This window comes from Cyclopterus lumpus, chromosome 4 (assembly GCF_009769545.1).
Source record: "Cyclopterus lumpus isolate fCycLum1 chromosome 4, fCycLum1.pri, whole genome shotgun sequence".
Taxonomy (NCBI): Eukaryota; Metazoa; Chordata; class Actinopteri; order Perciformes; family Cyclopteridae; genus Cyclopterus; species Cyclopterus lumpus.
In genome coordinates, this window is record NC_046969.1 from 9,660,745 (window position 1) to 9,732,833 (window position 72,089).

The 72,089-nt window shown below is 41.9% G+C and overlaps 3 protein-coding genes across 3 annotated transcripts; 1 reads left to right on the forward strand and 2 right to left on the reverse strand.

The window, feature by feature from the left end:
- Positions 1–10,258: 10,258 nt before the first annotated feature.
- lrrc8db (leucine rich repeat containing 8 VRAC subunit Db) lies at positions 10,259–15,661 on the reverse strand. The gene is made up of 2 exons (XM_034531197.1): positions 15,418–15,661; positions 10,259–14,482 (listed from the first exon to the last, which is right to left on the reverse strand). Exon 2 carries the CDS (start codon positions 14,478–14,480, stop codon positions 11,925–11,927), a length of 2,556 nt encoding a protein of 851 aa, XP_034387088.1. The 5' UTR covers positions 14,481–14,482; positions 15,418–15,661; the 3' UTR covers positions 10,259–11,924.
- A 1,102-nt stretch (positions 15,662–16,763) lies between these two features.
- lrrc8c (leucine rich repeat containing 8 VRAC subunit C) lies at positions 16,764–26,218 on the reverse strand. Its single transcript, XM_034531770.1, is given in 6 exon segments — positions 16,764–18,491; positions 18,493–19,515; positions 19,518–19,777; positions 19,780–20,515; positions 21,940–22,083; positions 26,069–26,218. Coding segments are annotated over 5 exon segments (2,385 nt in total). The 5' UTR covers positions 22,078–22,083; positions 26,069–26,218; the 3' UTR covers positions 16,764–18,263.
- Positions 26,219–34,876: 8,658 nt separating this feature from the next.
- On the forward strand, positions 34,877–41,461 carry LOC117730007 (kynurenine--oxoglutarate transaminase 3-like). Its single transcript, XM_034531456.1, is given in 17 exon segments — positions 34,877–34,955; positions 36,142–36,232; positions 36,618–36,679; positions 36,811–36,955; positions 37,724–37,873; positions 38,009–38,095; positions 38,220–38,316; positions 38,319–38,341; positions 38,448–38,567; position 39,148; positions 39,292–39,368; positions 39,458–39,547; positions 39,660–39,846; positions 40,557–40,630; positions 40,735–40,821; positions 40,970–41,068; positions 41,146–41,461. Coding segments are annotated over 15 exon segments (1,347 nt in total). The 5' UTR covers positions 34,877–34,955; position 36,142; the 3' UTR covers positions 41,027–41,068; positions 41,146–41,461.
- Positions 41,462–72,089: the final 30,628 nt, after the last annotated feature.

The window sequence follows — 72,089 nt, forward strand, 5'->3', positions numbered from 1 at the left end:
TTAAAAAAAACATTGGCAGTACAATGAAATTAGAAACGAAATATATTCTGTACTGTATGTGAGAAAAAAAAAGAAAGAATCAAAACCACACCAGCCTTGTATGTGTGTCTGTTTGATTAGACCAAGTTGAGGAAGAGGACGGATAAATATTGTATAAATGAATTTATTGTGTAATGTGAGCAATCAAATTAATTAAGGGGTCCACAGCTGTTGGAGGCGAATAAGGCCATGAATTTTTCAGTGCTACCACTTCTCCCTAAGATTTTACAATAAATATTTCTGGAGGTCTTGGATGAATTTTTCATGGCTGAGTGGGGGAGATGAAAGGCGAAATGAGGGATCCAGGGGACGGGAGCTCTCTGCTGCTGACACGCCACAGAGAGGTGCATCGGCTCCAATCACTATCAATGAAACCCAACCGGCACTATTGCTTTAATTACCCTGCTTTGTCAAGCCTCACACTATCAATAAAGAAAGGCTGCGCCGTGTGGTCGGCTAAAGGAGGAGGAGGAGGAGGAATACAGGGGGTGATGATATCATGAGTTCCACTGGTTTTCCTGCCCTCCCACTTAAAGAGAGGAAATGATGTAACCATGATCGAACAGAGGACAAGTCGAGACCACCTTGCCGTGCCGAATGCAACGTAACTGCATCCTGCGTGTTGTTTGGGAGGCTCCGAGAGAACGGCCATATCAATCCCGACGGCGATTGATATTCAAGGCTGTATCATTTATTTATATGTGATATCCTTGTGAAAGAATAATCCATAAAGCATCAAACTTCTATATCCATACCAGTGTATACCACCTAGCATGAAATCATGATTAATACCATCGATTTGCATGCTATTGTCTAAGCATGAGGCATAGACTGGATGAATAAATCAGAATTGTGCACGACTTGTGTCGTTTCCCCCCTGATTTGGTATGCAGGGAGGATCCCGAGGTAACTAATTCAGGAGAGACATCTGTTTGGGTGGGCAAGGCATCGGCAATATTCCACCTGGAATAGCATCCATAAGCAAGGTCCCTTCTTTCCACCCTGTACTGGAGCACAGAGAGCAGAGGTTCTACGTGTTTATTGCAAAGGATGGGATGCTTTCAGCACCACTTACGCCAGGTTCTGGATAACGCCTAAGATCTGGAACAGCTGCATAGGAAAGGGTATAGGTCTCGTTAGGGGAGGTCAGGTGAGACATGCACACATTGACATGCGTTGTTTGGGCTCAGCCTCTTGGTTCCACTCTATGTAAATCTTAAACCCACAATTTTTACGATTTACTTTTGACCACTTAATAACCACCAATAAGTTGTTTAACCTATATCATAATACTGTATATAGCGTTTTTTTATAACTGTAGTAGCGTTTTCTTGTCCAGATCCCTCCTGGACAACAACGGTGTGTATTCCAGTCCAATGTTAACATGGGAATCTGTGCTCCACCAGCCATGTTGTTTTTTTAAATCTATTAATAGAGAGCGAAGCACACTCTCAGGCGCTCAGCACTTAGGGAGGAGCGATTGTTTAATTCTGTTATACTCTCACCCAATCAATGTGTTCACTTCAAAGCGAATGGGAAACGCTTGCATCCAAAGTAGATTGATCACTTCTAATACAAGTCATTAACATACAAGTTGTTAACAAGTGAGGCCTCTGTACTGTATCTAGGAATCAAGAGAGTCATCGATAAAGCCAATTTGAGACTTTTAATGTCTTAAAACCTTGAGTGCACACACTCCTCCATTCCGCAGCAAGGATCAACCACTGTTAAACCGTTTCTCTTTTCCCCGTGTTTCTCTCTCTTTGTCCTGCGTTCACTCACTCAACCTCAGCCACTTAGCTTGAAGCCTGTACTACGGCATGAGACCACTGGTATACTTTACCGATGATAAATTTATAAGCCAAACGGAGGGGAAAGTATTAAACAACCTTGTGAATGGCCGGGGGTTGGCTTCGACCGAGGCGGCGTATCCTTTTCATCAACAAAAATAACTCTTCAAAGGCAGTAAAAGCATGCTTAGAGAGTAAAAGGCCATTTTAGCGAATGGGGGGGGGGGGGGGGGGGGTCTGATGTTGGGGGGGGCGCGAAAACAGAAACAATCCAACCTCTGATAGCCCACAACAACTCCTCCTCCTCCTCCTCCTCCTCCTCCTCCTCCTCCTCACTTCACTATCCCAGACCTCTGGCCACACCACTACTGACACCGCGCCCCTCAAAAGAGCTAAATCAAGGCTTTGAGAAACATACAGTGTCTTTAATAATTCAAGCGTTGGTGGGTTTGAATAGCCTCTTTAGCGTCGAAATATACAGTCTCCTGATATAAGATCAGTCCCTCAGGGGGCTCCCTCACCATCTTACTGCAGTGTGGCCTTGCTTTAACTGCAGTATGGGCCGCTGCTTAAGATGCAACTACCTACCCAATAATATAAAATGTAACATATACAGGGTTGTACAAGGAGTTTTTTGTATATATTTATACATTTTGAACGGGTGTCCAGTTGGAAAAAGAAAAGCGCTCTGAACTTGTAACTTGTATAGCACCCCCCTCCCAAATCCATGAATCAAGTGCAAAGTTTTGCAGCAAAGCAATTATTGCAGTTGACGAGCATCTTTACTGGGGTTGTGGACTAACACAGGATTGTAAATATTTAACTATATTTGCACCCAATGCACATTCATATTTCATCAGGTTTCTCCGGTTTATTCTCAAAGCAAAGCGTTGGACTGCATAATTATTTCAGTTTAGCTTTTTTTTTCTCTCCCTCCAACCTATTACTTTCATAAATACAGGAATTTGAGTTATAGCTCCTTCGAGGGCTAATTTAAGAAAAGCATGCATTAATTAATACAACCTAGATGGAAAGGAAGAAATCCCTAAGTAAGTAAGCTGTTGGCAGATATCAAGGATGATTTTCGCCTTCAAAGGAAATGGGGATGGATTTGAGCGGATGCGGCGGTTTAATCAATACTGTTGACTCTTAAGGTTGGCAGGTGTGGTTGGCGCTTAGTAGACACTCTTCCATCGTTCCGGAGGAAAGACCGACCACCGTGGCCAATCTGGAAATCCACTCCCAACTTTCCAAGGCCCTCGGTTGTCGAGGTGCTTAATCGAAGGTAATTTCCCCCGGTTTAGCAAAAAAAAGGCGCATTAACACATTCATCTGGGCGTTTCTTTTGTCTTTACTCCAAACAGCTTGAGTGTTCACAGCAACAGCGCAGTACCCTGACTTCAAAACACTTCTGTTTGTTGCACACTTTCGCTCGTGTGTCCGTCCCATTCTCACCTCCGATGTGTGGAATAATGAAATAAATGTCAAACTCCTAAATATTTCAGTGCATTCTAAGAGTAAAGTGGAAGTGTTTTTCTGACAGACCTTGCCCCCCTCCATCCCTCCATCCCCTCCCTCCTCTTCTTCCTCCTCTCTGTCTCTCTTCACAAATGCATTGTGTGCACTGGCCGGCCCAATCCATCACTCTGCGTCTGGCGGGAGAAAAAGCACTTTCCCAGGGTGGGTGTTTTTCTAGTTCTGCCAGCGCTGCTGTTTCAGCGGGCACCCGTGAGACCTCGCTGATGGACACTCTGGTCATCGCTGGCAGGGAGCATTGGGACTCTCTTCAACCTCCCCACCCCCCTCCTATCTCCACCTCAGCCTGTTCCACTCACCTTCTGTTTTCACCAGTGCCTTCCTTTGTCCCAGCAGCGTTGTGCACTCCTTCTTGACAATGACCGACCATACTGCTCTCTTGCCTGAATCTTCCCTTGCAAAGTGGTTCGGCCTTCAGAGACCAAAGCCGGAATTCGTTCCGAGGTCTCGGGGCCTCCGGGGCGCGTTCGGAGACACGAGTGCACCGATGGAGGGAAGTAATCAGATTCTAAACGTGCCAGTGTTGATCGCACATAAGTTTGAGACTCGTGGAGGATAGCGTTCGCCATCCTTGAAGGGATTCTCAATGGTGCAGACGGGGAGATTCAGCCACCCCCCCATTTCTCTTTTTTTTACATCACAACCAGGCAAAGCGCAGAAGGAGAGGGGCTCTTGCGCGTGTGCGTGCTCAGAACAATTATGTCGAAATAAATCTATTCAAATTGAAGTCTGCTCCAGTTTTAACAGCCGACAAACTGAGATTTGATTTCCAAAATGCTCGCTTTGTCTCCTCTACACAAAGAAGCCGGCGGGGAGAGGGTGCAATCGCTGGAGAGAAGTGGGCTGGAAGGCAAATCTAGGTGATGCGTATGTTCTTAGAGTGCCCCTGGGTCTTCCATGGGTAGGTAGGATCTGACAAAAGAGATCTGTACAACAAAAAAATCCTCCACTCTGCTTGAGCATGGGATATTAAGCCCAGATAAAGATTCTCTCTTAAACATACTCCCTTCTCGCTTTTCATCAGGCTTTCTTCCCCTCCCTCCGCAGTGGCAGAAAAAATTACCCATTGTACCATTAGATAAACCCAAACAGCCCTCTCCGTAAGACCTCCAGTTCCTCGTGCAGTCCCAGCTTGGCGTCCCTCGGGTGTTTGTTCAAAAGGAAAACTCTGCGGTGCCTCCGGGGGATGTTTAACTCATTGCAGTGGCAAGTATTTAGAGAAAACTCAACAAGTTCGAGGCTGTCAAAGCTCGAATCCAACTGTCAGGCAGAATTATGTCTCAGAGGCGTCTGATGTGAGGTAATGACCAATTGCATCACTTTGACAAACCCACCATCGATGAGAACTAGGGCAGACGGCGATTGCTTTTCTGCACAAGTGTTTCATTTGAATTTGAAACACTGCTGCTAAGTGCATTAAATGACGCTGATTAGCTAAGATTATAGCTGCGGCAGGGCTGCGGTTTCTGTTTTGATACGGAGCATAAATTGAGGCAGAGCAAACAGTCTTTTTTTCTCCTTTTTGAGTGGCTGATGAATAATTGAACGTCAGCAGAGGGTACATCAATAAAGTGGTAATGAAGCATATTTGTGCGAAATGTCTAATTCTCAAACTCTGTCACTCTTCGAGCACTCGTTTGAAACATCTGGTGTTGTGATGAGGCTTACTGTCTGTTCATGTGATTCATGTTAAATGGCACCTTTTCAACTGTGTCCACAGATGATTTAGAATGAAACAAAAATAAACAGAATAATACAGCAAATCCCGACGTGTTATTATTATGAGTATTAGTGTTATTATTATTTGTTATTGTTTTCAATATTATTATTGCTTTGTCTATGCCTATTTTTAATATATTTATTATTTATTGTTGTTAATACTATCAATATTATTATTAGTAGTACTAGTAGTATTACCTGTTTCTTTTGTTATTTCCTAGGCAACTAAAATAAAATATTTTGTAACCCTACCCCTCCCGGTTAGAATAAATGACAAAATACACCAAACAGTAAATACAGAAAACTCTTTAAATCCTCTGTGCTGATGAGGATTTAATAATATTAATATGATAACTTTGTCTGTACAGCGCTTACAGATTTGAACAGCAGTCTTTCCAAAACTGAGGCTTTGGTGCCCTCTGTCTTTCAGTCAAGGTGGCAAGAAAAAACTTGATTGAATGCAAACTGATCAAGTGCATGTGTTTTGGTAATTGCATTCATTTGGAGTCATTTAGTATGACATATAGCCGTAATAAATCGATGACGGACAGGAGAGTAGATAAGAGGTTATTCTGCCAGCAGAGATTCATGTGTAACCCGATGCTCATAGGAAAGCTGAATAATCGCTTTGGTTATTTTTTGTATTTACAGCCGTGTCGACAGGTCACTGTCTTTGGAGTAAAACTGTTCCTTTGTTCTGCCTTTTTCTAACACAGTTGTGGCATGTTGTGTCCACCTGGAGTACTGTTGACCTTCTGCGAGGCAGCTACCTGGTTAAAGAAGTCCATTTTCAAGGCTGTTCCTGCTCAAATCAAAACTCCATTATAGATTTTACCTCCAGGGGAACCTAGGGCTCACAAGGTCCTTGGCAATTTTACCTGAGGAAGAAGCTAAAAGGATTTGAATCTCCCAGGATGGGTGAAGAGAGGGAGGGTGTGAGGACCAGAGAGAGGGTGGGATACGCACCCCAGGACCCGAGCCCCTAATCTCTCCCTGCCAAGCAGGGAGCGTAGCGGAGCGAAAAAAGATGGAGATTGGGAGATGGTTCAGTGGCACTGAACCCGAAACATCAGGGCCTGCAGAAGTGGTGGAGGGAGGCAGGAAAACCTTGAAAAAAAAAACAAGGCGTGGAAGAGAAGTACTGGGGAGATTGTTGTGGAGGGACTGCCAGGGGAGCCGGTCTCGGCAAACAAGAGCTTCCAATGCATTTAACATAAACGAACGCTCCCTCCTCACACCAATCCTTAACTATTTGTACTAACAAGACAGATGGAGGCCAAAGATGCAGACAGATCACATCAGGACATCTGTCACTTCGTGGCAACAGCCTCCTTAATAAGTGACAAGGCTTCCTCACCCGTGGGCACAGGATGGGGGGGGAAGGGTGGGGTGGGTAGGGGGTGGGGTGAGTGTCTCCCGGAGCAGTGGCTGTGTAAAAGCAACCGTCAAAGTCATGTGGTGCCCCCCCCACCCACCCTTTTTTTTTTTTTTCTTCTTTTTTTTTTTTAAACAACTTGTCCCAATTACGGACTATCGCATGCGATCTGTGCCCTTGATTATCATCCCGGCCAGTAGACATCAAAGCCGCCATCTATGGGTGCTGACACAAGGCTGTGCAGTAATTAGTGGACTGAAGAGAGTTTCATCACCAAATGTTTTCAAAATACCGAATGTCTTAATTTGCAGCGGGGAGGGGGATGAGGGGGGGTTCATGTCGGGAGAGAATGATGCCCTACAGAAATAATTAAAACATAATTACAGCTCATCAGCTGTGCAAGTGCTCACAAAGTGCTGTCGCTGAAGATCTGCCGCGTTCCTCGGGGGCACCAGCGGAGCAGCAGGCCCCATGCAGATCCCACAGAATTCGCAGCAAGGCCGTACCGAATAAACGCTTACGCCTTAATACCGGAGATACCAGGGAGAGAGAATAAGCTGGCGGTGAAATTGGTTCCCGATTCACATGAATTTCTCCCGCCGCTAAATCGGTGCGTACACGAGTGCTCATCATGCTCGATAAACACCTTGCGTTTGCTAGGAATATGTTGTCTGCCAAGGACGAGCCGGGCGTCAAACCGGGGAACGCACAGCAAGTCGTTAAAGCAATGACTCGTCTCGGCGGCCGATGTGTTAGACTGCAACGCTCTGGATCACATGGAGACGCACAGATTGGGGAGCCAGTCAACCTATTCGTGTTAGCTCGGTCCCCAAATTCGCGGCGTGGGCTGGCGGCCATTGGTTCCATGATGACCACGACAAATATGGCCGCCGGTGCCAGGCGGGAGGTGGGGGCGGGGGGGCGAGAGAGAGAGCGCACGCTAAGTGTTTGTGACGAGTGCTAAGGCCGCCGCTTGATTCCAAGGGAGTAATGAAGGCTGCACTGTGGGCGGTGTGTTTTTCTTCATCCACCTGATGGCGGACTTCTAACAACCCCGGTGTCAGGCCGGCTTAGAGTCACGCGCCCCCTCCCGCTGCTGCTCGGCCAGAGTGCTCACGACATGTGCTCGTTCCTCCCAGCGCAGAGCCGGGGAGCCGAATGGCACGATGGTCACAATCAAAGTCGGGCTCAAGGACGTTTTGTTTTGCCCCTCATACATGTATATACATATGTTCAGGAAGAATCTGTGTATGCGGCGGTATTTGACGAGTTGGGGGGGGGGGGGGGGGGGGGGGGGGATGTATTGCAAAGAACATACCGGCTTTGAAGCATGCTAGGCTAAAACAGAACGCCCGCTAGCTAAAAACATATGCACTAATCTGAATAGATTATAGCGTTACAACTGTGTTCAAAAGCAAATGCATTAAAATAAACTGAAGGCTGAAGTGTGGCGTTGGATTGTTTCTCATACATTTATCATTCATAGCTTTTTATATTTATGCTCTTCTCTTTTTTTTTAGGTATATAAACACAGTATTATGTAGTTGTAAGCAGAGCATTATCTGACCAGCATGTATGAACTGTCTGTTTACACATGTACAGATCCCTCAAGGGTGAGTGTATTTAAATGTGTTCAAAATGTAATCTAATATATAATTAGAAATAATCTTGCATGGTGTTTTACTGTGTTATGTTAACCATCAGATTGCCATGTTTGTACTGATATGGTATAATGCAATGTGATTTAAAATGTATTTCTCAAATCCTATTCTATATTAAGATATTTTAAAGTCAGCAGATCGAATTAAGTAAATTACAGTTTATGTTGGAACTATAATCTCTAAATACATAGGTATGTTTGTATAAGTAGCACTGTTGTTAAGTCTTATAAGACTTAAACAAATATATATATATATATATATATATATATATATATATATATATATATATAAGCATATAAATACCCACACATTCACCTAATTAATCTTACTTAGTTGACTATAATTCAAAGCAACAGCTAAAATGATTGTTACAGAATGTAGTAACTATGTATTTCCACCAGAGAGCGACACTATCTAAGAAATGTGTTCAGTTATACTTAAAGGCCCTCAATTGTCACATCCACAGTCTTTCATGATGATATCAAGTGAAGAAACAACTGGGAATAACTCCTGCTGGAATTGATCTGAGTTTGACAAATCTGAACCGCACTTGTGGGGAACAAAAGTGTGGAAAATGGTCACATCACTCCACATGAAGTATGTGCCAAAAGAAATGCTGTCATTTATAAGCATTATGTTGAACTAGAAAAGGTGCAGATCTCTGCCAGGTGTGACAGCAGGAACCACTGCTGTATTGTGTGAATGAATGAATCCAACCCACAACTGGCTAACCCAGTTATATTGTTAATAGGTCGTAATGTATTAGCAATTTAGGATGTTGATATTAATAAAGCGTGAATCACGGTGGTGTAGTGGCTAGCACTGTCACCTCACAGCAATAAGGGCCCGGGTTTGATCTACGGTCTGGGCAGTCGTTCTGTGTGGAGTTTGCACGTTCTGCATGTGTCAGCGTGGGTTCTGTTAAATTCAACCGAAATTCTGAGCTTCCCCCGATTTGAAAGACGTCCTGAGACCAGTAATTTAAAATATAAAGTATTTAATAAAAGAATAAGGATCATAAGCATATATTTCTGTCCCAGCCGGGCGCGCTCACGTGTCGTTGGGTCCACAGGCTATAATAACGATTTATATGATTAAAAATCTGTTAAAATAGTTAACTGTCTACCGCCTTCACGTGAGAGGACAAATGCCACGCCTTACAGAGTTTCGAAAGGTTAAGTACAATCCATACACTGAGCATAAAGCTTCTCCATTGGTTAGTATCAGGTATGCATGCATATACCTCAACTACACAGCATGCTATTTGCCTATCAGTACAAGGAGGCGGACTTCTCTAAGCAATAAACCACAATGCTACTTCCCTTATCTCTTCCCTTTCGGCCCTAAACAGTAAGATGGGCTCCTTCCAAATAAATGCCTCTCTTCCAGTCTCTTAGGGAGACCACTACTTTGACTACGCCTCCTTGGATCAATACATTTCATTCATACCTGAGTCATCTTTATAGTTATGATAACTATAAAACATAAAACAATCAGCATACAGTTACAATAATACGTATACAGTGACAGTGACTTTTCTCCCATGTTTCCCAAACACATTCCTTCAGAATATTCTTCATAATATCCCTTATTGATTATCATATCTTTCTTATGTATTAATTTAAAACATGGACTTTCCTATTTACATGTGCAAGTATATATAAAAAACCATTACAACTCTACAGTTCCCTCTGGGTTCTCCGGCTTCCTCCCACAGTCCAAAGACATGCAGCTTCATTGGAGACTCTAAAATGGCCTGAAGGTGTGAATGTGTGTCTGTCTCTATGTGTTCCCGGCCCTCGCCAAATGTCAGCGAACCTGAATAGGATAAGTGGTTTGAATAATGAAATGAACTGTTAACAAAGCAGACTGGGCCTGATCACACAGTGTTCTTAAACAGTTATCATATGCTAAATGAGGAGAATATGATTCAAATGTTGTACGCTGTTGTTTAACAAAGAATACATTAATTTCAAAACAAAATGTAATAAAGGTTTTAAACTGTCTGGTATTTCAGGCATCACGGTTTGACTGTAATTATTTTTAATAATTCCAAATATTGTTGGTGCTGAAGCAGCCTTGCAGATACATTTGGGCTTATTTTTCTAGTTGGGAGTAATAGTAATCATAACAGTGTAATATGTATATTTTTATTCACGTAGCACATTTTAAAACCAGGTTTACAAAGTGCTGTGCAGAGAGAAGAACAGATAACAGACAATGAGATCATAAATGCATACAAATAACACATAAAATACATGTTGAATACACATGAATGAAACATAGTTAAACGAGGCCACCCAGGCAAAAACATAATTTCATAAAGTTTTGAGATTTTGGGTGATATGGCTTCTATAACAACATCTGTTTTTCAGAAGAGAATAATACAAAATAAAAAACATACCAAGTACACATGTAGGTATTTATTTTACTCCTTTCTCTCTTTGTATCTGTAGATTTCTCTTAAATGCATCCAACGTTACCATGAGATAATGCCTCATTTGTATATATAAACATAACATTTAAAAAAACTTGTAATACAAAGTAATCAACTTTATGTAAGTAATCAGCTGGGGAAGTTTCATAGCGATATCTATTAGTTTAAAATGTTTGACCTGGGGTGTCTCGGCAAATTAAACATAAGCAAAAGTACAACTAACGAAAAACTCAAAATCATTTGGGGTTGGCTGTACACAAGAAAGGAAACAATCTACTGCCTACTCCTTAGAAGAAGAAGAAGAAAAATCTACCTTATCAAAAATAATGGCGGAAAAGACTTTTCAAAATGAAATGTCATAAGTAGAGAGAAGGATGAAATGGGAGCCGTCATCACTGTGGTGTGTTAAAAATATTACAAGTATATTCAAATTGGAATGCATAAGGACCACGATACTAGATCTAGGCGTGTATACGACAATACGGGAGAAGCTGGCAATTGGATCTTGAATTGATTTTTTTTTTTTACCCAAATAACAAAAATAAACATATTTGCTCATTATATTTATTTGTTCAAGTTTTGAAATATCCATACCTGAGATTTCTGCCTCCATCCCAATACAATTATATAATAGCGCAATGTAATGTTTCAACAGCAACGTCTCCTTCCAGAAGCAACGTCCCAGTCACACTGGATAATCAACACACTTGCTGTAAACAAGTTTCACTAAGAACACTTCTTTTGGTAAAGTGTAGGTGTAATAAAAACTGCAATGTTCTATTCAGGGTAATTGGGACGCTGTTACTGGAAATAAAATGTTTTACTGTTGTAAATACAATATTGCTGTGAACACCATGGACCAATTCTACTTACAACCATTTTATTTGAGACATTTTAAAACTACTTCCACGGCTATCTATATACCATTGAAGGAGAGTGAGATTTTTTGGTTTGTAATTTGAGTGAAACTCTAAGTTGAAGTCAATCAAGTCCATGTCAGGAAAATTAAAATAAATAAAAAGGGGGACAAAATGTTTCAAAATGATACAAATGTCCACTGTAGATATGTTTTGCATAAGAAAGGTACAAAATACAAGCAGAGTTATTTAACTGCTACCATGTCCCTACATCAACTTAAACAATTATAATATAAATATATATCGACATGACACAAACCATGATCATTTCTGGAGTTAATCTAAAATTTCTCCCGTGGTACCGTTCTTGTATGTGCTGTGGTAGGTTCATTTTATAAGTTGCTAAAACATCATGAAGTGTACCAATAGAGTACTCTAACTTTTTCTAATGGCACGATTAAAAAAAGAGAAAAATAATGAAATTAAGATGAAACGCCACATAGGGCGTGACTACCGTCCATCACTTAAACACTTGCAACCGTTTGGAAGAGAAACACTAGATTCCTGATTGATGCTCTCTTTCACCTCCATGGGGAGCGAGTCGAAGAGATGATCCTCCACGATCAAGCAGCCCCGGTGCAAGAGGAAGCACTGACCGAGCTGAGCCGGGAGACGATCCAGACAGTTTCCCTTCAGTTCCAGGTGTGTCAGCTGCGAGAGTTGGCCAACTTTCTCCGGAATGGTGGAGATGCAGTTGTGGCCGAGACACAAGGTCTTCAGTTTGTTGCACTTGAACAGTTGCTTGGGAACTACCTCGACTTTGTTGCCTGTAATGGCAAAATGTTGGAGGTTCTGCAGAAATCCAGCCTCCAGCGGTATCACCGCGATGGAGTTGTGGCTCACATCGAGGTACCTTAACTTGAGAAGGGTGAATAACGATGAGGGTAGAGACTCAAGCTTATTGTGTGAGAGATAGAGCGTCTCGAGGTTCTTGACATGGCTAATTGACACGGGAATGGTGATGATCTTGTTGTGCCAAAGTTTGAGGCACGTCAGTCTCTTGAGGTGCTGGAAGCTGATGATCTCCTCGATGGTACGAATGTTGTTGGACTTCAGATCCAGTTCATGAAGGTTGTTCAGACTGAAAATAGCGTGGGGGATGCGCTCCAGCTCACAGTTGAGAAGCTCCAGTTCGGCGAGATTCATTATTTTCTTCAAACTATTCAGAACCAAGAGCTTTGTGCCATCGTTATGAATGACCAGCTTGATGAGATGCGGGGACAGATCCGTTATGTTCGTCGGGATCTTTGTGAGGTTGCTTTTGAGGTGCAGAATGTTCAAGTGCCTGAGGTCTCGCAGAGACTCGAGGCCGATCATTTTGTTGTTTTCAGAGTTCAGATTGCCAACCAAGTACAGTTCCCTTAAATTCTTCAACAAATATACCCAGCTAGGAATCTCAGCGACATCTGTAAATTTGACATGAAGGCACCGGAGGTGGTCGCGGAGGAAAATGAAAGCAGTCTGTTCAACTTTGGCCGGACAGTGATAGAGATGCAGCTCCTGGAGGTTTATCATTTGTGAGATCTTAGCAGTTAGTCTGGCCTCTGGGATTAGTTCTAATTTAAGTATTTCCAGATCAGTGAGATCAAACACGGCATCTGGCACTCCGGAGAGCATAAAAAGATGGAGCTCCAACTTCTCTTGAGGATTGCGCATCACGTGCTGCCGCAACTTCTCAAAGGTCCACTCGTGGTTCAGGCTGATCTCCCGAAGTTTATTCTCGCTCACCTCGGAGAGAAACACGCCAAACCTCTTTGAATACAGCTGGTCGTACTGATCGACCATGTGGAGAAGGAACGCAAAGTCATTCTTGACGTCTGGAATGTCGCTAAAGCTGCTCTCCTCTCTGACTTTTTCAAAGGAGTACTCCTTAAGAGGTCTCCGAAAAAGCCAGAACAGCGTGTATATACAGATCACGCCATAGACACATATGAGAGCAATGTAACTAACGAGGAGTTTCTTTATCATGAACGCCATGTTGTGCGTGCAATGAAACTTGGTGTATCCAGTCAAATGCTTTATTTCAGGCTCACACACATGGTCGAAATCTATAGAGGCAACAAAAGTCATCGTGTAGCACAGGATCAAAATGAATTTGACCGTTTTGATGACCGTCTGAATGGCGTACAGCCGGTAAATCAAGTCACTGTCTTCCACGTGGGCTCGGAATTTCCGAACTTTTTCAAACAGGGCTTTTGCTTGCTCGCCGTCTTTCTTGTCCAGTATGGTCATGGCGGGGACTTCACTCACGAGCTTCTCAGCGGAAAACGTGACCCCGGATTTAGTCAGCACCGGGGCGGACTGGTTTGGACTCCCCTCCTCGCTGCATGTGGACAGATGCTTCAGGAGGGAGGACGCACCAGCCAGTCTCTGCTTGTTTTCCTCCGAGTCCTCGCACGCTGTCTCGGACAGAGCTTTGGTAGTCCAGGGGGATTCGAAACATTTTCCAAGTATGGAAACAAAATGTTCTATTTTGGAACTTGTCTTTGGGTACTTGAACCAGAAGTTGCTACTGACCATTAATATAATAGTGTGGATTAGAGCAAGGTATGGGAAATATTTGGAATACCAAGGGAGGGCGACATGGTAGCACATCTGGTTGACAAAAACATACTGCTGAAAATCCAGTTTGGTCCTAACGCCTGTAGGTTGAGGCTGCCCAAAAGTACCCGACTGGGGGAAGGGAATTGTGGGGCCGATGCTATCGGGAGGCTTTTTAGCCATTAAAGGAGCAGCTTGCTCTCCAATGGCGCTTTCTTTGTTCCATAAACTATCAGCGGTCTCTGGTGGTTGGGGTCCTAAGAAGCCCCCAACCCCCTCCGGAGTTTGCTCCATAATGGGAAGACAAACTACTTGGTCTTTAGTCAACTGCATTGTTCCAGAAAATATGGCCAACATCAACATGACAATACCAAGATAATCCATGAAGACATCCCACCATGGTTTCAGTATTCGATAAGTTGGCTGGATGTCATTCAGAGAGGCTACTTCTGTGAGGGTGAACATTCCTGCAAAAGAGAATATGAATTACCAGCATGCTTGATTTCTCTCACTAAAATAATATTTTCATATAACAATACTGTACTTATAATTGAATGTATTAAGGTGATCAACATATCCAGGCTGCTAACACAACTGGTCATAATCCTGTTTACATCCTGCAGCGACTTGTTCATTGGTCCTGTTCATGTGAGAAACCAGGATGTAATCCAATAAAATCCAATGCTACAGCCTTGTAATAAATCCATGCCTTTTGCTCAAACTGTTGAAAGTTACAGAGATATGTTGATTACTATACTCCAATGTGTTTCTAGTATTTTCATTTTAAAGGCGTTTCGGGGTTTTTCTGGTCAATTGTACATCACACTACAAATTATATTTCCTGTCAGTAAGGATGAGCCAATGTGACACAGAGGTCCGTAAAGAATACACTGGTTGTGTGCCCCGGTTTTAGGCAAAGACAGATATAGAGAACAGATTGTTGTGAATAATATATATATATATTTATTTACTCTCTCTAAAAATAGAAAATACTTAATACAATCTGTACCATCACGGCTTTGTCTGAATTATACTGTGTTGAAAGCATGAAGGTCAGTATTTGGAACTAAGCAGCGGAGCAAGACGAGACCGGCTGCAGCAGCAACGACGCTTTCACGGGCACAGAACGAGAGGTGTGCCTGATGTCCGTGAAGCCTTAAACGCACCACGGATAGCTGGGCCAGACACAGACAATCACGACACGTTCACATTTACATTAGCGCCCTAAATTCGCCGCTGGCTCACTTCGATAGCCAACCCCCGTCCCATACACACTCGCACACACACACTCGCTATATAACCTGCTGACATAACGGGGCCGGAGCGCAGCGGTTACATATGTAGGCTACCCTTGAATAACCGAAATGTGGACCGGCACTTAAAGACGCACACAGATACGCACCTGCAGGGAGGTCTGGTCCAGTTAGGTCGATGCCGGCTGTACAGAACAACGCCTCTTTTTACACGCCATGTTTCGCCGCGGTGATGAAGCCGTCCATTCTTTGAACCAGTTCAACCGTGGGCCTGCTGGCCGGGCCGTAAGCAGCTTAGCCTGACTACCCCCCACTCCGCTTCAGATTGGTCGGGTCCTCTGGCTCTGACACAGCCGGCGCGGCAGCACCGGCTGCTGGAAGTGTACCCGGCTCGATGTAATTCACACGCTGCTTCTCGGGTACGTCTTCGCTGTGACCACCAATTAATAACAGTTCTGCAGCAATGTGCAGAATAAATATATATCCTGATGTTGACACGTGTTGTTGTTTTTCCACAGCAAGAGGAAGCCCGTGTACAGCATATAGCGTTTCGAAAAAATCTTACATGAATTGACAGGAGCAGAGGAGATGACCCACTGACGTTAGGGACCGTCGTAAAAGTTCATTTAAATTTAAATCACAGCTTTTTTTTTGTTATTCCAAAAAATAGATGTCACCTTTCACCAGAGGAAACACCTTAAATGCAAGTAGATCTGTATCTGTAAAATCCCTGTTTGTCATCAGAGACAGACACATTATTTACATGCAAGTCTCATTTGTCTTTGCACAATATCGTGTGGTTATATGACCCAATGAACTGTTTCTGCTTTTTTTCCCCAATAGTTTTTCTTTTCAGATATTTCAAGCCACCTTTAGCCACCTGTTCATGGTTGATTTGCTCACAATGTGCATTCCACCCTAAGGGACACCAGGAGAACAATAGCCATTTGGGTAGCACAGGGACAGTAACAGTTGTGTGGACCAAAGGTACATTGTTCCTGTAAAAATAAATTAAATAATAATTAATTATATAATACATATAATTTACATATTTTGCAGAGCCCAACATACCTTGTAAGTTTAGTTATTATTTGCAAGTATATATTTGTATCCCTTTATACCTTCTTCATATGCATGTATTTGGTGATTAAAGATTCAGTTTATTTATTTATTCTAGGAATAATTATATTGCAGCCACAAGCTCTACATTTTGGTGGGAAGATTTAGCAATGAGCACCTCTGCTCCGATATCAAGTAATTAAATATATTTTAATAGTTTTTCTGCTGTTAGAGCTTGAATAAATTCCAACCTAAGATGAGACACCCACAAATAAATACATTTTGAAAAAATATGGTTTCTAATAAAACATTTTTGTAATAGGCCGCACTTGTGCACATTTCAAGAGCCCCCCCCCCCCCCCCCCCCCCCCCCCCCCAAAGAAAGAAACCACCAGTGTGACAAGTCCTTTAAGTTAATGCACTTTAAATTGGCATCTTTCAGATACAGAATTGTTCAGCCAAGATTTACATGTAAGCCTACTTATGTGAGATATATGCTTTGTTTTTGCATCTCCCCAGCTGCGATCCATGAGATGTAACAGTCTCTTGAAGAAAATAAGGGCAACAGTAGATGTATACATTACAGCTTAAGGCTACTGACCTAAACATACCCTAAGTGAGGTATTCAGTTTAGATTTACATTCAGTAATCAAATTATTTCATGTAGCAGTGACAGGAAATATGCATTCAAACATAATCCAGGGAAAAATGCTTCTTTGCGTTCGGGCCGAGAGTTAGATGAAAAGATCGATATCACACAGGCTATATTTGAGGCCACAGCCAGGAGACAGCTAGCTTAGCATAAAGACTAGAAGAAAATGTAAGTAGCTTGACTTCCTACCAGCATCTCTCAATCTCACTACGTAGGAGTCGGGATGTGCAGATTGATACTGTGATATTGCTACTTTGATACTTATAAACTCCTCATTTGTTGTTGATTCTTTCAGAAAAATATTGATGTATCGATATATATAAATAAATACAAATGTGGATGGCTACATCACTTCTTTCTCTTCTTTCATTACTTTTGTATAATGTTTTTGCCAAAAACACCCTGACATATTCACCTGGCTCTTGCCACATGACAACCAATATGGCACCAGAACCTGGCGCACAGTTGCACACTTCCACCTCAAACGTCAAAGAATGGCAGAAGGGAAACGTAGCGGGATGCAACGCTACTTTTCGCCTGCAGATAAAAATACAGCAAGATGCACTTTTTGTGACAATAGTGCAAAAGTGTCACACAAGTAACCTCCAGCATTTAAAAATACCACAACCTGAAAGTTTTAAGGGGGCTTATTATTTATTCATAGTCTTTATGTAAAATGCCGGACAATTGTATTTATGTTTGCACTTGGTTATTGTACTCCGATTTGTTTTTGTTCTCATTATTAAAAATCCCATTCCCCTTTAAGAAATGATTAGTATAAGGTATTTAAGGCATAAGGTAATTGCTATTGACATTGTTAAAATTGAATCAAAAGGAATTGTATCAAAATAAAAGTATTACCTAATTAAGAGACTCCAGGAACTGCACCAAGCCAAAGCTGAGTCCAGCATGTGACTACCCATGAAACCACAACTTGCTGTTTTTACATTTACTTTTTTGTGCAGATAAAACAAACAAGCTATGACGTGTTAATTAGTTAGCTTCAGAGGTGCTGGCGGGTCTTAGTGCTAAGCTAGCAGCTAACTCTCAGAGAGAACTGTTCCTTTAAGAAGCATTTGTGGTTGGATAATATCTCCAAAAAAACATAACAAGCAACCCTGTTGCAACCACAATCTTTGTGACATTATATGAATAAGTCATTTTTCCCTCCGTGAAGGAAACAGGAAAAATAACTTAATAGTAGTGAAAGTATGGTAAGGAGTTCATAGAAAATGAATGTTCTGAATTGGTAGACAGCAGGCACTGCGGCTGCAATAAGGCATCTCACTCAGCCTTCATTTGGTCTCTGACATCTGAAGGCAGAGTTTCAAACACTGTCTCTTCCACAATAAGACCACTGCGCTTCAAAGCACGACAGCAACCGAGCTCTTGTGGCAGACTCTCAAAGTGGTTGCATTTGAGGTCCAAGTATGTCAGTAGAGCTAAGTAGGAAATCTTTGGCGAGAGTATGGACAGTGAGTTCTTGCCGAGCTTTAGCGTTTTGAGCTTTTTTGCAAAAGAACAGTTCATCTGGTAGACTTTCGATTTTGTTACAGGTGACAGAGAAATACAGTAGACTCTGAAGGACTCCAATCTCTGGAGGGATGAACCGGATGTCATTGTTGGACAGGTCCAGGTAGCGAAGCTTGTTGCACAAGAACAGGTGCGAAGGCAATATCTCGATCTTGTTGTGGCTGAAGTAGAGGCGCTCTAGGCTGCCGAGCTTCTTGATGTGCTCTGGGATATACATGATGCCATTGTACCAAAGTTTGAGGCAAATTAGTTTTCGAAGATGCTGGAAGCTGATGATCTCCTCTATTGAGCGAAGGTTGTTCTCTTTGAGGTCAAGCTCTTGCAGATTCGTCAGGCTGAAGATCGCGTGCGGGATGCGTTCCAGATCACAACGTACCAGCTCCAGCTCGATCAGGTTGGTCATCTTTTTCAGGTTGTTAAGCATTACTAGTTTAGAGCCATCATTGTGGAAGTACAGCCGCTGCAGATGGCTGGAGACATCCACTATGGACTGGGGTATTTTTGTCAAATTACTCTTGAGGGAGAGAGTTTTCAAACACTTCATCTCCCGCAGCGACTCAAGAACTATATTTTTGGAGACATCAGGGCATAGAGACCCAGTGAGATAGAGCTCCTCGAGGTTGCGCAGGCCATACATCCAGTGCGGAAGTTCCCTGTTGTCATCGAATTTCACACGAAGCACTTTCAGGTTCTCTTTGAGGAACGAGGTAGCTGTTGTGTGCAACTTTAAAGAGCACTGGTAAAGCGACAGCTCCTGTAGGTGTATCAGCTGCGAGATGGAGGCAGGGATGGTGACATTGTTGATGATCTCCAGCTTGAGGGACTGCAGCTCCGTCACCTCGAAGACAGGGTCGGGTAACCCAGGGAGCATGAAGAGCTGAAGTTCAAGTCTGTTGTTGCCGTTAGTCTGCAGTCTCTGACGCAACTTCTCCGCGGTCCACTCGTGGTTGAGGTTAAGTTGCTTCAGTTTGTTCTCGCTGACCTCGGAGAGAAAAACGGCAAAACCGCTTTTGAGTACAGCGGGTCATACTGATCAATCATGTGCAGCATGAAAGCAAAGTCGTTCTTGACATCTGGGATGTCGCTGATGCCGGTTTCCTGTCGCACATACTCAAAGGAGTACTCTTTCAGTGAGCGGTAAAACAGCCAGTAAGAGGTGTAAAGGCTTGTCAAGCCATAGACGGCCACCAAACACAGGTAACAGTAGGACAGCTTGGAAAACAGATGAGCCATTGTGTGGTTACATTTAAAGTCTTTGTAGCCGTCATGTCCTGTATCTCCACTTCACAAAGCACTGTATTCCGCACTTTATTCACGAGGGAACTATTATAAGCAATGATCAGGAGGAATTTGAACACCTTGAACACTGTCTGCCGAACATACATTAGATAGAGGATGTCTCCTTCCTCAACGTGCAAACGGAACTTCTTCACTTTTTCAAAAAGAGCTTTGGCTTGTTCGCCCTCTTTTTTGTCAAGAGCACTTGCTGATGGCTTTTCCACCACGATTTTCTCCGGGATCGACCGGAGGGATTGTGTCTTCTCCAGACTTCCTTCCCCGGGAGACAACGCGATGGTGGACCTCAAAGTGGAGCTCTTTTTATCTTCCTTTCCCTCAGTATTTTCTCCGGACACCTCCGACAAAGCTCGTGTGGTCCAGGGAGAGTCGAAGCACTTGCCGAGCATGGAGATGAAATGCTCTATTTTAGAGCTTGAGCCAGGAAATTTGAACCAAAAGTTGCTACACACCATGAAAATCAGAGTGTGTATAAGAACCAAATAAGGGAAGTACTTGGCATACCAGTGCAGAGCCTTCTCGTAACACATCTGGTTGATGAAACTGTACTGTTGAAGATCCAGATCAGTTTTCAGACCTGTCATTTCTCTCGGTGGGGTTGAAATATTGGATTGCAGGTGTAACAGGGACTTTGATTCCACTTCACTTTTGTTCACCGGGAGCAACGAGACTCTCAGGGGAAGGCATATGATTTTATCTTGCATTACCTAAAACAGAATGAGTGAGAAAGAAACAAGACAGATTAGTTTGCAGCTTTTGTTTTTTGGGCTCAACATGCCCCCTGAACACACCTTTGTACCTGGCAGAAAACCAAATATAACCCGAGGTATCGCCGTCCAGGAAGTCTTGCAGCACACTACATCAGCTCCTTCCCATCCCCAATAATGCATTGACTCACTGCCAACGAAGAGCTTCGAAACTGTGCTAAAGGTAAATGAAGTAACCTCAACTTCCTGCGTGTGTACAAGGATTTAGAGTGACCAGGCCATTACTTGAGTAATTGTATTTCTCTGATAAACCCAGTGTCCTGAGTGCATGTAAACATAGTGAATATTTACCAAAAGTTGGCATCAGTAAACAAGAACTGGCTTTAGTGTTTACCATACAGTAAAAGTTGAGAAAAGCAGCTGCTTCATTTTACAACAACAGGAAATGGACACTTTAATTCAATGGTCGCATGCTTGATGGGGAGAGATTTTGTGCACTTTGTCAGCAGTCTAATTCTAAACTGTCAGATGATCTAAAATTATTGACGTATGTTAAGTGCAAACAAACTTCATTAGTGAAGAGTGAATGCGGGGACATTATTACTAAACTAACGCCAATGTAGCTGTATTGCAGCACATCACAGACTGAAATGCAAAAGTCAGGTCTGCTCAGGTCTCCGAAGAGCTGATCTGCAGTCTCTCTCTCTCTGTATTTCTCCCTTTAACTCAAAATGCGGGGAATGTTGTGTGAAGTAATTACACAAAGTGGCATGTTGATAATGGTCTGACTTATAATGTAAACTTGGCCACATAAGTAATTATCCGCGCGACGCACTAACTATTCGGTCATGTCCAAACACTGTTACAGTGAGAGTGGAAAACAATAGCTGCTCCAACGCTGATAATATCCTGTTCATAGTTTTTCCCAAAAATGTTTTGGTATAATTTCCAGGATTTACACTGCAGAGGATCGCGAGAGCCAAAAAACGGTGCTATTCCTCACAGAGAGAAAGGTTAAACACCAGGCCACAGGAGTTTGGAATCTTGTGTTTACTAAAAGGGGCTGGGTGGGTAAATGTTTCCACCGGTGAACTCTTGTTGGGCTGAATGCTCCCTTTTCTGTACACAGTCCGGGTTGTAAAAGCAATGAATTAGTGCTTTTGAGCTGCTGCCAATGCACAAGGCAGGGCAGTAATGTTCTATCGGAGAGCCCGAGTGAATTAAATCCCTCTAGATGTACCAACAAAAATAGTAGGAGAACTTAAACTGAAGTTACATTAGCATGCATTAGCTAAATTTTACTTTCGAACAGATGGTTACGGTGGAAACACAAGCGTTACGAAGCTATTACATAAGTTTATGCAACCCATAAAGGACCCCTGTTCACCAAAGTAGGGACATCTTGGTGAGGCGTTGTCACTGACCTGAAGAGTACATCCAAAGACACCAATCATGAGCATGACTACAGACAGGTAGTCGGTGAACACGTCCCACCACGGCTTCAGGACTCTGAACGCTGGCTGCTGTTCAGAGAACTGACGGAATTCCATCACGGGAATCATGATGCCCTGTTAACAAAAGAGTGGAAAATTGTCCCATATCACGTTCAGTCTATTCAATGGGGGGAAAAAGAACGATGTCGTTATTGCAATCGTGGTCAACATGAATCGTAATTATTTCAATCCTCAATTTTTCATCTGGCGCCTCCATCAGTTCAAACTTTTGTTGCCCAACTATCTGCACAAATTAAGCAAATTCCAATCGGCCTCAGCTGTACTTTGTGTTTGATGCTAAGTAGCAAACGTCAGCATGCTCACAAGCTGTGCTAAAGAGGGTGAACGTGGTCAAGCCACACCTTCTTCAGCAGCATTTTAGTGAGCATGTTAGCATGCTGTTAGCATTCAGCTCCAAGTACAGCTGTGCCTCAACCAATGTCATACCAAACAGCCTCCCCTGTGTGAATGTTAGCTTGACAACATGCTAAATGATAAGAAGGTGAACATACAGCGTGTTAGCATTGTCACGCTGAGCCTGTTGCTATTAGCAATTAGCTCAGGGCACTTCTGTGCACAACCTTCGAAGCGGCAAGCTTTTACAACTCATTTAAACGCATGCGTTTAAAAGCTTGCGCAAAGATGGTTTTCAGAGCTCGCCGAGATCTACAGAGTATAAATCAGACATTCACACCTGATCAGGCATTGCAGCGAAGCAGAGGGGCCTGCGAGGGAAAGTTGAAATGTAGTCAACTTTCAGACAAATGCAACCTGACTTTACCTCCACTGTGGCCAATCGCGTAAACCGGCGATCAGTGGGCCATTCAAACCAAATGGTTCGATCAAATGAGTGTCACTCAATGGCCCATCAGACATCACCGCACAACCGTGCATCAATCGCCGCAACGCCTGAGTTGGTATGAATGCAGCTTTGCTCTTGGACTCAAAAACCCAAATACTCCTTTCCCAGAGCGCCGATGAACCTTGGATTTCCACTGTGTCCTCTTTGGTAATAGTAAACAGACCAGTGGATTTACAGAATGTTTCCTCAAACCGATGAGTCCCCTCTCTACTGGTGCTCCGACATTAAACAAAGACACTTTACAAACATAACTAGTCGGTAAGTCGGGGCCGAACAAATTACTCATTTTGCTGAGCTTGTGTTAGGACATTAACTTCAAAGACCAGGAAGCCCACAATGTTTGAAAAATGGCTTTACAGTGTACACAATGACAAACACCTGGATGGTAGTCAAGCTATTAATGTCTTAAAAGACTATTAAATCAGTGTCTTTGTTATCAAAATGTTGCATGAAAAAGAGCGGTGTGTCCCTGATGCAGCTTTCTGCTCACACTCTGTGTGCTCACCTCTTGTAAAGTGCTTAGTACAGCTGCAAGTGTCCTGTTCCTATCGTCTGTCTGGCAGTAGGTTGGCTGCAGTCATTCAAATTTAAAAGGCCTCGTTGATAAAAGTTCTCTATAAGCACCGGTGTTGTTTGTGGTAAAACATCTCAGTGTGAAATATATTTAACATGATCATATCATGATGCATTTAATGGGCTGGTCGAAACAATAAAAATGCAAAAAGAAAGTTTTAAATACCTTCTAAATACAAACATTTCCTGTATGTGTCTAAAAAGGTATGCCGGTATAATGAAAGATCCACAAGGTGCCAGAGCATAATGTAGTTTTCTTTTCTTTTCTTATCATCTGCAGCTCCAGGGTGCCAAAGTGCCAAGTGTTGTCAATAGCTGAATACATCTACACTCAAACTTCAGTTCATTATTAATGAGTTTAGCTGCAAGGTAACATTGACTAGGTTACTAAAAGCCTGGGGGCTTTTTGGAAGAATTCACAGTTTTGATAGTTCAATTAACCATTTCTATTGATTCTTCCGTCTTCGTGTCATGACAACAGGCAGGATGCATTCGGGGGATGTTTACACTGAACTGGTTGAAGGGCCAAAAACATTTTCCTCACTCCTCACTGGTTGTATCTGTCTGCCCGAACAGTTTTTGTGTTAAGGTTTTCAGATATCCATCTCAATGGAATTTTGTTTTTAGTATTGACTAAAAAGTTAAATAGCAACATCTGTTTGCAGAAACAATGATCTAGTTCAATTCAATTCAGTTTATTTTATACAGCCCAATATCACAAATGACAAATTTGCCTCAGAGGGCTTTACAATCTGTACACATACGACATCCCTGTCCCAGGACCTCACATCGGATCAGGAAAAGTTACTTTGGGTCATTCCGAGACCTTGCCGGGAACAGTTATTGTTGGAACTACTTTTTAAAGAAATAGTCCCTATAAAAAGTGTTAATAATGTATTCTACACTGATAATTAGGTAAATAAAATAAAGATAAATAAATAGGCTTTATGCACTGTACTTAAGTACAATTTGAGGCCCTTGAACTTTACTTGACAAGGTCTTTTTCTATTTTTGCATGAGCTTCATGGTTGCTTATTCTTGTACTCCACAACATTGTAACATTTTACTTTTCAGTCAATTACATGCACTTGACAGCTATTGTGATAACTTAAGATTCAGCTCATACACAAAAAAGATAAACTAATATCAGGGGTTCCCAACCTTTCCCCAAATGTGAAATGTTCTATCGACACACTGCTGAATGCTGAGAGGTGGCGATGATGGACAAGTTATCTCACTTACGAGTCACCAACTTTAGTTCAAAATCCCTGTTTTGTTGTTAGGGGAGAGTGTTACGGATCAATTGCGGTACAGACTACGAGGTAATTAATGCAAAAAGCAGCCAGTAATAGTTAAGAAGTTAATTAACAGCATTAAGCTATTTTTTGAGGATCATATATTTATTTGTGGCATTTCAGCAAAGTAGTTGATGAGAGCTCCACCTGAACAATCCAACATAATATACAGGCCCTCTGAACCGAGCAGCTCAACATACATTTACTTTTGATACTTTAAGTACATTTTAACGCAGGATCTGAATACTTCTACTACCAGTGTTTCGCGGTGTTATCCAGAGTTGAGGAACTGTGTCAAAGAAGGGAAAATAGTCAACATGACGTTGTCCACTGATGTCTGTGCTGACAGTTTTAAACCTGTGGTTTGGAATTTTGTGGGACCGTGATTTACTAAAGGAACCTCGACGCCTCCAAAATCTTCCAAACCCTACATCTCCAGCTTGTAATGCAGGCTTTCTATTTTAAAAAGTATTATGAACGTACAAGTAAACTGATCCCTCATATGTGAAATTGGTGGATACCCCTTTAAGGGTTGGAGACTGAGTTCTTAAACTGATAGCTAATAATAATAAAAATAGTTTCCATAACTGTATGGTGATTTGAACTGTGGTAATAACAGGGTGGATTCATGGAAAATTAAAAGAAGTGACACAGAGAAACAGGGGGCGTTTGGGTCAAAGTGGGAAAGCCTGCAGTTTGTATTGGGTCCATAGGAAAAAACCCGTCTTTGCACTGGATGAGTCAGCCATTGAGTTGAGCTGACCCTCCATATCCTTGTCCCTTCCTGACAGGAAATGTGTCTGAATCCCAGATATCCCAAAACAGACTTGTTTGGAACACACCCAGCCCCAGGCGTAAAAAAAAAACCCTGTCTCGTTAAAGATATAGATGAGAAGCAGAAGCAGAAAAAACTACCCGCATTGCAGAAATACAAATAAAAAAAACATCTAGGGTGTTATTAATGAGGCGCACTTGTATAGACTTTGCTTTACCATTTTAAACAAAAGGTGCTAATCCAGTCCAGATTCATCCTGAGATCAGCACGTAACCCGGTTAGGAGCTCCCCGGTAAAGGATTCAGAGGACACCCCAGGGTGAGGGCTGACCGCTCTTGAACGCGGCTTTTTAAGGCTCACGCACGCCAACGAATGCGTAGCCTCCCATTGACGACGGCCGTCTGTTTGTGAATACAACCAGGTAAACTAACGGTAATCGCGGCGCAAAGCGGTCGGCGAGAGCCCTCCGGCGACCGCGCGTCACGCTATATGTCTTATCTGTGTCCGTCGGGACGGAACGCGCTCCCCCGTTTAACCCCTCCATCGCAGACTTACCTTGCGTTAGGTGAGAGCTGACGCTGGAGGATGTGAGGGCTCGGCTTCTGTCAAGCGACGAGGTTTCGGATCATGATGTTGGCGGCGCCCCCCTTCTTTTTTTTTTTTTTTTCTTCTCTCTTCTCCGTCCGTCAGCCTTCCTGGATCCTCGGCCAGACCATGCAGGCATGTAGCCCGCAGTCAGCCACACAGGGGCGTGGACTCGTGGAGAAGCCCGAGCAGAGAGGTTCACTGGAGGGTGGTGAATGTTGTTTATGAGACGGCGGAGGGGAGGAAAGGGCAACAACGGGAGTAGTTTGTCTGCTAATAATAATACTCGCAGACACAACAGCTTCAGTACCATTGTCCTTTGTGCTTATGAATATCTGTCGGCTTCTCGTGTTGCCTTTCAGCCGAGTGATCAAGTACCTTTTTTTGTTATCATGTATGATGTGTGTATGTAAGTGTAACTACCTTACTTTATTGAAACAAATGTAAACATATTACAAGTGATTTTAAATATAAATGGATGGCAGTGAAATTGTATCTCTAAGAAATGTTATCAGGCTTATGATTTTAAATCACAAAGCTATTTATTAATATTTAAAGTTGGAGTTGATTGTAATTGTTACCAAGCTTCACTTAACGTATTAACTTAGATTAACACTATAACTTAATAATGTGTGTGTGTTCTAAAGGAATGTGGAACTTAAAATGTATTTTATTACAAAATATCATCATTATGATTATTAATAATAATATATCTTTGTTATTATCATCATTATTATGATTACTATCATTAAGATAATAATAAAAACAACACAGTTGTTACATTTTGTGAACTGCAGAGTCTTTTTCTCTGTTGATAATAATATGTTGGTGATTGGACTCACTGTGTTTGCCGTGGAAGCAGGGCGTTGACAGGTTGTTGTACATAATTCACTCCTAGTCTAAACAGCTAGTCTGCCCTATCACCCTGGTGACCAGTGACGCTGGTCATACAGAAATGACGGGAGTGGTGACTTCCGGTGTTCCATGATTATGAATCTCGAATGCAGAGATAAGAGAAGCGATATCTCAAATGTACTTCAATGATACATCTTACTACTGGTATTATTGTCAGCATAGCAGCCACACTGTCAAAATGTCTTGCAGAATGTTCTAGATTGTTTTTAGTATTTAGTTAGCTTATTTAGATTAGATTTATTATAAACTTTGTATTTTTCTTAATTAATTTCTTTGTTATTTGGGTTTTTGCTTGCTTGTTTTTATTGCTAAATAAATTATATGAAACATGGAAATGTTGCATGAAAGGGGGTATTTTGCCTGAACATACCGGTGCTGCGTCAGTGGCCCCTTCTTTATTTTAGTCTTGATTTTTTTTCCGACAAATGGCCACTTCAAGCTTTTTTGGTTTTGTTTACCTTCTGTCTGCAATAATTAGGTCGACCTGTCGTTATTTCCTGCACACAAAGCTCTAAGAAAAAAAATATTTTCAGCATTTCTGTTGTATTTAAAAGTTGGATAGTCTACCCCAGCGAGCAATGGTTCCAGAAATTAATTTATAATCTCATAGACAATGTCGAAGCACATTTATCATCTGGATCTACATTAAACTCATCAGTAGAAAACAAACTGTGTTTGATGAAAACTAAACATTTTTCAAGGAACTACTTTTTTTAAAGAATGAAACTATATAATTTTGTTTTTAAAGATTGTTTTAGTTTTACCAGTAACAATACTTATCAATGGAAAATTACCGAAGTGGGTTCAGTAAAAGAGAGTAAAAGAAAACATTGACAAATAACTCATATTATGTTGTACTTTATGTTTAAGGGGATTCAGTGTCAGACGCCATCACAAATCCATTCACAAATATAGTTTTTCACATACTGCTGTGAACACTTGGGCTGATCTGGACATGCCTCTGTGTGACATTTTCTGGTGGAGGGATTAAGGTGACGACCTTGTCCACTGTGTACAAGATCTTGTCCTCTAGTCGTGGCCGATAATAGCGGTTTCGCCCAATGTTGTGCATGACTTGACCTCAAGGGCACCTGCAGACAGATAACGGGGAAAATAAAAGGACATTGGGCGAGATATGATAAGTATTGCTTGTATTTCTGATATAAGCAGGAACTCTACTTCTGTACATCCGTTTTCGTTCTTGGGGAACACTTTGACTTGTCTGATGTCAACCTCAACCTTAACCACTGACATCTTTTTTTACATGTTGCTTCCCTCTTCTGCATGTCTTTGACCTTCTGCTCTAGCGTCTGTAGTTACAGATTTTTGCCCTTCTCCTTTTCTTGTCTCCGAGTCTATGCTCTGGTGTCTGATCAGCCTCACTAGAAGTGCTAGGTGGTGTGGAAGCCCTATAAAATGTCTCTATCTTTTCATCAACACCCTGTGCTTTTGCTGTCTTTTCCTCCATTGGATAAATCGCTGATACATTTCAACTTTCCTTCTTCCTTTTCCTTCTTATTTCTTTCTCTTTCTTTCCTTAAATATTATTGGTGTTTCACTGGGTCATCCCTCACTCTTTGCCTGTATTCTCTCAGTCTCTCTTCTACACTTTTTCTAATTACTTTTGGCATGTTGGTGTCTTATGGTATCTACATGTTTACCATTTAGTTCACACAACACATTTATTTCAAAAGGATGGGATTAACCTACTCACCATTCCATTTTGTCACTATCAAAATGATCATGTCACTACCAAACCTTTTGTTCACTGAAACTGTTTATCCATTACTTTGAGCTCATTATGACCTAATTCAACTGTTTATCCATTACTTTTTTGCTAATTATTAGCCATCTTTTTCAACTGTGTATCCATTACTTTGAGCTAACTGTTAGCTCACAGTAATGGATACACAGTTGAAATAGTTAGGTAATAGTTGGCTTAAATTAATGGATACACATTTTAATATTTAGCTAACAGTTAAATAAAAGTAATGGATGAAAGTTGAAATAATTAGCTAAAGGTTAGCTAACTATTTCCACTCTATTCATTACTTTTACAGTTAGCTCAAAGTAATGGATAAACAGTTGAAATAGTTAGGTAATAGTTGGCTTTAACTAATAGATACACATTGTGAGCTAACGGTTAGCAGTTGAAACAAATAGAACAGTTGAAAAAGATAGATAATAGTTAGCTCAAAGCAATGGATAAAAAGTTGAAAAAGATAGATAATAGTTACATAATAGTAATGGATACACATTTTAAATAGTTAACTAATAGTTAGATACTAGTAATGGATAAACAGTTGAAATAGTTAGCTAATAGTTAGCTACAAGTAATGGATAAACAGGTAATAGTTAGATACAATTAATGGTTAAACAATTAAAATAGATTATAGTCAGCTTAAGTATTGGATACTAGTTGAAATAGTTAGGTTATAGTCAGCTAAAAGTAATGGATACAAGTTTAAATAGTTAGCTAAAAGTTAGCTAACTATTTCAACTCTTTATTCATTACTTTTACAGTTAGCTCAAAGTAATGGATAAATAGTTGAAATAGTTAGATAATAGTAATGGATATATAGTTGAAATAGCTATGCATTACTTTTAGCTAACAGTTAGCTAAAATTAATGGATAAACAGTTAATAGTTTGGTAATATTTGATTAAAAGCAATGAACAGCTGAAATAGTTAGTTGAAAAATATTCTTTGCATGCTGCACCTGAAACATTAAGATGATGGAGAGCACTAGCGCAGCAGGATTTTTGTCTCACTATTAATGGTGTACGTTTTAATAACAGCCTCATTAACAGCTCTAGAATAATTTGACACATTTACATTGACACTCTAAGAGTTTTTTAAAAGGCTGTGTTGACTCTTACATTGATCAATAAAGAACAAGCACATCTGCAGAGTCTTTTACCAAACTGTCAGGAAGGTTGTGTAGCATTGAGTGTCTCACAGAGCAAGTACACATACCTTCTGTCTCAGGATGTGTTGACCACTGCATTCTCCCTGGTGTTCATTTCGGCACATAATTTGGCCTGTCCTCCTTCACGAATAATATGAAGGCATTGGGTGGCTTCTTGATATACGGCCATCATGGTGACACGCTTTCTCTTCCTGTGGGAATACAGAACAAAACCAGAAGCATTTTAGGAAGAAACATACAAGCAGAATGATACAAGACATGGGTGAAATGCATCCCTGTCTGTGTTGTTTATTAAAAAGACAGATTATAATACTATTCATGCAGGAATCTTGGTAGACAAATAATAGACACTTCAATCTAACAACAGCGGCAGTAACCTGGTACACCCCCTGTCTATCTTCCCTAGTTCATAGAAAGATTGTGTTTGAAGAAAGAAACAGAAGCTCAATATCTGTGTACACACGTGTGTGTGTGTGTGTGTGCCTGCATACGGTGGTTTGTGTGCGTGTGTGTGTGTTACAGGTATCCAACACAACTAATAATTTAAATAAACTAATTACTCTAATTATAATAAAATAATAATACAAATAGGTGAATTAGAAATATCAGAAAAAGTAAACACAAAGCTACACAATATCAATGTATTACTGACAGAATAATAACATCATTGTTTGTTATACTGTATATGGAAAGTTCCCACTGTAAAATACAATTCTTATTTTTTCTTATAATACAGAACATACCACAGGATGCAATGGTATGGATTCAGGGACCCACTTATGAACAGCACGTTGACTGAGGTTTTTAATATTTCCCTCTGCTGCTGCCAGTACAAAGGGATAGTTCAGGTCTGATGTATTGCATTAATAATGTAAACTGTATTGCAAATTATCGTTCGCTTTCCATCTCCGCATATCCATCACATCATCTCTTTAAATGTAACTAGTAGAACTTGGAGGGCAGATGCTGGCTGATCAATACATTCCAGATCACTCTGCAGCCTCTTGACCAGTGTACATTGACAAGATATTTAAAATATACATTATTATTATTATTATATACTTTAATTCCTAAAATACATTCAGTTGGTAGTTTATGAAGTACACCAGATTAAACTAATACAGTTTAATAACAACAGCCCTGCACTATAATCCTACCTTCTGTAGAGTTGTAATAGGTTATTTTGATTTGCACATGTACATAAAAGAAGTTTTATGTTTTAAATTAATACATACAGAAAGTTATGATAATTAATAGGGAATATTATGAAGAATATTCTGGAGGAATGTATTATAAAGCATAAGAGACAATCGCTGTTTTATTATCGTAACTGTATGATGCATGAGAATGAATGGTAGTTTATTGCTTAGAAATGTTAGATCAAATTGGAAGCGGGGTGGGAACCTGTGACGTTACTTTATTCTGAAGGCAAGATAAGAGGTTTTATTCTGAAGGGGAACTTCTCTGTCTTAACGTTTGACCCCGTCATCTTTGAAGATGGCCTTAAGCCAACCAAAGTGATGCTTTGTTTTACCCAGCGAATTACTAACATTTGAGGTGTTAAAGGCGTGATTGGCGACTAAAGATAAGGAGTTGTAATGGGGTTGAACGTTCTCTTTTACTTTGTCTTTCGGCTTGAACAAACTAGACATGTAACTGATACACAGGAGGAGTTTTTGGAAAGAGTGTATCGGTCTTTGGATGTTTTGTTTCAACTGGCCCCCCACGATCGTGAACGTAAATTGTCTAGTAACTTTTGCCATTAAATATTGTTAAACTTTAACCCATCGAATCCTGCATTTCCTTGAGCCGAGACGTCCAGTAGCAAGAATCTTTTCACTTCATAAATACTGCAACTCTCCCATAGAGGTATGGATTGAATTTTACGGTAACTTGGGAGGTTGCTGTATTGTGTTAGAGGTGTTTCCATCCCACATATATCAATGATGGCACATTTATCATACTTGAAACTATAGTGTCCTTTGTTTTTCTCTAAGCAACTGTCGTCCCTTTCAACGTATAATAAACTTGGACGTAAACTTGGACACTTGGACAGCATTTGGTGAAAAGTACAGATTTTTACTGAGGTTATTGTGGAGAAGTCTAACTGCAGGCAGAGGTCTCGGACAATAGCAAAGAACACTTAGCTGTTGAAAAGGAAGGGGAGGATTCATACATCATGCCCAGATAGTTTCCCATAGGGACTGAGAGAAAGACAGAGACAACATTTTCCGTTAATCACGTTTGATCCCACTGTTCCACGGGGATGGTGCCACATTGTTTTCCCCGGCGAGGCGCACCTCTCGACGGCGTCTCAGCGTGATCAGCCCCTTGACTTCCGTTAATACTCAATTAAATAAAAGATACACTCAAATTAATTAATTTGGATCCATTAAAATAAATAATTAAAAGGTCACTTTTTATCAATATACTTTATTTCAACCATATTTGAATCATATGAAACCAAAAACACAAATGAAGTGCATTATTACCTCAAATGACGCGTATTCACCATGACATCAACATTGAAAAGTGAAATAAAACATAATAACATATCTGAATCAATCAAAAATCATGTTTACAACGTTTCAAGTTGCAGAAAATACGATTGTATTGTTTTTTTTTAATACGCTGACTTATAGAAGTGGCACTTGCAACACAGCATCATTAGGAAGTTGTTCGTGAGGCTTGTGTTCTGTGCTGCTGCCAAAAGCCTAATCATTATTTTCATAGAAGTCGTTTGTTAATATATGGGTACTTGGATTTGACAGCGATGTAACAAAGAGCAGATGCACGAACACGTTCTGCGTGCTAAAGAGCGGATTACCAGAAATGCTGGAAACCTTCATTGGAAACACTGCAGGCCACCCACCAGGTGTTGTACAGGCCAAATCAAGAATTTAAACACAAGAGAGCATGTTGATAACGCATACTTGGCAGAATACGATTTGTAATATCGAGGACTAGATGTGACGTGTCCATAGGCTACTGGATGCAGACTGGATGCAGCAGGTCAGCATGCAGTAGTTTCCTGGTATGTCACATAGACAGTTGATTTGTTTGTGCAAACTAACCTCATGCTTGATGATAATAAGTGCTGTTGTTGTGCTAATCTTGCTGTCATTACTGCAGCTATTAACATTAATATAGTGTTGACGCCATGCATCACTGCCATAAAGAGGCCAGGCAGAGATATTTACCTATATGTGATTTGAGGTTCTGATCTACTCATGAAGAAAGCAATAAAAGAGATCGGCCACCAGATGGCAATATATGCAGAATAATTACAAATGAATATATATATATATATATATATATATATATATATATATATATATATATATATATATATATTTATTGTGCCTTATTTGTTTATTAGAAACTGTATTGATAATAAAGTATGCGTTATGGATAAGACATTTCCCTTTCATGTCAATGGTCACTGATTCAAGGCTTATAGGAAAAAGAAAGAGATTAATAAAACTGTCAATTGAGGTATACATTTGTTCTGCATTAATGATATTTAAAATAGTACTTCTTTTATGTCAGTTTTGTTTTATGATGTTATGAATTCTTTACATATTTTATGAAAATAAAAATATATAATTCAGAAAAGTGACTGACAACATTAGCATTCTTTCTCTTTGCAGTGGACTTTTCCTGGATACCTGGGGGCTATATGATTTCACCAATCCAGTTAGGGTAAAATGTAATATTTATAAGATGTGTATTATTTATTGGCTGACGGCCATTAAATAATACACATCTTGTAAATTCAGCTGTTTGTTGATAATAACAATAAATAAACAAAAAATGATTTTGCAGAATTCTATTAATTTGCAGATTGTTGCAGAATTAAACTTTTCTCCAAAATAAACCTTATACTGTAGGTGTTCTGTTTAAACCTGCTGTCACGTCGTCTCAAAAATGCGAGCATAGTAGCTGCAGAACACAGCTTGACAGCAGAATTACAAAAGGTTTTCTCCACACGTGTGTGCGTCTCAGTCACATCATGTCAACATCACATTCAGACTCAAGTCTCTAAAAATAATGTTGATAGCCCATTGTCAAATTCCTTTTGGCAAGACCAGAAATAATTGGGTACTAAACTTACAGAAGTGTGCAAAGCCTTTATTGAAAATATTCATTCATGGCAAACCATTTGGGGTCATTTCTTTTCTTTTTTGGCAAATCTTTTAATAAGGAGTCCCCCCTTCTTACTTGTTTGGGTTGTTTATCTAAGTGAAGAACATGTATGAAGCTCAGGCTCTCTCTCCATCCCACACTGCTACCCAGAAAACTGATGCTACAATTCTGTAAATGTGAGATGTCCCCTCATTTGATATGTAGATGAAGGAATCCGGAAATATATTATTACATGTAGATAAAATTAGATTCACAATGTCAAACAGAGAGTTGTTCTGTACATTTGTTGTTTGTGTGGAATTGTTTCCCGTTGTGAAAACACAGAGCTTTCTCTCATGGCGCGTGAAGCGTATAGAGGTACATCACTTCCCAGATGGTCCATTCAGCAGAGACACCGGGGATCCAGATCTGGACCGTGCTGCCTTCACGGTAACCCCGTAGAAAGTCCAATAACAACAAGTGCCCAATTCAAATAGACCTCGTTCACTTCATCTAAACAGCTAAAAAGCCAACAACTAATATAAAATACAATGTATGTCAGGAGGCCTCGGCCTGTATTATTGAAACTTTTTGTTTTCACTATATGTTCAGCAAATTAATCAAGTAGAAATACCCACAACGATACAATGCAATGCCAAAAAAATAATGCGAGAAGGACATATTCAACCCTGTTATATTGGTTTTATTTTATTCTATTTTATTGAAGCTCAGTTTGCTTGGTCAGTTCACGTCTATTGTCCGTGGCCAACATGTAAATAATGCCAATTTCCGACAACAGCAAAGCTAGCACCCCGTTCTCCGGCACTCCTCCCCCAGACCGTTATACTTCTACAGGAGCGCTGTTCAGTCAGTTCAGTCTAACCACAAGTAAGTTGGAGCTGCAGACGTGGCCGTGCCTTATTTCTATCAGTCACGCTTACATGGTACGTTTATCACAAAGAAGGTCCGACGGCGGTTAACTGTCGCCGCCTCCTTTCAACAGCAAGTGGAAGTTAACGCAACAGCTGCTGCCAACTGCGTAGCTAGCCAGTGCTAGCAAGTGCGAGCTAACATCTCTTGACAGGTCGTCGTTACGTCATAGCACGTGGTTTACTAGTCGTATTAACATACTAGTCATACGAACAACACGCGTGTGTCCCGTGGTGACGTTCATTGAACCTCAACGTTGAAGGCAAAAAACAGGTGAAACGCTTCCCCACCGTGTTTTTCTTGGGGTTTTATTTCCATTAGAAACCGTCGCCACTGTGCAAAGTCAGCTTAGTTGCCAAAGGTCTGACGCTGTTTCAGGTGACTGCTGTATTTATGTGTAGCACAATGGCCCCATCTGCTGTTGTCGTGTTGCTAGATTAAATCAAATTCAAATGTTGAGGCGCTCAAGGTGACCCCCTTCAGAGACACTGTCCGACAGACAGCTCCAAGCTCAGCCAAAGTTACCCTTCCTCCTACATATTGATTTATTTGTGCCTCCTGCATTATCCTTACATAATGTGTAGCATTTATTTTGTGGTCCCCGATTATAAGTTTCCTTTTTTTTTATGTTCCATAATTTTAGGATAGTTTTTATTTAACAATTGGGGGGTGGGGGGCAGTACATCATCTAAACATACAGAATGATTTAAAGACAAAAAAGCTAATAGTTATTTCATGTGTTGCCAATGTTAGTGTTTGTATTCTTACATTTCCCTCTGCGCAACATTGACATTTTCACTAACTGACTTAATGTCATGTTTATTGGTAATGCTTTAACCAACAGCTGTCAGCCTGTTTCCTGATGTCTTTTTTTGGTTATTTAAAAAGGTAGTATTCTTCAAATGTGTGTTGAACATGCATGCTGTATTGGTCGGATCTTGCCACCGCACTTGGGTTTATGTTGACATTTGGTGTCTAAAAAGAGTGCAGCAGTGGCATGACCCTTACAACAACTGTAAATGGGTGCAGTGTTGGCGCCGGAGCAAACGGCCTGTGTGGCCGAATCAAACATGTACGCACAAGTTCTAAGAGGGCGAGAAAACCCTAATTCGCATTGTTTTTTTTCATCTCTCTGCTTGCTCAGCATGAACGTGGCACGACGAGTCCTGAATCGCTCTAAGCCTGCATTTCATTCGGCCAACGTAAACGGCAAAAGGAGGTTCTGCACTTCACAGGTAAGTCCACTTTGAAGCTCTTTCCATGTTTTTGGCTGGTGATGAACTAACTGGCGGGACTTATCGCTTTAAGCTTTAGGTGCTTTGGGTACTGCTCCTCTTGCTTTACAAGCTCAGGGCATTAACACCAGCGCAGTGAGGCGTAGTGTTGTTGGCTGATGCATTCCGATTATGCACTGACATGGTCTCAACAGTAATAAAAAACAACACCACTGACCAAAGTCCTGGTATGTGGGCGTACGGCTCCAGAGTGAGTGGTTGATGATTAATTTACTGCTCTCTCACAGCTTGTGGGACAGGCAAGTGAGTAGTCGTTGGGATTGCAAAAAGCAAAGGGACACTTGTTAAGGTGTTATCTCTCATGCATCTTTGTTTTGTGTTGCAGAATATAATGACATCCCGGCACACGCACACCAAAAGGATCGAAGGACTGGACAAGAATGTCTGGTGAGTTTAAACAATACTCTCTTTGTACGGCACACTTTGAGGAGTCAACATGCACGTTCTTTACGAGACATCTGTTTATTTGGTCAAGATAATTTTTTGTCAAGTAATTGCTTGTTTTATTGTCAATTCAGGGTGGCATTTACTTCACTGGCAGCCGACCCGTCTGTTGTTAACCTGGGTCAAGGCTTTCCAGACATCCCTCCACCGTCGTACGTCAAGGAGGCACTAGCGCAGGCGGCATCTGTAGACAAGATGAACCAGTACACCAGGGGCTTTGTAAGACTGATGAACTAACAAATAGTTTTTTGGAATCTAGTTATTTAAAGGGACATTTCAGCCCCAAAGTCCTTTTATTTCTAGTGATTTTTATCAATCTTGATTGTTTTAGCGGGAGTTGAAGAGTGGTAACGGTGTCAGCCTTCTCTCTAATATAAGAGGACTTCATGGCAATTGTGGTGCTCAAAGCATCAAAAAACTGAACCATACATTTCTGTCCATAAATCATGACCCAGACGCTCAAGATAATCCACATACGATTGTCCCCAACAGCTAGGCAACTCACACCAAATCAATCTAGATTGATAAATAGCACCACATCTAAGAGGAACAAAAAAGTAGTCCTTTTTAAAAGGATAGGTGTAGCTGAGGGACTTGAATTTAATTCAGGTTGCGACAAGAGATGATCTGTAATTTAGAATGAATGGAGTGATGCACATCGTGTGTTACCAGTCAGCGTGAAGCGTTATTTAATAGAATTTCACAATCAAATTAATAAAATAGAAGTTAATTATTTGGACTGATTTAGCTGTGTAAAGACAATAGAAACCTTTGGTTATTGCAAACTTGTATTGTATCCAACAATACCTGACATGTATTTTTACTCATTAGCAGCTAGAACTCTCATTGTGTACGAAAGCTGCAGTTTGTAAGTGTTCAGATAGGAGCAACTACAGGAAATGAAAATTGCCATTATGATACAGTGTTCTCTGACATATTTGCTACTGTCAGCGTTCACCTGTTTATTACCTTCTGTTGATTTGCAAGGGTCATCCATCTTTGGTGAAAGCCCTTTCTCAGGTTTATGGGAAGGTCTACGAGCGCCAGATTGACCCCCTCAAAGAAATCCTGGTCACAGTGGGAGGCTATGGTTCCCTCTTCAGCACCATGCAAGGACTGGTGGAAGATGGAGACGAGGTAGGGACATTTCTCTCTCTCTCTGGGTCACATAGAGGTGTTCATATTCATTGATTTATGTACATTCACAAACATGCTCCCCATATTTACAGTGTTTGTATTGTGTAATGTCTCTCTTTCTCTCTCTCTTTCCAGGTCATCATAATAGAACCTTTCTTCGACTGCTATGTACCGATGGTGCGAATGGCAGGGGCCAAGCCTGTGTTGATACCACTACGCCTCGTAAGTTACACCGACAGCAACGGAGGATTTTGGCGTTCATGTGCCACAAGTGTACAGTTTCTATTCATCCCGCGTCTTGAGTAGGTTAGTGGAGTTTAAGGAAATGTCGTCTGTCATATTTCAGAAGTCTGGAAAAAAGACGGTCACAAGTGCCGACTGGTTTCTGGACCCCGATGAGCTTTCCAGTAAATTCAGCTCTAAGACAAAGGCCATCATCATCAACACCCCAACAATCCTATCGGGAAGGTAAGTGGGCATCGCGTTCGCCACTCGCGATGGGACCAAGAGACGTAAACACCTTCACACGACGGGTAGAACCAGTGGTTCAGTCGGTCCTGTCCTCTTCCTGCAGGTGTTCACCAGAGACGAGCTGCAGATGATCGCTGACCTCTGTATTAAACACGACACTCTGTGCTTCAGTGATGAGGTTTATGAGTGGCTCGTCTACCGGGGACACCAACACATCAAATAGGTACGACTCAACCACACCTGTTAGACAAAGAAGTCCATCAGAGCCAATCGCCCTCATCCATCTTTTATATATATATATATATATATATATATATATATAGTATAGATATATATATATATATTATTATATATATAAATAACAGAAGCTCTTTCCCTAAACACGCAGCTGCAGAGATTGAAACATCTAAAACACTTTGCAAACTTTATTGTTTCAAGGTCCAATCGCAGCAGAAAGTCAGCTCAGCAACGTAGACATATGTGTGTCCTTTTAAAATAGGTGTTGCTGGAAGCTCGACAAGGAAGTCCTGCAACTACTCGCAGGACTAGTTGGTGAGTTACTTGGGCCGGCAAGCTAACTGGTCACATGCTAGCCAGCCGCTGGCTCAAGCCGGTTACAATATACCGACGAGATAGTGGGCGGCATGTTAACTACAAAAACCAGTAAGCACAGTCGCTAACCAGACAAGTTCAATGGCCGCTGTCCCGTGACTCACTGCAAAACATACATTGACTTTGCTTCTGGGAGCCAGTTCTTTGTGCTTTTCGTTGCACAAAAAAAAGATGTAATTCTGAAATCACAGGGTTATAAATGCTGATTTGATTGTGGCCTAACATTGCCTCATCCTACCCTAAGTAGCGGCTTTTTATTTAGAACACAAATATATAACTGCTGTTACTCAGTTCTAATTTCATGAAGGTTTGATGTTTGCTTTCTGTCTCTTAAGCCACGCTGCCGGGAATGTGGGACAGAACGATCACAATCAGCAGTGCGGGGAAAACATTTAGTGTAACCGGGTGGAAGGTAAGAGATCTGTTGACTCGGAACGCGGCGTCTAAAATTCATCAATTCAAGTTGTTGCGCATCATGTTAGTGAAATTCTTGCCTCCCAGCTTGGTTGGTCTATAGGACCGGAGCACTTGATGAGGCATCTTCAGACGGTCATGCAGAATACTATCTACACCTGCCCGACACCTTTACAGGCAGGTTTGCAAAGCTCCTTCTTGAAATGCAAAGTGTCATTCTGTCGTTTTTCTTTTTTCTACTACACATTTTTTTAGCCTGAAACTTCCAGCTGTCCGTTTCTCTTGTCAGGAGGCGGTGGCACAAGGCTTGCAGCATAACTTTGAGCTGATGGGTCAGCCGGAGTGCTACTTCTCTTCTCTGGCAGAAGAACTTGAGGGCAAGAGGGACCGCATGGCTGCCTTCCTGCAGGAGGCCGGCATGCCTCCTGTCATTCCAGAGGGAGGCTACTTCATGCTGGTGGACGTCACGCCTCTCAGTGAGTTTCTGAACATCGAAGCCGGCATCAATGGCGCATGTGCAGCGACCAATGCTGCTTAACTCGTTCAGACGTATCCAGCTCGGTAGATCATCGTTGCAATTTAGTCTACGTTAACAATTTTTGTTTTAGTTTTCATGCCGACGTTAAGTGCCATCACGGACAATGAACTGTACGGGTGACACGAGAATCTTAAGTGCAATGGAAGCTTGAGCTCACAGAGGGAAGAAGTAGCCTGTCCAAGCTTTATTGTCCTTTTGATGGGAGAACTGCCAGATGTGTGAAGCACAGCAGATCACTTTATGCACAAGCTGCCCCTCTGCAGTTATGAGAAAAGTTTTTTTGCACCTGAATTTCTGTTTGCATCACATTTAGGATTTCAAAGCATGCAGTATTTTCAATACAACGTGGCTGACAGTAATAGCAAGTAAAAACCTTTTTTAAATCATTTTAGATCAAAAGTTTGAATGCTTTGAAATTCATCAAACTTAAAACTCAAGTTTAGCCAGAGGAAACTACTACTGACCCTCACACTCTATAAACTCTTTCTATTCATACAAATGACTACCAGCAAAGTGTGTCACATTGCGTTCTGCCAATGAAAAGAGAGCCAGCTTGAAACTTCATTACTCTTCATAACTTTTACTTTATCCAGCTGGACGGCCACCTCGCGCTACTGGGAGCTCATCTCTGCTCTGTGTTGGTTGTAGATCAGGACCTGTCGCATATGGTCCAAGACGAGGCCTACGACTACAAGTTTGTGAAGTGGATGATTAAAGAAAAGGTAAATGACTTGAATGAGTTCATTCATTCATACTTCCTCACTCTAAAGCGGCTCTCCCATTGCAGCTATTTAAGTATTGTTCTTAATAACAATATTCTCTGTAGAAACTGGCAGCCATTCCTGTCACAGCGTTTGTTGGAGAGGAGTCCAAGAAGCAGTTTGAGAAATACATTCGCCTTTGCTTCATTAAGGTAAATGCAAAGAAACTGCCTGTTGCGAACCAAAGAAAACACACAGCGCTTCCAAAAGTATTAGGTTAAGATTAATATTTATATATAATATATATATATATATATATATATTAAATATTTTCATAACCATATGTCTTTCTCTTAACAGCAAGACAGTACTCTTGATGCAGCGGAGGCCATCTTGAAAAACTGGAGGAAGATTTAATGGGATGTGGCGTCTCAGGACTGAGCGATATGGCATTTAACTGTAATATTGCACACAAAGTTGGTAAAATGCCAATAGTGAAACAGTTACCATCATAACGCCTTGTTTTCCATTAACAGGTTCTCGGTAGACGGAGTCGTGAGTCCTGGTTGTGGCCGAGGTGTTCATTAAAGGAAAAGTGTTCTACAACTGGGGTGTGTTGATGTTTAGAAGTCGGATTGGACCCATCTCACATTGGGCTTCCGAAAACCTCCATTGTAGAAGAAATCATAAATGATGCAATGCTTTTAAATAATGTTTTTATTAGAATCACTGCAATTAATAAATGTATCGACTCGACTTGTTTTCCAAATAATATTGTTTTTCTCAAACCCACTAAGTGAAGTATTATGTGTTACATTAATGCCAGTGCCACAATAAAGAAGTGTTGGATGCCTTGTGTGATTCATTTAATGCCACTTAATGCTTGAACATTAAAAGCACGCCTTACAAGTAGAAACAATGTTATCACAGCATATCGAGTGACTAATGTTGGCCTGCCTCCAGAGACATCCCTCCGATCTACTTCATAATTCAATGTTTATGAACTTTGAGTAGAATCCATTTGTGATAATGTGATACTATTGTTTAGGTTGTGACGTGTTAGAATTAGTGACTGATATGAGTTTTTCCAGTGGCGATATATGGAGATCAGGTTGGCTAATATATGATGCAGGTATCAGTGTTTTATCTGATCAAATATAACAATTCAATAAATGTAACAACATTTCTTCAACACATGTTATTGTCTGTTTTATCTCAGTAGAGCTGCACTATATCCGGTGCTCTTATGTCAAATGAAAAATGTCTAGCAACTAAATGGTATCTTCAGGTCGTCAAAAAACCACTAAACTTGAACACACATCCCCAGTCTGTAGGTATTAATAAAATGTGTTGTGCACTTATCAGCATTTGTCAGCAGATAGCAGCAGCTCCTTGTTTCTGCACGGAAAACATGTAAACTTGAGTGAATAATTGAGTACATATAACAACATATTGAAACAACGTTCTTTTCCATTACTAAACACTTTCTTTTTAATACACTATTACTCAAAAAGACAATTATTGCGTCCTCATGAGCGCAGCAGATGTGGGCTGATGCCGACTCTCAAAACGGATGGGGTTGCATTCTGATGTCACTGACTAAATGGAGAAAATCAGCATGTTAATCAGCACAAGCCTTTCCACCCCGCGGTTCTGTTGACTTAAATCACTTTAATTAATAAATCCTGTCCTCTGCACTCTGCAGTGCACACGTCTCTACTTCGTCAGTAGGGAGAATACATAAAAGGGTCATAAATGCATACTGTACCATACACAGGGTACATGTTGTGGTCATGAATATACTGGGAGCAGTTCCAAAGTTGCTGGTTCATTGTCACACTGCGACACTTGAATAGATCAGAGCCATTATTATGTTATTATGTATTTTAGTTATTTAGGTCAAATTGCCACTATGTATTTTGATGCTAATTATTTCTATGGGAATTATAAACACGAGTTGTGATTTTGCACTTAAAAAAAATAAATTCTCCCATACATTCATACGTCGTCCTCGATACAGATGGATACCAACTCCATCGACGGAGACGTTGCTGAAAGATAAGTCGTTGATGAGCTCGTCAAAGCCAGAAACACACAGGCGCAATTAATAACTTTAACGATGGCTCCCACTCTCTTAACGCCCTCGCATCAGCACCAGGGGCTCGAAACTGACTCCCCCGAATGGGATGCAGCCATCATCAACGTCATTAATTACACATGTGTTTTTCTTGCTTTAACTTTTAATTATATCTAATAAAAAAAGAGGGATATCGATGTAGTAACATCTGGAAGTTCTTTGTCACCAGAGCCAATCTAAAACGTGTTATTTATCATTCAGACCACTTGAGGGAGACAAAGTACACCACACCGTAATAAACTATTTTAATGTGGTATTTAGTATTTGTCTTTCCGTTTTACAACAGTGAACAAAACCCAACTCAATTTGTGTTTAATAGTTTTTATTAAAACATTTTTTTTTTACATAAATACCACCGCTTACTCAAACGGCTGCTTTAGTAGAGTGAAAATATGGACGCAGGGGCAGATTAACAGAACAAAAACCTACTCTCAAACTCAGAAAATATGCTCAGGAATACACTGATAATACAAAAAGTTAAAAAAAATTATGCAAAAACAAACTTGAGGTACTTGTTAACACACCAATATGAGCCGCCTTAATGTAAAAAGTATGATTAAACTTAAAATACTGAACTCCTGGCCAGACTTTATTTAGTGCAGCAATCAGTCACGGTTGCAGCGGTAACGACATGTTGGAAATTCTGTGTGACATTATCAGAACATGTGCCACCCAGGGCTTTTATCCCCAATGCTTATGTATACATTAAATACCTCTTGTATCTACCTGTACATGTACAGAATATCCAAATCACAAACACACATGTGTATCCAAGGAAAAAAAAGGCTGGCGCCATTGGATTGATCAATAACTATATTCATTGACATAATGCAATAAGCAAAAATCTCCAATGATCCTAAAAATCTGAATCAACACGCGGAAGATATAGCACTCTCGCTATAAACTTGTCCAGAAATGGAAGAAGCACTCAGTGTCTCTGGACAAACGTGACTCGTGGCGTCGGTTGCAAATATTAGAGCATGTCTGACCAACTCAATGTGTTCAAAGTAAATTATTAGAAGCAACTTTCACCATTTCTGAAGGTCTCAAAGTACCAGGACCAGGGGATCCACTTAACTAGTCAAGCCAGCTGGCGTCCTTCGATAACCATGAGGCTGTGGACGCAGTGCAGGTAAATAGTAAGGAGTCGGTTGCAGGACTATTTATAAGGAAACGGATCCTTTGTCCCAGCAGACAGGTGTAATTCACTAATTCTGTTGTTATTTATGAATCTGCATGAACCCTGGCGCCCAGTTACCATGACATCATGAGCTTACATGAATTCAGAGGAGGTTCATGATGTTTCGGTGGGGGGGAGGCGAACATCAACACCTCACCTGTGGCTCCGAGGCCTCGGTTTAAGAAGATGATGCTTAAGGTGCGGGACCTGCCACTGTTGACTGAGTGCTGGAAAAGAGCTTTCTATAGGTCGGCATCGGTTTTGCAAATACGCACGGCGTGCAACGACGTCTGCATCGTCTATCAAAGCACCATCGCACAACAAGGGGCCTCCTTCAGCCCTGAGTTTAACAGGCATATCTGCGAATGTGCTTCATTCAAAACTGGCAGCTAATGTTTGAAGCATTTCATTCCCAGTTATCACGCGACCCCTTGTGAAAGCGCTTCTATTTCTAAACTGTGTTTAGTGAGACTTAATCTGCTTATGCTTCATTTTATAACATGGTCTCCTTTTTTTCCGGCCTCGCAGTCGCACACAGTCTGAAGCTGTTTTCTGCATTCACTGGTTTCGCCTTTGCTCAGCTCCAGTTTGCCTTAACGGTGTCATTAGCTTTAGCTCACACACTAGATGAGGCCCCATCGAGGCGCACATCCCTCTCCGTTGTGCGACATTGCGTTTGTTTTAGTGTGACACCGTGTGCTGGGAACACAACAACTGCGGTCGGGAAAAATGTGAATAGGATTATTGCATGGGGTGCTGTTATTAGACATGTGTAGAGTGCGGTTACCGGATCCCTGGTGGATTAGATGTCTGCCTGCATAATACCGTCATAATTTATGTTAATTATGAATATTGTGCCAATAATCCACTGTCACGATCTCGTTAATGGAGGCGGATTGAGGTTATTGTTGCCCTTAAAATGAGACCAGATGTCTGTGCTATCTTATGTTACCTCTAGGTGGCCACAGATCACATTCTGTAAAGGAGCGTTGTGTCCTCCTTCCTGCTCGCAAAGCAAACTTTACAGAGGGAGCTCTGACGTAGACGGTGCAGGGGGGGGGGGGGGGGGGGGGGGGGGGGGGGGGGGGGGGTTCATGGTATTGTTACACAACCTTTTGTTTTTTTTGTGCTGGTAATAATTTAATGAATACACTTGCAAGGGACAAATAAAAAAAAAAAATAACGTTCAAAATCGAAGCGGCAGAGAACGACACACGAAACTTCATATCCCACAATGCAACTTGTCTTTCACTGCACCCTCTACACAGAAACCACACAACTCCAGTTTGGGATGCAGGCTTTTTTTGTTGAAAATGTGAGTCCTCGGGCTTGAGCTGAGGCCACTGCGACGATATCACTATGACATCATCAGTGTCCGTTTTCTCCATTCCACTTTTTTACTAAACCACTGTCCTCTCAGGCCAGTCTCAGGCCAGTGGTCCTCTCAGGCCAGTCTCAGGCCAGTGGTCCTCTCAGGCCAGTCTCAGGCCAGTGGTCCTCTGGTGGGACTCGTAAACTAAAGTGTACGCGTGTACAATTGGGGGCCTGCTGTAGCGGGAGCAGTTCTTTAGGTCAGGAAGGCAGAAAACTGTTGTTCAAAGCAGCATTTTAAAACATTTATATTAACTAATTCCGCTGCATTTCACAATGCGTTATCCATTGTGACCAAGACATAAATATCTGTGAGGATTTGCAACCCCCCCCACCCCCACCCCCAAACGATGTCGGCTCCCACACAGGCCATATGGCAGTGTGTGCCCGGCTCTTGCTGCCAGCCCCTTGCTCTCTGCACACGGTCTAACAGCTTGGTGGACACATAATTAATTTGCTCAGGCGTCTGCCATTTATTTCCCAACCTACATTTTGTTAATTGGACAGAGGAGGTTAAAATCAAATGAGTGTCTCCGGGTACGCCGAGGCCACTAATTGTGCTGGATTTACAAGATAGTGGTGGCTTTCGGGAACGCAGAGACGGGGGGAGGTAGTGGGGGGCACTCTGGAGGTTGTTGGGGAGGAACGGAGCGAAAACATCATCTGTTTCGCCGAATGTTTTCAGTTGCAGGGGACAGGAGACGCTGACCATCATAGACCAAAATATAAATATGTCATCATTTGGAAAAGATGCAAAGACAGAGTGCCCAAAAGGACAGATCCTTTCCTTCTTACATGGGGTTGTTTCTTGCTACGTGTCATGTCTGTTGTCCTGTATTGTTTACAGCATAATGGAACCTGAGCTCACCCCCCACCCCCCTCCCCTCTTTTCTCTCTTGCGTCATCTTACCGTGGCTGCTATTTAGTTTACCAAGCAACAACAGCATTAATCTATTTCTTTTTGTTTCTTTTTTTTTTTTAGGGGTTTTGTGTCAACATCAGAAGATGAAAAGTTGTTATCTAAATGATCGGAGAGATGAAAAACGAGTGTAAACATAAACCGTTAATTAGTAAATCCTGAATAAATCTCTCATTGTATTACGCTTTTATTTAATACAGTTGCTTTTCGACAACTGAATAATTAAAGATGAAAAGTGTACTTGGTGAGCACACGATTAGCTGAGAATGTTATGTACAATGGCGTCGCACTCGATAGATCGGCTGCTGTTTTATTATTATTTTAATTTTTATGTCACGGAACTAAACTTCAGTCTGAGCCATTTTTTTGGGGGGGAGAAATGATGGCTTTTAAGTGCTGAGGCATGCCGATGGCGCTCGAGGGGTTAACGACAATACAAACGATTGCACTCATTCCGCCTCTTTCCAGGGGATGATCCAGCTCGCCGGTGCCTGCAGCAGCTGTGGAGAAGTGTTCGCACGGTGCTGAGCCAAACAGGCCACGTTGTCGGCGGGGGCAATCCCTGCTGTTGTTAATCACCTGCCCCCCCCCCCCCCCCCTTTTCTCTGGTTCTTTCTCCCTCTCTTTCCCCTGCACTGATTTGCAAGCGCAGATTAATCAGAGCATGGGGGCCTTGATGAAATTTTGCTGTTATTGTTCCCAATTTTAGCAACATCTTTTATTGTCTTCATCATTCATTTACAGGGAGGGGAGACGGAGGGGGGTGGGGGGAGGAGGAGGGGGGCACTGTGTCAATTATGCAAATGATGTTGCACACTTTTGCAGATTACTTCACTCGGGTTGCCATTGTTTTAGGGGAATTTCATTATTAAATATTATTACCCTCACGTTTCCTTCAATTTTGCGGCGCTTTGTTTCAATTTTGATCTCTCCTCCAGCTGCTCGTCCCCTCTGCTCCGAGCCAGAATCAAAGCAGTGGAGCACCAAACAAACTCCCCTCCGTTTAATGATTCTGAAGTTCCCACCTCACTCTCGTCTGTGGGCTCAAACGCGTGATTGGAAAAAAAAAGGTCGGACCACATTCGGTTTAATGACCAGGAATTGAATTCAAGTTTATTCAGAATTGACATTCAATTATGTAGCACCTAATGATATTTTAATCTCTTTTCTTTAATTCCCAGGAATTGGCTTTTCAAAAGGCTTTTTGTCTGGCAGCAACACAGACGGCCTGAATAAAGAATACAGATTGGTATGAGATCCTGGCGATGATAGGGAAATTAAAGCTTTTATAGTTCACACGTTCCCTTGTTGGACATTTCAATCCCAGTTTTCTTGAAGCCATCGCTGCCATCTTTCCTCTGACATGATAAGTTGGGATAAGTTAAATATGGTAATACCATTTTTTTAGAAAGCATTTATCCATTTCTACCAACTCTTATTTGATACTGCTTCACCAGTTTAGGTTGTGGGGAATCTGTCAGGCGTAGATGGGCTGATTAGGGTTCGATCGTGCTGATTGATATCAAATTTTTTTTTTATGACTTGCCATGTCATAGCTATTTTACCAAATATTAAGGTATGTATCACGGTATCATGTTTATGAAAAGTAAAAAATGACTGCAAATCGGGATGGGAAATCTGCTCACGAGCTGCACGGCCAGAGCAGCCTGAACAGCCCAACACGGGTATTTTTTGGACTATTGCGTAAAGTCTTTACGGACCAGACGAATATCTGAATAATCCATAATAATAGTTATTACTTGACGGAGTAATAACAATAATTGTAAGTTGCTGCCTTGAAGCTCACCTACTGATGGAGACAGAAAAAGTGAATGAAGCCCACATTTGTCAAATTTCTGAGAATCGTACTTATGCTCTAAATGACCAATTTAGGATTCAAAGGTTATCTTCTGAGTGTGAGGAATAAGACATTGACTGAAACCTGACTGAGAAACTCTCAAGTGATCACATGAATAGGCCAGAATAATTTCCCTGCAGCTGCCATATTGCTCATTCTTTGTAGACCCCCCCCACACCCACCCAAACAAATCCATAACGTCTCCAGTAGAAATGCACATCCCTAATGAACAACAATCTAAATGTATTTAAAAACGTACATTTAGGAAGAGGGTTGAAATAATAGAGGATTGCCTGAAATCCTAAACAACTTTAGTAGCACTTTGGCAAGTGCAGACAATACAGATTAATATTAAGTCATGACAAAAAACGAAATTGGTGCCAGTGTTATTCATGTCTAGCACGCTAAAACTAACCAATTCTGATTTCAGCATATTGCTTCAGCTTACATATTATCATAATGACAGTGTTGTCACTCACCTGTGTCTCTGTACTGCGGTCCTCCAGGGTCTAAACGCTGAACCACCTTAAAGACCCAATGTTTTAGGATTTAAGGGGATCTCTTGTCAAAAAGAGAATCTAATATTCATAACTATAGTGTCGTGCATAACGTGTGGGTTCGTTGGCTTAGAATGAGCCCTTCATTCATATCCAAGTAGGGAGCAGACTCCTCTCCACGCAGCCCGCCGTGTTTCTACAGTAGCCCAGAACGGACAAACCGAACACTGGCTGTCGAGAGGGCCTTTCATGTTTTACACTAAAACTGAAAAAAACATAAACCCCCGAAGGAGCACTTTCCCACTGATTAAGCATTGACATTTGCCTGCCTTGTGGGATACTTCTATTTCTGACAGTTGGATGTGTTCAGCGGCATGTCCGGCACCACTCGTCATGCTCGCCGTGGCCGTGGCTGGGAGGAACAGCTGTCTGTGTTAACGAGGCCATCGCCACACAGGCCGGCGAGGCCGCCGGTGCTCGAGTGGACTGGAGCGCCACTCGGGGCTGCATGAGGCCCGGGGATACGCAAACAATGACTTAATGAGAATGCGTGGCCATTACTGTAATTAACACAGCTCACGTCAAAGCACTGTCAGCTTTCAAGATTTTCAGGAAAGGTCTCGCGCTGCAGTATAAAGGCTGCCATGCAATGACCAGAGTCCCCCCCCCCCAACAGCATTGACATCACACCCTGTGCAGAGCATAAACATACTCAATAAAATGGTACATCAAAATACCATGACCCACCATCTGTAATCCATCCATCCATCCATTTTCAATACCGCTTATCCTCATTAGGGGTCGCGGGGCCACCATCTGTAATTAAAAGTCCAATTTGTAATTGCGTCTTAATGCATTTGCGTTTGTATTCATGAAATGCAATAACATGCATCTTTAACGGCGCATTTCTGTTTTCTGTAGATTATCTTTGTCTTCAGGAGGAATCTGACCACAAGCTGTGAGAAGAAAATCAAAAGGATAAAACCAATGCAACACTTTTCAATGGCCATTCAAGCGTAATATTAAAGGTTGAATGGCCGCATGTGAATTGTCACAATATGGACCATTTACCTAAAGAGGCATTCAGAATTGACGGAGCCCAATGAAAAGCCAGTGCAAGAGGCCCTCGACCCAGTCTCACCATGCTGGGCTCCACCACTTTCATTAGGTCTATGGCTCTAGTTTTAGACACCCCAAACCTGTATTCAAACTCAAGCCAGATAATCTGACCAAAGTGGATCAAGTCCACCTCTTTTGGGGGTCGCTTGTCCGATGATGTCAGCGACTCATGTTTCACTGGGGCCAGACTTCTAAGGATTATATAGGAATTATGTCAGAAGAAAACAATTTTACAAACAAGATGGTGCTGATGTTTCATTTTTAGCCCCGCTGGCAGATGACATTATTGCTTTTTTTGTTTTTGTGAAATGCCTCAACAACTATTGGATTAATCTCCCGGGATTAATTGTAATAACCTTCGTGATCCTCTGACTTTCCTCCCGTGCCATCGTCAGGTCAAACCTTTCATTTGCCTCTTGTGAATATGTTGGCATGCTGACATCCACTAGGTCAAAGCCCGGCCGAGCCCACAGCGTGGTGAGTGCAGCTCCACAGACCGCGAGCATGTCTGTGGACGCGTCATCCGGCTGCTTTCCTTACCGCCTGCTTTCCTTACCGCCTGCTTTCCTTACCGCCTGCTTTCCTTACTACCTTCTCCAAATGCAAACGGAAATTGTACTTTTTTGTTGTTGCCATGTGGGAGAAACTATCGCCTTGCTTCACACAGTGTTGCATCACAGGCTGGGTGGAGTCAGAAGAGTCAGAAGAGAGTTGACACCATTAACCGGGAGTTAAACAATGCCATCGTTCTCTAGAGGCGATATCCACATGCAGAGGTCTGCACTCTCCTTTTAAGAAATGGATGAACAATATTCTTCAACAAATTTGAGAGTGTTCAAATATTGAATTGGGGCTGCATGCAATGACAAACCCCATTGGCATTGTTTTTCTTAACGTTCTGTTGCTGACAAGTTCTCAATTTAAATACAAGGCTTCGGTCCGCAGAGCCCTGAAGCCCCGCCCACACTCTGTTGCAACAGATCGCAATCGCCTGTTGATTCAGCATTAATGAAGTATATAAAAAAAAATGAAATGTGTTGCACCAACTTCGACATTGCAGCGCATCCATTTGGTCCCCAGCACAATACAATGGCCAAGTTCTATGTGAAGGAAACACACACAGCACACACACACACACACACACGCACACACACACACACACACATAGAGACAGACTGGGATTCCTTGCTTTATAGCTTGCTTTTTAAGACCCATATTTCTTTCGAGAACTGTACAGAGGTCGGATGTTCTTCTCCCCCCCTTGAAGTAGAGGGCCTAATTGGTCTTGATGTCACCCGCTGTTTGTCGAGTTTGAGGTTTCGGTCGCTGAGGTCTTTTTGTCGTGGTAATACTCTACAATTGTGGGGTCAGAAATTTGTTCTAAGACTATATTTAGAGAAAGAAAAACCAGCTAACACGCCGTTGTTTTCCGTCGGGGGCGAGCCGGCTTTCAAAGTGGCTCCACATCTGGGGAAACGATGTGAGCGCTACAGTCCTTTACAGGTGTGGTATTTGGTTTGCATTTTTAATCTTAATTCCATAATGTGTGAAGCGACAGGGGCGGATGAGGGACATATTACAAAGGTGCCTCACTAGATTTAAACCATCACGTGTACCATATGATCGGCCAACACCCTGATTTCCCAACAGGACATCTGTACACAGAATAAAATAAGCATCTGGAACAACTGTGGGTTGTAATTTGAGAGCTTAGTTTCTGAAACAGCTTCTTTTGTGTGACTTCCTCTAAAAAGGAGCAAGCTGAAAACTCTTCAGACAGAACTTTCAAGCTTTTGAGGTATATTGATATTGAAGGTCTCCATTATCTCTCTCACAACTTGTTTGTTTTAATGCTTGTTTGAGCTGGGATGACTGAGCCAAAAACAAAAAGGTATATTATATTGTGGATGAAGGAAAATAAAAAGAGTATGCACACAGGTCTCAGTGGCTGCTTTTATCACTTTGTGCCGGAGCAGTATTGTTTAGCGGGGATGCAACATTATTAACCGTTAATCATGGAGGGAAGTTGTCAGCGGGGGTGGCTGCAGTTTTCATAATGGCCTAATTTCTAGCAATCGCAGACTAATTATCTGTGTTCGCAATTGTTGTGAATTGTCTTCGTGAGTATGAGGGGACTTTTAATGTAGAGTTTATAGTCCAGGGGTGAGTTGTTGGTTATACATTTGGAAAACACCATAGGGCATTACTGCCCCATAAAGCTGTGACATGGCAACAGCATAATTAGGAAGGTAAATTCTTTATTAGAAATCCTAGTTTCGTCCCAATGCTACATCAGGCACCGTGTAGTTTGGAGGTGAAGTACAAATGAACACTAACAGCATTTAAAAAGCATCTTACAGCAGGAACAATATAGTTGTTCGGACACACGCTTGAATATATCAAGTTAGGGCTGACGTTTGACTGTTTATTTTTTTTTAAACACATTGGTTCAAACATTGTATTAAAAAAAAACGATTTTCTAGCTTCTGACAGCAGTTTAAAACACACAAATAACCCACTTTGTTTGTTTTCAACGTATGAACCGTATCTACACATTCATCAAGAATCCCAATCAGTCTGCACTCGCCTGTTTCACTTCAGGCAGATTCCCCATCTAAGATATCAAATCAGTTCATCAATATGTGGGGCGACAAACAGCTGATTTCATCCCATGGAGCCGACAATGAAAAAAAAACACTTTGGTTCAGCAAATGCTGGTGAAGGTGAACAAGCCCCATGTCACGTTGCCGTAGTTTTATCGGTGTAGTTATAAGAGTACGAGTACATGAGCACAGTGTTGGACTGCCGGTATCAGTATTGTGCTTCCTATTATTTTAGTGAGGACCGCTATTGACGAGGCCAGACCCGTCTCTTGGAACCTCGACTGTTTGTTCCTTTTGCCTTGACCATCAATCGAGTCCGAAATCCAAATTGAAACCCTAAAGGAAATGCTAAAATAGCTTCATGAGGAACTGAACTGCCCACCGTGTCATCACCATCATAAAACAATTCTCTCCCAGGTAAAACACACCACCTTATATGTGCACACCACTTGCAAAAGCAAAGAATAGAGCAGCATGTGCATGTCAACAATTGATGACGCCGCAGCACTCAAGTGGTTGTATAGCGTTGTGTCTTTTTAATTAGTGTTGAATTATTGAGGCCTACACAGCCAGTGTTTGCTTTAGGTTGTGTGGGTGATTGAGCCACAAAGCGGGGGGGGGGGGGGGGGGGGGGGGGGGGAGGGGGGGGGGGGGGGGGGGGGGGGGGGGGGGGGGGGGGGGGGGGGGGGGGGGGGGGGGGGGGGGGGGGGGGGGGGAGGGGGGGGGGGGGGGGGGGGGGGGGGGGGGGGGGGGGGGGGGGGGGGGGGGGGGGGGGGGGGGGGGGGGGGGGGGGGGGGGGGGGGGGGGGGGGGGGGGGGGGGGGGGGGGGGGGGGGGGGGGGGGGGGGGGAGGTGGGGGGGGGGGGGGGGGGGGGGGGGGGGGGGGGGCTGCTGCCTTTATTTTACTCATAGATCTTTTTGTTTTCTTCTACCTTTTCACTTTTATTAGCAATGAGACGTGATGTTTTTTTTGTGTTTTAGCCTTTTGTGTTCATGCAGGAGGTGACGCGGTACAATCCTTGTCTTGTAAAATGTTCATGAGTCACCTACTTGTATTTCACCTGAAGTAATTAGGAAAGAGAGGGTGGAAACGGTACACAGCCGTACGTTTCACACCTATAAACCGCTGTTTTCATCACTTTTTTTGATCGTGTTTATAACCATGGCTGGAATTCGTGAAAGGAAATTTTGTGCTACGGGACAAGAGTGGGCTCGCCTGCACTGTTCACAACCTTTTCTTCTTTCTCTATCTCTCACTTGCTTTATCTCTCTGTCTCTCTCTCTCTCTCTCTCTCTCTCTCACATTCTTTCTTTCAGAGAAAAGAGGGGCCACGCATTAATGAGTCAATGCGGAGCTGTATTATGTTTAATTAGGTAGTTTATATAATGAGGTGTCATTTCTAATGGAGGGACATGCTGTGAGCAGCACATCTGCAAGAATAACTCAGGCAATCAGCAGCATGAGGACCCATGGAACTGCAAATGAGACTTACTTACTCAGAAATGAATTATGTCTCAGTGCCTTTCCCAAAGCCCATTAATTAAATCCACTGGCATCAAGGTCTTTTTCTTAATTTCATGTACCATTAGCATAATAAACACAATTTGAGTTAGCACAATGTGATCAGTTTAATGGATGCTATTTATTTTACTTTATTATTTAAAGCTCTGGTAATGGGGTGGGGGTGGGGGGCAGGAACATAAATATATCTCTATGGCTCCCTCCCTGAGAAGAACTCCCATCGGGCCCTGGCGTCGACACAGATGCTCGTTTCAGAGGCCCCGCACATTTGACGAGTGTGGAAAGGTTTAATTTTGGGGCACTGGACTGCGGTTCAGTGTAAACTTGAGGGCGGGATTCACATTCATTAAAAACGGGCCCGCGGTCTTGTATGTCACCATCTCCCTGCTCATAATCTTTGCTGTTTGCGAGGTGCACAGTATACCAGACTAGGTTTTCTTTCTCCTGCTGAGTGAAAAGAGAATTAGGATTTGGAGGCATTTTGAGGTGGAAGTGCAATCCACAGCGGGCAGGAATCCACGGACCTTCATTAAAACAATGCAAGGACTTAATGTATGGCAGTGAATTTGTTTTGACCTTAAAGCAGCACCCTAGAGGTGAGATATGATTAGCGTTATTGTCGAGGACAGGTACATCATTATCTCAATGTACCTCCACCATTGCCAAGGTCCACAGCCGGGCTCCATCCTCTGACTCGGGCACTAGCACAAGACATAATCTCTTCGCAGGAGCAGAAATGCACTTAATCACCTACTCAAGTTTCGGGGACTGGCCCCCGAGTGCTCTCTGTTTAGCAGAGCTACGACAACTACTCGGCAGAAATCTGCAAGCAATGTTTTAAGCTCCCAAATTAATTGCCTAATGGATTAGGAGGTATGGAGTGTCCTACTTTGCTGGGATGGAGCAATAATTTAAATTGTGCCAGGTAAGGACAAGGAGAAGTTGTGTTTCAGGAGTATGTCTCTTTTTTATTTTTATTTTATTGCCCCAAACTCTGTGAACCCCCCCCCCTCCCCCGCCCTCATTGGCATTCAAGGGTTTATTAGACGCTCCAGTGCCTTGAAAAGAGAATACCAAGCAAGAGTTTGCTGTTACTTACACACATGGCCATGGCACCTCGATACCCACACAGGCATTGACTCTTCACACTTTAAGCTACAAATTAGTGTCACATGCACACCAGAGACAATGCGGCTGAGAGAAACAAAGATGCAAAGAAAGGATGGTATTTTTAAAAAAAAAGGGGGGGGGGGAGTCTTTAAAATAGACTCCCATTTTGGACAATCTAAGTGACCAAAAGTCAGCCCGTTACTTTGGCATACCTCATCGTAATGGACATTAAAGTGGGGTGATTGAAGGAGAACGGCTCCATGTGTCAAGTGTTGAGTGAAAAACACATGACACCAAAACCCATTAGTGTCCTCTGGAGAGACAATGCCCAGAACTCTCCCTCCTCCTCCTCCTCCTCCTCCTCCTCACTCCAGACTCAGGGTGCTGTTTCTGTCAAAAGACACTCTTTCAGCTGCAGATAAAAGGCCCCTACGATTAGCCCAGGGGTTGAACTGTGTTCCAATACAGTTTCACTTTTTTTTTGTAAAATGAGAACTTGAAGTGATGTCAAAGTCTGGTGTAATGAAAGTGAGTGTTTTTTTTTTTTCCTCAGGAAATCATCCAATTATCTTTTCACGGAAAGACATTTTTTTTATTGGAAATGCTGATGCTCAGAGATGGTTTGCCTTGATGTTTATTGCATGAATTTAGATTGGCAGTTCTTTTCAAAATGACATCTCACTTGGATTATCTTATTGCTACTGGTAATCAGTATGGGTTATTGGAATCTATCTATCTTTCTGTCTACCTTTATCTCCGTCTGTCTCATTGTCTCGCTTTCCGTCTTACTTTCTGTGTTCATTTGGTCAACGGACACTATGAAGAAAAATATTTCTCGACAGCCTCGTCCCTCCGTGGGTTCAGCACGGACAGCTACGAGAGTTAGGCCCGAATCTGCAACAGCAGAGCTCTTCTTCCACTCCCCAGTGGCGTCCTGCCGCCACTAGTCCACTAGTTAATGTCGCCGTTCTCTAGGATGGATCAAAAAAAACCCCTACAAAATGAAAGAAATGGGTTGCCGATTACACTTGGGCGGCCATTAATATACCAGGGTGGTCCGTCCAAGTTAAAGTCTATGTGTGGTAAATACTGCAAAAAAATATTACGTTGTCCACATATTTACAAGAGAAAAAAAGAAAAAAATGTAAGACTGGCCTAATTACGCTTTCAATGTAAGTCATATTCAATGACCTGCTGAAACCCTAGAGCGCATTTAAAGTGGTGTTTTTGCGATTTCTTTTAGAGAAATTCAGGTTGACAGACCTGTCTTAATTAAATCTATTTACCTAAATGTTGATATAACTGGGACACTGGATGAAAGGTTAACTGGAATGCTTGCGACTCCCAACATTGCAGAGATGTGTCACTTTTTTGGCTTGTAGCAGTTTCACAGAGTGATGCTTCTGCTGCTTCATAAACAATCTTTGGCGGAGCACAACCACTGGCTGTGGAGAGCACATCACCGCCATCAGTTCACTCCTGCAATTACCTCTAATGATCAACATCTGATTGCTGTTAATGTCTGTCATTGTAACCTGTGGTGGTTGTGATGCTCGGCGCTGCCAAAGTGAGAAGCTGCTGGAGCTTACAGATGTGTTACTGTCTGAGCTCAGTGGATCTGTGTGTTCGGCCAACCCAGGAGTCAGAACAGAGTCCATGGACTGTACGGGTATGGCTCTTTTCTAGTCTTGCGACCACTCAAAGCTCTTTAACACTACTTGTCATCATTCCCCCATTCACACCCATTCATACACTGATGGGAGGGGCAACCATGCCAGGTACCACCAGCCAATCAGGAGTATAACATTCAGACCCATTCACGCAGCGCAGGAACAGCCTACGGGGGTAAATTGGGGTTACGTTTCTTGCCCAAGGACACATCGACATGGACTATCGGACTGCCGATTCTTTGATGGAACGAAGACCCTGCTGAGCCACAGTCGCCCCATCACCGTTGCACCAAATCCTTTTGTTTTTTACACGTGGAGCCAAATGCTCGCAGCTCGCCTCTAGCTATGTCATGTCATGTCATGTCGCCAGCCGGCTGCGGTATGAGCACAAGCTGTATAATTGACAAGCTCGCTGGCTTACGTTGATTATTTTTTTAAGTGATTTTGCAATTGGATACTTGTAGGACCAAGTTTTACTCCTGAGAGAGAACTGTTTATTCTCTCAAAGTGCATTGATATCAGTGCATTTAGGTTCAAATATACCTGTTGACCTAAAAATAATTTCAGGCAAATAACTGATTCTTGTCGAATGGAAAATCTGATTTAAGCTCATGATTGGTGGGGGGGGGCACTGTGGGTCAGTGGTCTGCAGGTCTGTCTTTCAATCAGGGGGTTGGTGGTTCAATCCCCGCCCTAGTCGATGTGTCCTTCAGCAAGACACTTAACCTTGAATTGTTCCCTGTAGCTGTGTGTATGATTGTAAGTCGCTTTGGATAAAAGCGTCAGCTAAATGTAATGTAATTATGATAAGGTTACTGAGGGTTCTCATTTGTGTTGAGTAAACCTAACATATTTAATAACTAATACGCATGTTGGTCAAAAGACTGAGACTGACTGACAAACAGGAGCTGTCTGTTTATCTTAAAATGAATCATAAACTGGGTTGACCTTCAGTCTCACTGAACAATTTGTGTTTTTTTTTTTGACACCCTCTATTAAGAGTGTTTGACACAAAATGAGGCACCCGAGGATCAATAACGGAGCTGTGTGCTTCTATTACCCTGAGAGTCCTGCTGCTCATTGAGTGGCGCCATGAGCTCATAGCTAATGACTGAAGATCAATGGGCAGAAACCTGACTGTGGTTTGTTCCAGTGTTATGTTTACCATACAATGGCTGATGCTGCACCGCGGACACGGTTCACCCGGGGGGAAAAAAACAGGCTCTGGAAATCCGTTTGCTGGTTGTGGTTTTAGTTGCTTATTACATTTTCGACTGACATAACAAGTCCCTGATTGTATTATTAGGACATGTCAGTCCATCAGCGATACAAATACGATTCAAAATTCCCCAGCATTCATTAGGCGCAGTCACATTTATCATTGGAGTTGGCCGCTACCACAAACAGATGAGATTTTCTTTGTTTTTAAAAAGACCCCAGTATCAACAGAACTGCAAATAAATTATTAATAAAATTATATCGGGTAAAAAAGTTTTAATACCACCAGCCTCGTGTTTGTCTTGACTTTACTTGCTGTAAGTAAGGATTTCGGTATGAAATCTCTCAGGGAATGCTGTAAAATTACTGGATTTATTCTTCCCTTGTGAGATTTATTGTTGAATAATGTAGCAGTTAACCCCCAAAGACGTCTTTGAGCTTTGGTTTTCTTATTTAACGCTGCGCTTAAATTGAAACAGGAAGAATGGTCTCCCAACACAAACAGCCACTCAGACATCATGTGGTTGATTTGAGGGACGGTCGGACATCTGATCTCAGTCTGTAACATCATATGATATCATTAATATGCATTTACCGTTTGTGGAATACAGGTTGGGGGAAAATACTGCAGTGACCAAGGCCATTAGACGCCACAGAGCTGCTGCCTGTGATTGATTCACTCATTTAATGGCAGTAATAACCCTCAGCAGCTGTTTATAAAAAACAATTATAGTGTCTGGTATATTCACCGTTTTGCTATGTTTGGACGATTACAAAAAAAAGAAGAAAAAAAGAATAACGCTGGTGAGAAATGGCACAGTCCCTATCGGAGTGAATCGAAAAGCTGTGTTGGGGCAAATTTAAACAAATGCAGCTCATCTTTTACTGCTCGCTTACAGTCAATGACGTCTCCCTGTGAAGAAAAATTGGAAATGACTCCCAGTGCCACCGCGAGTCTCTGTGGTTTCAGGCTCAGAGCCCACATTCAGACAGGAGCTCATCCACTCCGTTTTTTTTTTTCAAATATAGACTTATTATTACCTTCCCACAATGAATTGCTTGAGAGGGCTGGGGAGATGCTGCTCTCCGTTTCTGTAACAGTGGCAGCTCAGATATCATTAGGAGAGAACTATGCAGGGGGACAGCAGATCAATGGATTCCACCACAAGAGCATTAGTACACTCTGTGTACGATCATTTTACTGAACAACAACACCGCCTCCGCGTCTCTTACTGGAAACAATTGATGCATTGTTGCAGCGAAATGAATCCTCTGAATTCATAACCCTTCCCCCCCCTCCAATCAGATATTCAATTGGCAGTCGCCAAAATGATTGTGTGGGTGCCTGCGAATGAAAAGGGAACTCTGCACAGAGGCCGGAAACAAGCAACAATGCCCATTCAATACGGCACGCCGCTTTGTCGTCTCAATGAACCAGTCCGAGCGTTTGACTTTGACTTGATTTTAATCTCAGTCATTTTTATATCCCTCCTAATCCCGGAGAAACCAATTTGAATCCCCGGAGAAATACATTAAAGAACTCGGTGCAGCGGTGATGTTTTTAGAACATACATGTCAGGGTGTATGTCAGGTTTCGAGTGGGTCTGGATCATGATTACATCCCGGAGATCTATCGAATTCTCTGCAATCCAAACATGATCGACATGTTGGGCCTCAACAATCCTCAGATGAAAATACTCTGCGTCAAAATCGACAAACGCTGAAATTCAAGCCCAACATAATCCAGTGGGTATTTATCCGTCATTGCAATAAAAGACATCTCTATAGAAAAGATGCCAGATGTATCTAACCAAAATCCAACGGTAGCCGTCTGCACAGACACGACAAGCGAAAGTTTTAGGTCGCAATGAAAGCAATATGGTAGTTATTCAGGGGGCTCGATTATGGCAAAATCCTAATCATATTGAGATCAAGAATATCTAACACGGGTTACTTATTGACTTTGGAAACATCATGCATTTGAAAAAAAACATTTTGTACATTTTAAAAGGTAAATTCGTCAATCCGGTGCACTTATTTGCTCTCGTAAACTATTTTATTATTGATGTCACGGTTGTGTAGATATGAACTGTGTTCACTCTGCAAAAGAGTCGATTCCCACGAAGCAATGTAAACGAGACGGGGTCTGGACGAGGGGCAGGCCACTTTGGTGTTTTAAAGGGTTAGTTCAGAATTACCAACCCATCACACAAACAGACTGGCCGATCACGTCTCGCTGCTGCCCTCCGTTTACAGCAGCACTTCTTGGTTAGTTGAAATGGGAAGCATCATCAAATGATGACCGACAAACACGCACAAAAAATCTAACGAGAATATTCAGTTGACCATCTCATGCTCAAGACGAAATTGGAAACTAGGAAATGCTAAATAACTTTATGTTTCAAACAACTATCTTAATAAATATCTGGCATTTCTCTTTTATCAATTGACCGATCAATTTAATGACTCATCGTTTTGGGTCTAAAAGCAAAAATTACAGTGAAAGATTCCAAAACAGTCCAAAAACAGTCTAATTGTCAAATGGAGTTTCTTGGAGTTTCAATAGTTTGTGTAGAAACCAGAACCGAAACCACCATTTTGTGACTAATGTTCTTTAAAGTAATTCCACCTGACATTTTCCTCTTTTTTTTTGTGTGTGTGGTGTATTTATTATGAAAACCAGGAAATCAGATCAGCTGTATATTACTCTTTAAGGCCCACAATTACCCAGCAAAACTCACAAGAACCACAACATTTAAAGTCACATCCCCTGCAGGGGGGACAATAAATATTTCAGAGAGGTTGGATCAGTTAAGTGACATGTTCACAATGAGAGAAGCTTGCAGTCTGAATTAAAGATGTACTCTGTACAAATGCTGTGGCCGCATTAGATTAGCCACAACCTGTAATCTGTCACTTAGCTGCGGCATGCCTCGCTGTTTGAACTGATGTAAACGGCTGCTGTCTGGGCACAGAGCTGGGGAGTGTAATGGGGATTCATTGATCCACTGGTCTTTAGCTGATTGAGTTAGATAATTAAAAAGCCTCTTGTATCAGTTCCATTAAGGATTGTTTGTGTTGCTTCACCCCTCCCCCCTTGTTCTTGAACAGCAAAACTTCGGGCTCCAGAGAGCCGCTGGAAAACAAACAGAACTGTGCTGTTGGCTCATTATTTAACGTATTCTTTACCCAATTTGATCGTACGATCACCGTGATTCGGGCGAAAACACGAGCCAAGCGGTAGGTCTAACCTTACTGTGCAAAACAAGGACGTAGCTGAGGTCACCTTCGGGTTACGTGAGGGCAGCGAATGAAGCGATACCCTGTGGTCTTGTTGTTCCCGGTTGCCAGTTGCAACCGGTGCTAACATACGCGTGAAAAAATACGGACGTTGGAATTTCGCCCCCACACGACCTTCTTCATTTGATTAATCCATTTATTTGACACGTGAATACAAAAATAACGTTACCGCTACGATGAAATCCAATCAGCTCGCCAGCTCCTTCAGTCTGTGCATCAGCGCGCTAACGTTATTCACCGTAACGCGCTCGCCTCCTTTTTTTTCTCAGGCGAAGTCAAGTCAAGTTTAGAGACTGGAATGAGCCGAGGTGACACCTAGCAGACAGCTAGAGGCTGTGACGGCACCCGCCTGTCACTCGAAGCGACCATGCTTTTAATTATGCATACTGGAAGCCTTAATATAATTTAAGCAGGTACATTATGCGCTCATCTGTAGAGTTGGGAATGTGAACATGGGGGTCTTTAGGGATTGACTCCCTTTTGTAGCCAGCCTCAAGTGGCCATTTGATGACTGCAGTTTATTTTGTCACTTCCGTGTCGGCTTCATGTTTTCAGTCACGGAGGTTGCCGCTTGGCCCTAGCCTAGATTACGTGGAGATATTTATTTGACCATAGAATGTCCTCATGCAGCTTCTGAAGGACTGAAAAGGCGTCCGCGCAGATGGGAATACAAAGCACGTGACGCGCCGGGATCACACGTATCCCTCTCAACAGGATCTGGAGCGGCCGTGCTGTCCTGAAGCGTGCAGGCGGAGGTTCTGCTTTGTACCTCCTCCAACGGGCCAACTGTCCCTCTGCTGTCACCGGCAGCCGCGCCAGGCCTCCCTCGGCGACGGCTATGATGTCTGTCGCAGCGCTGAAAATAGCCACGCTGAGCTCATTAGCAGATTAGGTGTTGCAATGAATCTGTGTGGTTAGAGCTGCGCGGCCCGATATTGTTCCTCCAGGATGGCAATTACAGCTGATTGACGTGCTGGCACATGGGGATGGAGGGGTGGAGCCCGCAGCACGGGCCTGTGGAGGGGCTCCACATGAAGGGCAAAATAATCCCCTTATACTTCACAGTGCAGTATCTTTACAACACTATCCGTGTCGCTGGCGTCCAGTGAGAGCTCTACAGTTGGTGTTGGTTATGCTTTCGTGTGCATCGACTGAAATAAGACACTCGCAGACACTCTGAGCTGCAGATTATGCTGTCTCAATTACACATAGTGCAAAAATGTGTGCTTATATGCTCCACATTTGAGTTGTTGACATTGGAGATTGCTGTGGAATTTAGATCCCGGGACTCAAAGGAATCGAGATATAGACCATCTAATCATTCCTAACTGCGGCTCTATTTCCTTGCTCACCTGGACACAGTGGCACCAGTCAGCTTGTCTTGTCTTAATTTCAGCCAGCTCTCCCCGTTTGATTAAGAATGCCTTCCCCTCTCAGGGCCTTCCCGTCACGGCGGCTAATCAAATAAGTTTGCCCTTTTTAAATGGATGTTGCCTGTGATTCCAAATGACACCCCCCCACCTCGTCCGTTTGAAAGAGAATCATTGTGAGTCGCAAGTGACTGACCCTCCCCCCCCCCTCACCCAAGTCTTTTAAATTATACAGTTTGATCTGTGGTTGTTTTAACTGCGGATTTCAAAGGAAATATTAAACATAATTTCACAACGTCAACGGGATGTCAGGAGCGGCAAGAGAATATTCAATTTTGAATGTGGAAAACTGCCAACTGGCCTCTAATCATATGTTTCACTTAAAAATGGGTCAAATCAGAACATTTGAAAATGTTCTAACGTTCGCAAACTTATGTATGATATATGTAGGACATGGTGAAAGCAGAAAGGGGCGGGGGGTACTCTATGTATATAAAGTAGTACAAGCAAAAAGAAGAATAGAGTAATGATATTCACCCTTTGTGGCTATTCTCTCAGACCTTCTCAGATATGATCCTGTCATGTACCACATATCGGTTGCTTGTCAACCCTCTGTCCACAGTGTATAAAATTAATGTAAAAATATTAAGATATCATGTACAATCCAAATGGAAACAAAGGATAATGTTTTACCATCTACCAAACCATCTATTAAACGCAGCATCCTGAGATTTCAACCCGTTTACCCACAAACAATACCAATCTCTTCTCACCTTGATATAAAAAAACAATATTTAAACATAAGGCTATGACCTTCACAAAATCCGCAACTACAACCATGTTAGCCCGTCTGACTCCACTGACCGTACACGTCTGCTCGTGGGTCCAAGTAGCACTCCAAAGAAGTCCAAAGAACACTGAGAAAAAAGTGACAAAGTCACTGAATGATCCATGAAGAATAAAACCTCTTGGAGAATGTCTGCATATCTGCTGTTTATGAATCCAAAGACATAAAGAGGTTGATATATTATAAGCAAAGCTATAGGAGATGTATACGGAGCACTCTAAACGCATGCTCCCCTGAGAAGTAAAAGAAATCACAAAACATTGATTACCAAAAAAAAAGAGGACAAAGGATTTACAATAAAAAGGGAAAAACAGCAAACTCATGAATTAATGTCCAGGGAGAATAAAACAAATAATCAACAAACAAGAAACTAATTGTGACAGAAAGCATGGACCTCACATATATCCATTTCTGCTTCCTCAGCTGGTAAAGAAGGCCTCTGTTTCATAGAAACATGCTCTTATTAGTCTCAATTTGGACAACAACAAACAAGTGGAATTGATGACTTTCCAGTCCGTTCACTGAAAGAGTATGCTCTTCTTATGTTATCGCACGTCTTCTTGGTGAAGGTCTTTTGTTGTGAAAATGTTTTTAGCAAGGAGCAACCCATCTCTATAATGTCTTATTTGGAAAAAGTGGATTTATATGTTTCTTGATGACTGTTATGATCACTATTGTTTGTATGTCAGCACAGTATCCCGGCAGCAGCACTGGTGCAATCCGTACCTGGCGTTTAGAAAGTAAAAATGTGCCAGCAATCGTTATGTATTTTGTTGCTTGGTGTGTAAGGCTTTCAATGGATCATTCGAAAATAAATGCAAAATATCCTGGACAAAAAGTGCATTTCTGTCAACTTATTTTTCTATTCATCAAAAGTCTTTTTTTCGTCCAAATGTTACGCACATTTTGTCCGAATTTCGATAACAAATTTGCAAAAGAAAACTCTTGCTTGTTTCGTTAGCTAATAAGCTCAAAACAATTGTACAAAAGCTTTGAACAGGTACAATTGGAACCATTTGGAGCAGCACACTTGTGTGAGGGCACTTGTTATTCAACGTGCGTGGTGGACACCCAGCAGGAAGCAGGAGAAACCTGTCCACTGTCTGTTCTCGTTTAGCTGCTCACAGAAAAAGGCAGCCATTTTGGATTCCTCGTCCATTGTTTGATACATTTATGGCAAATTAAGAAAGAGTACAATCCAGAAAATTCTCTTGAGCGAACATGCCTTTTATCCCATTTATCTGTATTTTATTTTATTCATTAATTTCTCTGCTATTTTGCAAAACATTGTGTATGTCTGTTTCTTTTCCTTTCCTTCTCGTCAAATGGCGCTCCTTTTGAAGGTCCTTGATCTAAAATTCTGCCGGGATTTCGTTCAGACAGCAGGCATGAATAAGTAAACCCAAAGTCCGTTTCTTGATCTCAAAGTTGCCATACATGAACACATTTTACATGCCAATCTTCAAGTATATTTGAGTATAAATAATTAAACGGTACACATTTACCATGACTTGAGATAACTTGTATACTTGGCTAATGCTAAATATTCGTTGTTTTGTCACAGCTCGAGTGGTTCAGGGAAACAATTGGCTATCGATTGGCTACATCAAATACTCTGATTTCAAATATATATTCAAAATGTAAAAAGTGACACTGTGTCCTAGCATCAGGCGCTACGTTACGCCCTGTGAACGGATCAGCTGTGCGCTCCAGACCATGGGGACGTGAACCAATCACATGATGGGTAGCTAGTACTCGCTTTACTTACGACGTTTATACTTATACTAACAGAAAAAGCATGTTTTACGTATTGTGATATTAACTGAAAACTATGTGGTGCTTTCCCATGTGAGCAACAGGAATTGTGGCCAGAGAGGACACGGTGTCGTGGACATAATGCACAAGAAATGATATTTGAATAGTGCTGAGTTATCTGTTTTTTTAGAACACACTTTTCTGTCAATTTCGACAGCCCTGGTGTGGGACACACTTTATGATAATGCAACATTTCCTGGATTGATTAAGACATTAACATTCATTATTGTTTCGGGAAAACCTCACTGAAATGGAAGATCTTGACATTATTTACGCTGTACATTGTCATCTGAACAAATTATTAGTTAGGCTTCTGAGAAGTTGTCTGTCTTGACAGCAGCGATTTGCTAATAAACATTTAGAAAATACCCTCACTTTCTGTATAAAATGCATAACAATAATAATACGTAATAATAAGTTGCCTCCTTTAAGGAACTCAAAATATTGCAATTTTTAGCTACTGTTTAAAAGAAAGGAAAGAGAACACTGTGGCTTTAAAAATAAAAAAACATTCTGAATATTCAAAATATAGAAATCTCAATAAAAATAACATAAATATTTAAAAAAATGTGGGTGTCCCCAGAGTGTAATGTAAAACAGTTTGGAAAGGAGAGAACAGCGAAATGTATTTTCTTTCGCTGAGAGTGAACTGTACAAATGACCTATTAATAATATGCATATTATCTTACTCTGAACAGAACCAACTCTTTATAGAAGACGACTATGAAACAACGTCATTTTTAACATGCTGTTCAAATTGCCATGTAACTTTGTGTGTGATCAGGACAACTTGTGGTTCATGGGAGCTCTGGTTTCGCTTCCATTACAGCCCTCCCCTCCCTCAGCCATCATAGCAGGCTATCGCATCAGAGTTGCAGATTAAGGCCGACAATGTCGCAACACATTTCTCTTTCAAAGGGCATTATAAGACCACCTGTCGTGCAAAGGTTTCCTCAAAGTAGCCTTTAATAAAACATAAAATATTCCTCTTAGTCCTCTTAGTTTTTCGCCTTTAATCATCCTGACCCCATGAACAAAATACGTCAAGGGGAATGGTGGGAACGGGAATATGGCCCATTGTTTACTCCCTGCATGTAAAATAATTTGTGCTGTTATGTGCTGTGTTCTGAGGGATGCCGTAGAGTCTTTAGATACAAGTTTTCCAAATGAAGAACCGTGTTCACAGCATTGCAAGTCGGCCTCAAAACCCGTTGCCCCCTACAGGACGGTGCGGCACACAGCGGCTGCATCAGGGAGAGCTGCATTATTTTAGACGCATCACACGGACAGAAGAAGCAATGCATGCGAGTAAATTGCTGCTTCTCTGCAGAGTTGACGGTCTGAGACCTGGAAATGGAGCGGGCTGACGGCTTGCAGTCCTCACACAGGTGTTTTGATTCGGTGTGCAATGTAACAAGCGTTGGCATTGCACGTTAAATTGTAGGCTTTTTGAGATCTATATCCATCGTCTACATGAATAGTGCTTTATGTAATTCTGACTTTAGTTTTTTGCTTTTGTTTGTTGTATTCCATACAACGCAGACACAATTTAACTTGTGAATCAATAAACATTGACACACTGATTGCTTTTCTGTTAGATAACGGACAAAGTCGCCACATTTCAGTAAATTCAACGCCACGTTTGATGTGTTTCAGAAAATGTCACTTGCGTTTTGGACTCTCTGGGCTAGATATTGTACGTGTCGAGACCAGATGCAAACCTCACTGTATTGACAACTTGATGGAATATCTTTCAAATTGGAGTAAAATAGAGTTTAAGTGTGACATTATGTGCTCGCTACTTATGATAAATACGACCTGGCGTTCTGTTAAAAGCCCGAGCCTGACATGCAGAATAGCCATAATCCACTCTGTGCTGTTCCACGTTTCTTTATTTGACTTTTATTGATGTAGATTTTGTATGGCATCTATTCTATAACTACTTAGGTCTGAATACGCCTCGGCGTCGGCCTTTATCATTTGATAAATGTTTTTCCCCTGAGTGCACGTCGAGTCCCCCTACAAGAAATCCATGGCTTTTACCAAAAGCCATCGCACCAGGAAGTAATCTCATAATGAACACAACAACAGTTTACACACTGCCTGCCTTTGTGCCCGTAATATAAACAATGGGACCGTGAGCATCCAGACCTCCTCTAATGGAGTAGCAGAGCAAACACATTCATTTAATCACAAGCCTTTCTTTCAAAGCAAACTGGCCCAAGCAGCAGAGGATGAGAGGCTAATGACCCATGAGCAATAAGCAAGTGTTAGACCCAATGTACTCTTGCAACAAAAAAAAAAACCTTTTACGGAATAGCGTATCAATATTTGAAAGCAACCCCCCCCCCCCCCCCCCCCCCCCCTCTAACTGGATTAGCAGTGTGATGTGTTCCGACAGTATGTTGTTAGTGATACTCCATTTGCTTTGTCTATCATCTGATTTTCCCTTGGTAATCCACGGAGCAGCGTTATATTTCATAATTTGTTTTGCTATCAGGGCTGATTTGTAAATGTGCAAATTCTAATTAGCCCTCGCTACTGTTTCTAATTTATTAAATATTAAATGACTAGAGTGGTGCGGTCTTTCTTCACATCCCCCCAGATGAAAGTTTGTGGTATGCAAATTCAATTGCCTTTTAGATGTCAGCAGTTTTTCCTTTTTTTTTTAAATGTCCCATTTTGCGACTGAAGCCATTTTCCCCTTGTTGTTTGTTTTGTCTGTCCCCGGTCCTCCTTAAGTTGATATTTATTCATCTGCAGTTGTGTTTAGGCTTTCTACAGAAGCTACACACTGTCGGGCTCTGCTACCACTGCTCTTGTTTAGCTCCATTACTGTTGTCCTTTGGTCACTCAACAACAAAGGGTGCTCTGCACACTCTCTGAAGGGAACGTGTAGAGGCCACAGACCCCTCACATGCCAACCTCTAATGGTGAGGCAGCCTATAAACCAGGGCCCTGTTTCCTGATCACACTCGATCTTAGAAGTTAACGAGTCTCTCTTCACCCTCGCATGCATGCTGTTAAAATCTTCTCAACATCGGCTTCCCGTGGTACTGAGGAGAATTCGGAGCACCCCACCCCCCGGAGTAATGTGGTGCACTTAACTGTCCATAAGTCGTGCAAGAGGCACACATAAAATGCACGTTTTGTATAACTGTGAGGATGGATCTCAATGTGCAGTCAACCGTTCACAGCGTGCAGGTTGCTGCCCTCTTAAGATTCTCTTTTCATGGTGGAAGTAAGTTCAAGGAGCTGGACTTGATTGATTTAACTGCCGCGAGACGCCACTGTTAAGCGATTCAACCCGTGTCGGGTCCTTATATGCTCGGCGTCTATTGTGAATGTGACCCTCGATCATAGTTTCTGGGTTAGACCAACTGTTAATCAGCGTGTGGAATACAACCTGACCCAAGTAGTAGAAATATCTCATATGGATATTTATGAAGTTAAAGGAAATCTGATAATGTTATATTAGGCGATGCAAACAATTTAGATATGGATCGCTCAGATGATTGTCTTAAAAAAAAATTGTGACCAAGATACACGCTGAGCTGAATATTTTACAGTTAAGATAGAGATAAGATAAGATATTCCTTTATTAGTCGCGCAGTGGGGAAATGTACAGGATTACAGCAGCAAACGGGTAAAGTGCAAGAGACAAAAAAACAAGTGATATAAATAATTAACAGTAAAAACAGTAATGAAAACAGTAAAGAATCTACAATAACTGAATATTATATATACAGACCGAATAAATATAACTATTTTGCAGTGTGTTTATATGTTGCACAGGTTGAAGTGTGTTTTGGTCTACTGGGAGCTCAGCTGGTTGTGCAGCCTGACAGCAGCAGGAAGGAAGGACTTGTGGTTCCCCTCCTTCACACACCGGGGTTCTGCATGGGGGGGGGGGGGGGGGGGGGGGGGGGGGGGGAGGTATTGTCCATCAGGGATGACAGCTTAGCCATCATCCTCCTGTCCTCCCACCACCTCCACCGTATCCAGTGGACACCCCAGCACACAGCGGGCCTTCTTTACCAGTTTGTTCAGTCTCCTTCCTGTCAGCTGTTGAGATGCTGCTGCTCCAGCAGACCACTCCCTATATAAGGATGGCTCATGCCACCACAGAGTCAAATGAGGTCTTTTGAAGTGCTTCCCTGCACTGGTCCAGTTTATTGTTCAAGTGAACACCCAGATACTTATACGAGTTGATCTGGAGGCGGTTCTGCTGGTTCAGTTCTCTGAACTCCCTGTCGTCATTGGCGGGCATGAGGCAGACAAAACAACAAACCTGTCAGTGTTCTGTGGTGGACAAACTATACATTGGTTTATACTGGTTTTGGCATTTCTGAATTTCAAAAGCTAATATTGTCCCACGGCCACAATATCCAGAAAAACTACATGATGAAATAATGTTGCTTTTTTTTTCTTGCATGTGAACATGCATGCATATGTTTATTAGATATGTCTGATAGATAAGGGTAAAATGCACCTGTCTGTATGCTATGTTTATTATCATTCTCAACAATTTCTCACCCGTTGTTGGGCCAGATGGGAGTGTTGTGGAGCTGGGGGCTCGGTCTGGGATGGGGGAAGGAGCAGTGGTCTGCAGTTGTGTTTACGGCGCCTGATGTAATATAGTCCTTCAACACATGTGTGCACATTCAAGTTACTGCTGTGCATAGTTCTGTGAATGTACCCACTAAAACTTCATAAAGCAAATCTAAAAGATAAGATAATAATCCTCCATCGCTTAACAAAGAGGCAAACAAACAAACAAAACGCATCTTTTTTTTGTTTACCGCTGCAGCTTCTTGAGATGTAGGTCACAGGTCCTCTACAATCCTTCATGTTACGAAGCCTTGAGGGAACCTGGACAGTTGTGTGGACCCTAAAGGTATATTGCTAACCTTGACCATAGCTGCCTAGTTATTCACTCCTCTTACGCTTTGTTACTCTTTCACCTCCGGCGCTCTCTCGGCTTTATGCGAATTGGAAATGTTTTTGAATGCCACTTGTACTCAGCCGCTCGACATTTATTTGAACGCCCACTTATCTTCATACTAATTAAGTTTCAAGAAACGCATCCATCAAGCTATCGAGGCAGTTAATTTACTATTGCGACGCGTTTGTGAAATTGTCCTCAGGATGATGCACAATGTGCCGGCTTCTTCGTAGTAAGGATTATAATAATAATAATGATTGTTGATACATATCTTTCTTTCTGACCTATTGTAGATATGTAGAACATTGTATGTATTGATATATTATGAATTAATTATGTCTTCAGTATTTTTAATTTGAAGTTGTTTTTATAGAAGGAAAACATGATATGGACTCAGAATACACCCACAGTATAGCCAAACAAAAATCGAAATCATTACAACAATGTGTGGCACTCCTAGCGACACCTTTATTTGAGCTCCTCTCTGCCTCTGTTCTGCCTTCCTCCTTTTGCATAATAAACCCTCACCCCAATTTGTCATGAAATCCCTCATTTGCTGGATACTCAGAAAGGCAGATTATGCTTATTTTTCATTTGGACAGTGGGAGATGGAGCCAGGTGTTTGGCAGCAGCAGAGTGTTCAGGTGTAACTGTGCCGGTGACGGGACATGACGAGCAGCCGCAGATGAAGGATGAGGCGTGGAGGATTTTTGGGAAGAGGGGCACCCCTCGACCTGCTCCCTCAAGAATACCCCCGCTGACGGAGGGGAGGCAAAACTTTCTTTGAATCACTTCTTGCCGGAATCAGCGATTACTTCCTAATTAGCCCGTCGAAGCCATATTGAAAATACAGCTGTTCGTGTGGGAGAAAAAGAGAAGTGATTCTGCTTCGCTCGGCAAGATTAATTCACGCTAGGGCTGCACGTTTATGGCCAAAATTATAATCACCATTGTTTGGTCAATATTGGGATAACAATTTTGTATCGATTTTAGGGGAAAACATTTTGTATTGCACATTCCTGCTAATGTGCAAATCTTGTCATCGAAATAAGACTTATTCACAGTGGAGACGCCAAATAACATCAACCTCCCCAAACACAAAGGCAAACTTTCACCCATTTGTGGCTTCCTGTTAGTTTGGGAGGCGCTTGATTTGATATGCAGCGGGGTTTTCTATGAGTGGTGCACGCATTTAAAAATGTCAATATAGGAAAGGATTTCCCATTTAATGGTGGAAAAAACTAAATTGTGATCGCGAGTATGCGATTAATCGGGCCATCCTAATTAATAAATCTTTCCAACCATATGCTCTTTTGTTCTTGCATAACAACCAGAAATTACAGAAAACCCGTTTTGGGGATTGGCCTCAATAACACAGTATCATGAACACCTGTATGATCGAATGCTTTCTTTTACCCTACAAGTATTAGTTTCATTGTAAAGTAGTATTAGTACAATAAATAGACCTGGGTGAAGGTTATAATGTGAAAAAGGTTCAAATAAGCCACATTATATTGAGTAACCTTGCTAAAGCGTAGTAACTGCTGTCTGTGAATGCGATGAATGAAAAACATCTGATATTACATTTTTGTTATAATCTATGCACGTATAAGTGAGATTTAGTTTTATTTTCCTTTGTATCTCGTGGTCAACCAGCAGGGGTGACGTCGTGCGCAGCTGGTTGCAGTAATGAGCCAATAAAACTGCAGAGGAAGACCACAAGATGATATAAATGTTGCAGATTTTAAAAGAAAGGCTTTGTAAATGTTTTGTGTGAAGGGACATGCATTTGACATGTTTGTTAGGCCTTTAAGGAAGCGTAGAGCACATTTGAAAGTGAAACACATTTTTTTAATGCGTGGTTATTTATAATTAAACCTTTTAGTTTATGATTATGCTTATGTTAGATAACCAGCATTCTTTCTTTAAAATCCTGCATGTGTAGCTATAACTAAAAGTTCCCTAAGCATTCAGCACTGCTTGACTGAGTGTCCACAACG

Excerpts from the sequence above, each read along its gene's own strand:
- lrrc8db (XM_034531197.1), bottom strand. The coding sequence starts at position 14,480 with ATGTTCACCCTCACAGAAGTAGCCTCTCTGAATGACATCCAGCCAACT.